A 65,916-nucleotide genomic window follows, 5' to 3' on the forward strand; every position below is an offset into this window, starting at 1 on the left:
TAAAATTTGCTGGCGCGCGAACGAAACGGACGTGTTTGTCTTGAGCATAATGGATGTCAGTGAAAAATATATCTTATATAATATAAATTATGTAAAGTGATAGCTTTAAAGAAGTAAGAGACAGTGACTCTATTTTATAATAATAAATTTTGTTGAAACTCAATGGAAATTATTTTATATAAATCATATCTGAAGTGCCGTTTAACATGCCTTCCGAGTGTTGTGATTGCACAGCGAAATTGGCGCTCATAGATGAAATCGTGGAGTGTCATGGGGGCTGCGGTAAAAGCTATTGTCTTAAATGCAGTAATATTAAGAGAGCAGAATTAAAAGTTTTAAATGAAAACCTTAACATTAAATGGTTTTGCAATGAATATAGCTTATCTAGCACTAAAATGAAATTTTTGGAAATAAAACATGTAATTGAAAAATCCGAACAAAATAAATTGAAGAAAAACGATGTGAAGGGAATTTGTTGATGATATTTTTAATAGGAAGTGTCAAAAATTTAAGAGCGACATAGTAAATGTACTTAGTGTTATATTAGACCAACAGCTACAAGCGAAATATAATGAAATGGAAAAACAAATAGTTCAAGAAGTGACCAAAGAGCTAAACAATAACATCGCAAAGAGTAAATTACCGAACGAACAAAGCACAACTAATTTGAATGCAATAAATGTGGAGAGCAATGTTAATAACAAACCGACATATGCACAAGCAACAAAGTAATTATTAAACCAAAAGGGAATGCAAAGAATAATAACAAAAAAAAAAAAAAAACAAAAAATGCTCTTAAATCGGTCATTGAGCCGACAGAATGCCTTATTAAAGATGTGAGAGCAATAAACAGTGGCGGCTAATTGTTGAATGCGCTGATGGAAATCCATTAGAAACAGTGCAAAAGAAACAGATCGGTGAAAAATACGAAGTTGAAAAGATAAGAAACCAAACAAAAAAGAAAATGGTTAAAGTGTTGGGCTTAACAAGTAAACTAAGCGAAGAAAGAATTGTAGAATGTTTAATAAAACAAAATGAAATGGATGATAGCAATGTTATCAAAATAATAAAAGTATATGAGGATAAAAACAAACGCGAAGAAAGGTATAATGTACTTTTAGAGACTCATTTTGATACATGCGATTTGTTAATTGCGAAAAGAAGAATCAAAATAGAATACGATAGTTGCAGAGTGTTCGAAAATTACAACGTACTAAGATGTTTTAAATGTTAAGGCTTTCAACACAAAGCCAGTGAATGTACGAAAAAATTGCCTGTGTAAAGTGCGGTGGTGCACATGAAGAAAAAGACTGTAAGTCTGAAGTAATAAAATGTGTTAATTGCTACGAACTAGTGCAAAAAAAGTTATTAGACGTTGACGTGAATCATTCTGCATTTAGTGTTAAATGCCCGGCATATACAAAATACTACCAACAAAAAAAGCCAAACCGTAAATAGCAACTATTAGGCATATATCTTAACATAAATAGCATCTTAGCTAACAAATATGAACTTGAAATGCTAATATATGAAAAAAATCCGTTTATTGTGTTATGTTCCGAATCTAGAACTACATGTAATATAGAAGAAAGCGAATTAAAAATAACTAATTACAATATCGTTAGATGTGACTCGCACAGCAGGCATACTGGCGTTGTACTTATATACGTGCATGAAACAATAGAATATAAGGTTATATATAACAGCAGTATAAGCCAAAATGTGTGGTGTATAATTATTAAAATAAAAAACAATGGAACAAAATGGTGTGTCGGAGTATTATATCATTCACCCAATAGCAATGTCATTGATTTGATATATTACTTAAATGAAAGTATTTTAGTGAAATTTGTACCAACTGAGAGTAATATTCTTGTAGGAGATTTCAATATAGACATGAACAGAAATACTACAATTCGAAATAGCTTAAATGACACTCTAGCAAATGTATGCATGACCCAAAAAATAGATTTCAATACCCGAATCACAGAAACCTCCCAAACAAGGATTGATTTATTATACTCTAATAATGATAACATAAATTGTGAGAGACTTTAAGATAATAAAATATCTGACCACGAAACAATTAGGTTTAATCTGATATCAGAGAAAGAATACCAAATGCGTTTAAAAAAGTGTATAACCTCATGGGAATACTACAGTGCTGAGAATCTTTGGAATATATTCCGAAACTATATCCTGAGTTTAATGAATATGGTATCAGTCGAAGAAAAAGTTCGAATAATAAATGATGTTATGGCTCAAGCCATGAAATGTTTAACTTTTGAAAAACAAGTTGAAGTAAAACTCATGAACAAACTTAAATAAGTGTAAAAATAGCTTGTATAAAATTTGTCAAATAAACGGTGACTGGGTGCAGTATAAAACTATAAACAGGCAATACAAAAATTAATTAAAATTAAGAAGACTAAATACATAGAAAATAAAATTTCGATAAATAGCAAAAATAGTAAACAAATGTGGAAATGTCTAAAAGACACTGTAAATTTGAAAAAAGAAAAATCTCTAATTAAAAAGATCGAAATCGATAATAAAGTATATGAAGATGGAAAAGATATATCTAATAATCTTAATATATTTTTCGTTAAGAGTATAAAAGATATAAACAATGACATTGAAATAGTCGCAAATAACTTTAACCACGAATGCAACGTGACCAGCTACTTCGAATTTGATGAAGTGACTGTCGATACAGTGACATAAATTGTTAAGAAGTTTAAACATAAGATAGGCGGAAATAATCTTATTACAGAAGTTGTAATTAATGACTCTGTTATTTACACGGGATACTTTTATGCGAATATTATTAATGAAAGCTTCACAACTGGTACAATGCCAAACTTTTGGAAACTAGCAACATTTATACCTATTCAAAAAGTTAAAAATACTATAAAATCTAATGAAATGCGGCCCGTATAGATACCATGCCGGCCGATGAAAAAATCATTGAATCAATTGTAAAAGAACAGCTGGAGCAGTACCTGGATTGTAATACCAGAGCAATCTGGTTTTCGAAAAAAATATTCTTGCGAGTCTGTTTTAAACTCAATTGTTTTTGAATGAAAAAACCAACTTAATGAAAAAAATTTTGTAATTGCGGTATTCTTAGACCTAAAACGAGCGTTCGAAACAATATCTCAACAAATTATGATAGAAAAACTTTACAGCATTGGAGTGAGAGATAAAGCGCTTGCATGGTTCAAAAGTTACTTCTCAAATCGTCGCCAAAGAACACTAGTAAATGGAACATTTCTCTCAAATGAAACACCAGTCGATATTGGTCTTCCACAAGGATCAGTACTTGCACCAATATTGTTTAAAATATATATAAATGATATAATTAAATCAGTAAACCATTGTAACTTAAAGTTGTTTGCAGATGATACTCTAATTTTGATAAGCGATAAAAATTTTAATATAGCTATGCAAAAACTGCAATCAGACCTAGATAATATATACCTATGGACGTGCCAAAACAAATTAAAGATAAATACCGATAAGACCAAGTAAATGATTCTGAGTAGAACCCCCGTTAGTAACAGTTATGAACTAAAAATAGACAACAGTGTACTTATGGAAGTGTCAAAACTAAACTATTTAGGTATAGTTATTGATAATAGATCTTAAGCAAAAGATTGCTAAAAAAATTGGTTTCCTGTACAGGTCATGTAAATACGTATCGAAGAAATACAACATCTTAGTATATAGAACTATAGTGGAGCCCCATCTTACTTACTGCCCTACCATACTGTTTCTGGTGACAGATAACATAATAGATAGCTTAGAGAAAATGCAAAATAAGGCGATGAAATTTATATTAAATAAAGAACGTGATACTCCGACAAGTGATATGCTAAACATACTACAATGGCTTAGTGTTAAACAGCGTACACTATATTTTGTAATGATTTTTGTTTTTAATATTAAAAAAGGGAATTTACCGGAGTATTTGAGCAATAATATTGCATACCAAAAAGATATTCACAATATTAATACTAGAAGTAAGAATAATTTTAGGCTTCCGCTCTTTTCCACAGAAAGCGGACAGCTCAACTTATTTTACAAAGGATTAAAAAGATTTAATGAACTTCCTTTAGATATAAGAAACTGTGAAGAGCTGAATGTATTTAAGAAGAAATTAATATCATATTGTCGTACAACTGCAATAAGATAGATAGAAGAGATCTCATATAATATGTAATATGTGATATGGAGTTATTCATCTAGGCTTATAACCTGTAATAAATAAATAAATAAAAGTTTGGCGTTAACTACTGTGAGATTTTTCACCAGTGTGCCGGTATGAAAAGATACGTTTGTCTAATGCACTTTGTACTCTCCAAATAAAAGGCTAACGCGTGAGTGTTATTTGTCAATTAGTATCTTCTTTATTACTATAATGCACTACTAACTTTAACAAGATATATAAAAAATGTTTTAATTGCGGGTGTGGGGAAGAACTCCGATTATCGAGCGAACTTTGTAAGAGCACGGTGCGGTTTCTATGGTAGCTTTAAGTAAATTGACTTGAGAGTGAGCGCGGTGGTGGTTGGCAAGCCACAGCTGAGCTGCACTGCCTGCGCTTGGCCGCACTGGCCGGGTATTGCCAGACGGAGGGGGGCGAACTTAGTCCGAAAATTGGATCATGTCTTCAACATGCCCACCCCCTCCCCCCCCCCCCCCCCCCGACGCGTTGATGGGTTCAGGGCGGCATCAACCCTATCTAAGGCCGCTCGTGCCTCGGCTACTAATTTGCGAAGTTTTTCATTCCGAGCCGATCGGCTTTGTACTGCTCTCTGGCGGTTTAGCGCGCGGGCTCGTGGGATCGCCCTATCTCGGCGTCGAGTGTTATTGTCGTGTCGTTCCCCATTTTTGCTCTGTGGTCGAGCTCGGTGTAAGAGTGTGTGGTGGCCGAGTGAACACTTTCGGCAGCTGGAGGGGGAGTAACATACCCCGGTGCTGTGCGATACTGCCAGGCAGTTGATATAGTACCGGTGGTTCCTCGCGCACTCGTAGCGCTCCTCAGGCTTCATCGCGAAGAACGCCCGGCACTGCCTTAGCACGTGTCGCTGCCCACATAGACGGCATTTATGCATTGGTACCACGCACAGTTTGGCAATATTTCGGGTTATTAGTCCGTTTTGGGATTTTAGTGCAACAACTCGAACATCGTTATCCGACCCAGGGTGTAAAGTGATTACCCGTCCCAAACGCCATTCGCTCCGGGGGTAGTAAATCATCCTTTACCACGACTAAATCTCCAACTTGAATACTGCGTTGAGGGCATTTCCATTTGTACCGCTTGTGCAACTCCTTGAGGTACTCGTTCTTCCATCGTGTGCTGAACTGGTGGTGAAGCGTTTTTAGTATCTGCCATTTATTGACCAGGCCGAGATGCTCGGCAGTTGGCTCCGGTAGTGACAATAGTGGCGCGCCACGTAGGAAAAGCCCTGGGGTTAGGACTAGGTGATCCGTTGGGACTTAGGAGAGAGCGGTCGGGAGTTGAGGACCGCCTCTATGCGTACCAAGAGGGTGGTGAGCTTTTCAAAGGAAAACTTCTGGTTTCCTGCTACCTTCGTAAAGTGTATCTTGAAACTTTTCACGGCCGCTTCCCTAGACCACCCATGTGTGGAACGTATGGTGGGATGAATTTCCATGAGAATCCGTGAGTTGCATATTTCTCGGCGACGTCTGTAGCGACTTCTTTGAGGAATGTAGTGAATTCCCTTTGTAGTACGCGTTGTGCGCCGACGAACGTTTTTCCGTTGTCAGAAAATATCTGATGGGGTAGGCGACGGCGGCCAGTGAATCGGGCAAAGGCTGCGCTGAAGGCATTGGTGGTGAGGTCAGAACACACTCCTAAATGAACAGCCTTTGTGGAAAAACAGATGAACACACAAACGTAAGCTTTGACATACGAAGCTCAGCGAAGGGGAGACGTTTCTACCATTAAATGGTCCAGCAAAGTAGACTCCTATTGTATGAAAGGGTAGGGAATATGTTGACCTCTCGGGTGGCAAATCTGCCACTATCTGCGTTTTCATCTTTTGTTTGTGGATGGTGCAGGATTTGCAGTGGAAGATGAGCTTTTTGACCTTTTGCTTCAAACGTGGAATGTAGTACTGTTGCTGTACCATTCGTATCATCACCTGTTTGTCGGCGTGCAGCAGGTTCGAATGGAAGAAGTCCAGCAGAAGAGAACAAAATTGAGATTTCTCGGGTATGATAAATGGGTGCCGCTCATGAAAGCTATAGGTTGCATATGCTAATCTTCCAGAAACTCGCCTGATTCCTGATTCATCTAGCATGGGGTTTAATGTCAGAAGGGTGTTCTTTTTCGGTAAGGGTCCTGACGTTTGAAGCAGCTCTATAGTGTCTCCGTAATGATTCCGTTGAGTCTGAGTAATGATTTTGATTTTGGCATCATTCACTTCGGTGTGGGTGAGGTTGAGCGTGGCTGGAACTTTCAGTTTCCTTGCTTTCTTAATAAACCGCAACATATAGGCCACGACTCTAAGCGCTCGAGAAAACGACGAAAGCCGCTCGGGTATATCTATATTTTCTTCCTGCAGGGTGTGGAATACTTCCACATGTCGTTTTTCGGGTGGAGTTGGGTAGTGAGATGTATTCTTTGGCCACGAAATGGATGGATTCATTAGCCAATTAAGTCCTTCCCACCATAGTGGACATTGGACTAAATCTTGAGGCTTGCAACCTCGAGTGCCCAAATCCGCTGTGTTATCCCTACTGGGAACGTGCCTACAAGTGGCGCTGTCGGCGTTCTTAAGAATTTCGGATGTCCTGTTGGCGACATCCGTTTTCCAGGTAAGGAAGGTTTTTCTAACTATTCCAGTACGATGGCAGAATCGCACCAGAGAATGTGTTCGTGTTGGGGTAGGTTCAGCTCACTTCGGAGCTGTTTCACTAATTTGGAGAGTAAGGCTGCTCCACAGAGTTCTAACCGTGGAAGACTCACGGTTTGAAGGGGTGCTATTTTGCTTTTAGCAGCTAGCAAATGGGATGAAAAACTAGTTTCATGGGTTTGTACACGTAAATATACACAGGCACAAAATTCTTTTTCGGAAGCATCTGAAAATCTATACAGCTGCATGAGTTTATCGGGGGAATATTGTACCCACCTAGGGATTTTAAATTCTCTGATGTGAGGTAAATTTTTATATATTGGTGTCCCTTTTTGGAGAGCCTCGGCCTTCACGTCTTCGTCCCAATCCGTTCCTTCCATCCAGAGTTGTTGCAGCAACATTTTTGCAAGAATCATTATTGGCGATAGCCATCCTGCGGGGTCAAACAGTTTCGAAACTGCTGATAAAATCTGCCTTTTCGTAGTCGTGTTTTCTGCTGATGGTGGATCGTACGTATAGGTGAAGGTGTGGGCTAGCGCGTTCCACTGAATTCCAAGGGTTTTTGTGGAACTCGAATCGTGGAAATTAAGAAAGTCGACGTCTAGCAAATCAGGGTTGGGAACGGGTTTAAAATTTCAGGGATATTTGCCGACATCTTTCTTAAAGGGAACCCTGCCGATTTTAAGGCTTCGATAACTTGAGTCATGGAGTTCAAAGTGGACTGTATATTATGACCGCCTGACAAAATATCGTCAACATATGTTTCGTTTAATAAAATGTTTTTAGCGAGCCGATATTCATCTTGACAGTCGTGTGCGAGTTGGTGTAGGGTTCAAATTGCCAAATATGGCGCGCAATTTACACCAAAGGTAACTGTTTTTAGTCGAAAATCTTCTATCGGCAGAGTTGGGTGTTTTCGAAAAACGATTCGGTGAAAATCTTTATCTTCTTCATGGATGAGTATTTGGAGATACATTTTCTCAATATCGCCGTTAAAAACAAATTTATAAATTCGCCATTTAAGTATGACGAGCATTAAGTAATTTTGTAGTATGGGGCCTGTATGGAGGACGTCGTTCAACGAGTTGCCAGAATGTGACATTTTTGATGCGTTAAGACGACTCGCACTTTTGTGGTTTTGCTGTCGGGTTTTATGACAGCAAGATGGGGTAGATAAAACGATAGATATTTACCATCTCTAATTATCTCTTGTTGGGAGACGGGTTCCATGTGATCCATGGATAAATATTCATTAAGGACTTCAAAATATTTGTCTCTTAATTCGGGTTTTTTTTCGAGCGTGCGTTCGATGCTGATGTACTGCTGTTGTGCTGCGGGTCGTGAATGACCGAGTGCCAGGTTGGCTGGAAATTCCGATCTGAATGGTAGTTTAACTCTGTAGCGTCCATCTTCCTGACGAAATGTGGTTGTCCGGTAGAGGGCTTCGCAGTATTCATCATCTGCTGATCGTTGTTGGGTTTGGTGAACTTCTTCCTGTTCTCCAAATTGTCTCAAGAGTTGATTGATGGGGTCATCGGTGCATTCCGTGTCATGAGTGCTGAAGGTTGATACCTTTTCAGCTACAGGGTCGCTTAATATCCATCCGAATATTGTGTTTTGGGCAAGTAGTGTTCCACTCACATTTCGTAGGAACCCTTCGGTGAGGATTTGTGGGGTGATATCGCTGCCGATTACCACATCGATTTTCGATGGTATCGAATACTGTGGATCGGCTAACGGTAAATGGGACAATTCTTCGAGATTGATGCTTGAAACTCTGACTGTGGGCAAGAACTTCGTTAGTTTCGGCAAAATTATTGCTTGTGCGTCTATCATTTGGGTTAAGTCTGCCGAACAGAATGTTAATTTTATGAAATTCGCCAGCATAGTATATTGATACTACTGCTGTTGGTAGTAGGGTGGTTCCATGATTACTCGAGAAGAGTGTAGAAACCGGGTTTTTGTCTTGAGATTATTGGGAGGAGGTGGCTCTTGCGGCGGCTTTTGATGTTGAGGCTCGCTCGTCGTCCGTTTTCCTAGGGATGCCGGCTTGGGCATTTTGAGCTCTGTGGTTTGGTTGTAATTGTTGGGGTGTGGGCTGCAAATGCAGTAGTTAATGATGACGCTTTCGGCATTTAACGCACGTGAAACTACTTTTACATTCGTTCTTGGGGTGTGACGTTGATAAACAGTTTTCGCAAAAACTATTTTCTCTCACAAATTTGATTCGGTCTGATACCGATAAATTTCTAAACCTAACGCAAGATTTGACTGCGTGGTATTGATTGCATAATCTACACGAAGCCGTTTTATTGAACTCCGTGTGATATACATGGGTTCTATTATTGTAATATTGGGTCGAGTTTTGATTCACCGTTCGTGGTGTAAAACTCGAAAATTGGGGTTTCGCCTTGACTGCTCTATAGGTATTTATGCTCTCTACTACCCCGTATCTGCTGGTTAAAAATTTATTCATATCATTCCAAAGTAGGAGTTCTTTTCGGGAGCTGAGTGATTGTCCCATAGTGAAAGGCTTCCACTTGGCAGCTTGGATGAGCAGAGGTAAACGAGGATTGGGTCCCAGTCCGTTGTCGGGATTCCATGGGTGTTAAGGGTTGGCATGCAGTTGCTGATTGTTGTCTGCATCTTCTGTATTTAGTCTCCGTTTTTAGCGAAAATTGTGGGCAGGTTGAACAGTGTCTTCAATTGGTTATCGGCGAGTATCCTTTTGTTCTCGTACCTAGATCTGAGAGCTTCCCAGGCAAGCTCGAAATTATTATCGCTCAGTGGGTATTGTTTTACAATAAATCCAGCTTTTCCTTTTGTTTTCAGGCGTAGGTGGTATAATTTTTGAGCGGGTGAGTTTTTGATTATAATGAATTAGAGAGGCCCCGTAGTGCTTTTACAAGTGGATTGCCTACTCTGGTGATGATTACTTACAAGTTGTCTTCCCGAGAGCGGGAGCTGCAGCCTTGCGGCTTGTCTCCAAATACAATTGCTGGACTGTAGCCGACACTCAATAAACTGAAAGATGGTTTTTCTGGTTTCCGTTGGGATTTCAACTAGATTACTTTATTTAACACTTTTTATTCAATTTTATGTTGAAGCACTCTATGCTTATATTGCATTTTTCAATTACAATTGTTACAAGCTAAAAACGTAAGTTTAATAATTGGTAAAAAGATGTGCCCGCTATTGCTGCCGAAAATATAATGGCCGAGTCACTCGCGCACTGGGTTGCATTTTGCCTGTGCTTGCGACATCAACTGATGTGTGCTTGATGTGTTGAGTTTGAGAAAGGTGCCATTACATCACCCTCCTTTGGAAAAGAAAGAGTCGGCAGGGTGATCAATTCTGCCGGCTTCTTCTTGCCCCAAATCAATCGATGTGCACGATGTTTAAATGCATAAACTCAAACACATATCAGCTTATGTTTCACTTAGTAATGAGTACATTTATTTTTACAATGCTCTTGAGCTTATTCAGTATTTAGTATGTAGGATAGTTTTAGTATGTGGTAATTCAGTTTGTTTTTGCAATGCTATTGCACTTATTTAATATGTAAAAGAGTTTTATTTATTTTGGATTAAATGCATGGTTCAAAAGTTACTTCTCAAATCGTCGCCAAAGAACACTAGTAAATGGAACATTTCTCTCAAATGGAACAGCAGTCGATATTGGCCTTCCACAAGGATCAGTACTTGCACCAATATTGTTTAAAATATATATAAACGATATAATTAAATCAGTAAAGCATTGTAACTTAAAGTTGTTTGCAGATGATACTCTCATTTTGATAAGCGATAAAAATTTTAATATAGCTATGCAAAAAATGCAATCAGACCTAGGTAATATATACCTATGGGCGTGCCAATACAAATTAAAGATAAATACCGATAAGACCAAATATATGATTCTGAGTAGAACCCCCGTTAAGACAGTTATGAACTAAAAATAGACAACAGTGTACTTATGGAAGTGTCAAAACTAAACTATTTAGGTATTTTTATATAATAGATTGAAATTTGAAGACCACATAAATGGTCTTAAGCAAAAGGTTGCTAAAAAAATTGGTTTCCTGTACTTACTTACTTACTTACTTACTTAATTGGCGCTTAACCGTCTAAATGGTTATGGCCGTCCAACAAGGCGCGCCAGTCGCTCCTTCGCTCCGCCAACCGGCGCCAATTGGTCACACCAAGGGAGTTTAAATCGTTTTCCACCTGGTCCTTCCAACGGAGTGGGGGCCGCCCTCTACCTCTGCTTCCATAGGCGAGTTCCGATAGAAACACTTTCTTGGCCGGAGCATCATCTTTCATTCGCATAACATGGCCTCGCCAGCGCAGCCGCTGCGTTTTAATTCGCTGGACTGTGATGATGTCTGCGTATAGCTCGTACAGCTCATCATTAAATCTTCTTCGGTACTCGCCATCGCCAACGCGTAGAGGTCCATAAATCTTTCGAAGAACTTTTCTCTCGAACACTCCCAAAGCCGCTTCATCTGCTGTTGTCGTGGTCCATGCTTCTGCCCCATATAGCAGGACGGGTACGATAAGTGATTTGTAGAGTATGATTTTCGTTCGCCGAGAGAGGACTTTACTTTTCAATTGCTAGAACTATAGTGGAGCCCCATTTTACTTACTGCCCTACCATACTGTTTCTGGTGGCAGATAACATAATAGATAGCTTAGAGAAAATGCAAAATAAGGCGATGAGATTTATATTAAATAAAGAACGTGATACTCCGACAAGTGATATGCTAAACATATTACAATGGCTTAGTGTTAAACAGCGTATACTTTATTTTGTAATGATTTTTGTTTTTAATATTAAAAAAGGGAATTTACCGGAGTATTTGAGCAATAATATTGCATACCAAAAAGATATTCACAATATTAATACTAGAAGTAAGAATAATTTTAGGCTTCCGCTCTTTTCCACAGAAAGCGGACAGCTCAACTTATTTTACAAAGGAGTAAAAAGATTTAATGAACTTCCTATATATATAAGAAACTGTGAAGAGCTGAATGTATTTAAGAAGAAATTAATATCATATTGTCGTACAACTGCAATAAGATAGATAGAAGAGATCTCATATAATATGTAATATGTGATATGGAGTTATTAACCTAGGCTTATAAGCTGTAATAAATAAATAAATAAATGAATAAAAGTTTGGAGTTAACTACTGTGAGATTTTTCACCAGTGTGCCGGTATGAAACGATAAGTTTGTCTAATGCACTTTGCACTCTCCAAATAAAAGGCTAACGCGTGAGTGTTATTTGTGAATTAGTATCTTCTTTATTACTTTAATGTACTACTAACTTTAACAAGATATATAAAAAATGTTTTAATTGCGGGTGTGGAGAAGAACTCCGATTATCGAGCGAACTTTTTACGAGCACGGTGCGGTTTCGATGGTAGTTTTAAGTAAATTGACTTGAGAGTGAGCGCGGTGGTGGTTGGCAAGCCACAGCTGAGCTGCACTGCCTGAGCTTGGCCGCACTGGCCGGGTATTGCCAGACGGAGGGGGGCGAACTTAGTCCGATAATTGGATCATGTCTTCAACATGCACGGGTTATTAGTCCGTTTTGGGATTTGAGTCCAACAACTCGAACATGGTTATCCGACCCAGGGTGTAAAGTGATTACCCGTCCCAAACGCCATTCGCTCCGGGGTAGTAAATCATCCTTTACCACGACTAAATCTCCAACTTGAATACTGCGTTGAGGGCATTTCCATTTGTACCGCTTTTGCAACTCCTTGAGTTACTCATTCTTCCATCGTGTGCTGAACTGGTGGTGAAGCGTTTTTAGTTTCTGCCATTTATTGACCAGGCCGAGATGCTCGGCAGTTGGCTCCGGTAGTGACAATAGTGGCGCGCCACGTAGGAAATGCCCTGGGGTTAGGACTATGTGATCCATTGGATCTGGGGACATAGGAGAGAGTGGTCGGGAGTTGAGGACCACCTCTATGCGTACCAAGAGGATGGTGAGCTCTTCAAAGGAAAACGTCTGGTTTCCTGCTACCTTCGTAAAGTGTATCTTGAAACTTTTCACGGCCGCTTCCCTAGACCACCTATGTGTGGAACGTATGGTGGGATGAATTTCCATGAGAATCTGTGAGTTGCATATTTCTCGGCGACGTCTGTAGCGACTTCTTTGAGGAATGTGGTGAATTACCTTTCTAGTACGCGTTGTGCGCCGACGAAAGTTCTTCCGTTGTCAGAAAATATCTGATGGGGTAGGCCACGGCGGCCAGTGAATCGGGCAAAGGCTGCGCTGAAGGCATTGGTGGTGAGGTCAGAACACACTCCTAAATGAACAGCCTTTGTGGAAAAACAGACGAACACACAAACGTAAGCTTTGACATATGACCCTCAGCGAAGGGGGGACGTGTTTACCATTAAATGGTCCAGCAAAGTAGACTCCTTTTTTATGATAGGGTAAGGAATATGTTGACCTCTCGGGTGGCAAATCTGCCATTATCTGCGTTTTCATCTTTTGTTTGTGGATGGTGCAGGGTTTGCAGTGGAAGATGAGCTTTTTGACCTTTTGCTTCAAACGTGAAATGTAGTACTGTTGCTGTACCATTCGTATCATCAGCTGTTTGTCGGCGTGCAGCAGGTTCGAATGGAGTAAGTCCAGCGGAAGAGAACAAAATTGAGAGTTCTCGGGTATGATAATTGGGTGCCGCTCATGAAAGCTATAGGTTGCATATGCTAATCTTCCAGAAACTCGCCTGATTCCCCTGATTCATCTATCATGGAGTTTAATGTCAGAAGGGTGTTCTTTTTGGGTAAGGGTCCTGACGATTGAAGCAGCTCTATAGTGTCTCCGTAATGATTCCGTTGAGTCTGAGTAATGATTTTGATTTTGGCATCATTCACTTCGGTGTGGGTGAGGTTGAGCGTGGCTGGAACTTTCAGTTTCCTTGCTTTCTTGATAAACCGCAACATATAGGCCACGACCCTAAGCGCTCGAGAAAACGACGAAAACCGCTCAGGTATATTTATTTTCTTCCTGCAGGGTGTGGAATACTTCTTCATGTCGTTTTTCGGGTGGAGTTGGGTAGTGAGATGTATTCTTTGGCCACGAAATTGATGGATTTATTAGCCAATTAAGTCCTTCCCACCATAGTGGACATTGGACTAAATCTTGAGGCTTGCAACCTCGAGTGCCCAAATCCGCTGTGTTTTCCCTACTGGGAACGTGCCTACAAGTGGCGCTGTCGGCGTTCTTAAGAATTTCGGATGTCCTGTTGGCGACATGCGTTTTCCAGGTATGGGGGTTTTTCTAACCATTCCAGTACGATGGCAGAATCGCACCAGAGAATGTGTTCGTGTTGGAGTAGGTTCAGCTCACTTCGGAGCTGTTTCACTAATTTGGAGAGTAAAACTGCTCCACAGAGTTCTAACCGTGGAAGACTCACGGTTTGAAGGGGTGCTATTTTGCTTTTAGCAGCTAGCAAATGGGATGAAAAACTAGTTTCATGGGTTTGTACACGTAAATAAACACAGGCACAAAATGCTTTTTCGGAAGGATCTGAAAATCCATGCATCTGCATGAGTTTATCGGGGGAATACTGTACCCACCTAGGGATTTTAATTTCTCTGATGTGAGGTAAATTTTTGTATATTGATGTCCATTTTTGGATAGCCCCGGCCTTCACGTCTTCGTCCCAATCCGTTGCTTCCATCCAGAGTTTTTGCAGCAACATTTTCGCAAGAATCATTATTGGCGATAGCCATCCTGCGGGGTCAAACAGTTTCGAAACTGCTGATAAAATCTGCCTTTTCGTAGTTGTGTTTTCTGCTGATGGTGGATCGTACGTATAGGTGAAGGTGTCGGCTAGCGCGTTCCACTGAATTCCAAGGGTTTTTGTGGAACTCGAATCGTGGAATTTAAAAAAGTCGACGTCTAGCAAATCAGGGTCGGGAACGGGTTTTAAAATTTCAGGGTGATTTGCCGACATCTTTCTTAAAGGGAACCCTGCCGATTTTAAGGCTTCGATAACTTGAGCGGAGTGGACTGTATATTATGACCGCCTGACAAAATATCGTCAACATATGTTTCGTTTAATAAAATGTTTTTAGCGAGCCGATATTCATCTTGGCAGTCGTGTGCGAGTTGGTGTATGGTTCGAATTGCTAAATATGGCGCGCAATTTACACCAAAGGTAACTGTTTTTAGTCGAAAATCTTCTATCGGCAGAGTTGGGTGTTTTCGAAAAACGATTCGGTGAAAATTTTTATCTTCTTCATGGATGAGTATTTGGAGATACATTTTCTCAATATCGCCGTTAAAAGAAAATTTATAAAGTCGCCATTTAAGTATGACGAGCATTAAGTAATTTTGTAGTATGGGGCCTGTATGGAGGACGTCGTTCAAAGAGTTGCCAGAATGTGACATTTTTTGATGCGTTGAAGACGACTCGCACTTTTGTGGTTTTGCTGTCGTGTTTTATGACAGCATAATGGGGTAGATAAAACGATAGATATTTACCATCTCTAATTATCTCTTGTTGGGAGACGGGTTCGATGTGATCCATGGATAAATATTCATTAAGGACTTCAAAATATTTGTCTCTTAATTCGGGTTTTCTTTCGAGCGTGCGTTCGATGCTGATGTACTGCTGTTGTGCTGCGGGTCGTGAATGACCGAGTGCTAGATTGGCTGGAAATTCCGATCTGAATGGTAGTTTGACTCTGTAGCGTCCATCTTCCTGACGAAATGTGGTTATCCGGTAGACCGGCTTCGCAGTATTCATCATCTGCTGATCGTTGTTAGGTTTGGTGAACTTCTTCCTGTTCTCCAAATTGTCTCAAGAGTTGATTGATGGGGTCATCGGTGCATTCCGTGTCATGAGTGCTGAAGGTTGATACCTTTTCAGCTACAGGGTCGCTTAATATCCATCCGAATATTGTGTTTTGGGCAAGTAATGTTCCAGTCACATTTCGTCGGAGCCCTTCGGTGAGGATTTGTTGGGTGATATCGCTGCCGATTACCACATCAATTTTCGATGGTGTCAAATACTGTGGATCGGCTAACGGTAAATGGGACAATTCTTCGAGATTGATGCTTGAAACTCTGACTGTGGGCAAGAACTTCGTTAGTTTCGGCAAATTTATTGCTTGTGCGTCTATCATTTGGGTTAAGTCTGCCGAACAGAATGTTATCTGGCAGACTTTATTGGCATTTTTCACAACCGTTCCACCCATTCCAGATATCTGGTGGAGAGACTCTTTTGTGGGTAGACCAAGAAGCTTTTCTATACGGAATGATACGAAAGTTTTTTGTGAACCTTGGTCTATTAAGGCTCGAATTTTATGAAATTCGCCAGCATAGTATATTGATACTACTGCTATTGGTAGTAGGGTGGTTCCATGATTACTCGAGAAGAGTGTAGAAACCGGGTTTTTGTCTTGAGACTGCTGGGAGGAGGTGGCTCTTGCGGCGGCTTTTGATGTTGAGGCTCGCTCGTCGTCCCTTCTCCTAGGCGTGCCGGCTTGGGCATTTTGAGCTCTGGGGTTTGGTTGTGATTGTTGGGGTTTGGGCTGCAAATGCAGTAGTTAATGATGACGCTTTTGGCATTTTGCGCACTTGAAACTACTTTTACATTCGTTCTTGGGGTGTGACGTTGATAAACAGTTTTCGCAAAAACTATTTTCTCTCACAAATTTGATTCGGCCTGATACCGATAAATTTCCAAACCTAACGCAAGATTTGACTGCGTGGTATTGATTGCATAATCTACACGAAGCCGTTTTATTGAACTCCGTCTGATATGCATGGGTTCTATTATTGTTATATTGGGTCACCGTTCGTGGTGTAAAACTCGAAAATTGGGGTTTCGCCTTGACTGGTCTATAGGTATTTATTCTCTCTACTACCCCGTATCTGCTGGTTACAAATTTATTCATATCATCCCAAAGTGGGAGTCCTTTTCAGGAGCTGAGGGATTGTCCCATAGTGAAAGGCTTCCACTTGGCAGCTTGGATGAGCAGAGGTAAACGAGGATTGGGTCCCAGTCCGTTGTCGGGATTCCATGGGTGTTAAGGGTTGACATGCAGTTGCTGATTGTTGTCTGCATCTTCTGTATTTAGTCTCCGTTTTTAGCGAAAATTGTGGGCAGGTTGAAGAGTGTCTTCAATTGGTTATCGACGGTATCCTTTTGTTCTCGTACCTAGATCTGAGCGCTTCCCAGGCAAGCTCGAAATTATTATCGCTCAGTGGGTATTGTTTTACAATCAATCCAGCTTTTCCTTTTGTTTCCAGGCGTAGGTGGTATAATTTTTGAGCGGGTGATAATTTAGGGTGGTTTTTATATACTGCCGTGAACATATCTCTGAAGGATGGCCAGTCTTCGTATCCACCATGGAAGACTTCGGTGTCACATGCTGGTACTTTCAAATAACAACCATTTGCGTTTGAGTCATTTATTGGGTGGGCGGGTATTTGTTGTTGGTTGGTGCTAGCAGTGTTGAAAGTTTGTAAGGCTATAATATATACTAGTATCGCCTGTGGTCGAAATTCGACCAACGTGTATTTTTTTCAACTCAGTCTATGCATCAAGTGTTGGAAATATAGCAAACTGGTTTAACTTACTTAACTTTTTCTTTAAAATTTTGAATTTTATCTAAGACTTTGTACTTTTTGATTGTATTTTCTTAAAATTTCTACAAACTCTTCACATGTAATTATGTATAACGTTTTGGTATGGAGCTGCTTAAACAAAATTATAAAAATTATGTAAAAATTTACATAGAATTATGGTGAAATTACTTGAAATTGAATTGAAAAATAGGTTTTTCCACACCACCCGGAAGGTCCCCGTTGGCGCGCTACCGAAGTTAGTTTTGGGAGCCCTATATCACCCATATGCACATATCGCCCATTTACGTCAATAGTGTCATAATTCAAAAACACGAAATTTTAGTTAAAAATTAAGAAATTTGCTAAAGGAATTTAGCCTATTTCACGCCACCCGTTTAAGTTGGTATAAATACATATCTAATATGTAAGTGTGACACAAAACAAAAATTTCGAGTAAAATAGAATACCTTCATAAAAAATAAAATAAAAATATAAAAAAATTATGTAATGAGAAAGAAGGCAGAGTTTACTAAAAAAATGTTTAATTAAAGAAAAAAAAATAAAGTACTTAAATTGCGAAAAATTAAGTGAAGTGAACAAACAGTTCCATATAAAAACGCAATAAGTGCACTTATACTTTTTTCCGGGTTTTATTGTGATCATTGTGGAAATATGAAGATTCTAATATTCGGATATTTAATTTTGGAATCCCATTGAGATCCATGTACGTAATTAATTTGTATTAAATTTGTAAACACTCCATTTCATGAATATATATGACCATATCTACCAAAAAATATCGTCTGTGCACAATATAATACTAAGATATAACAGAGCAGAATAAATTAGGAAGAAAGGAAAAACAAACAAAAACATTTAAATTATTCACGCAATCCTATTTACTAAAATAAAATTGATTTCATAACTTTAAGCGACATAAATCAGTTAGGGATGCCATGGTGAAGCCGTAAGGTGGTAACAGCGAGCTGACATACACACAAACTCCATGTAATTTGTTTGTGTAATTCGTTGGTGGTAATGTCAAACATACTCTAAGAAATGTTCGTACTGTCAAAATTCATGAGAACAGTTGCAATCAGCTTGGCTAATGCTTTCACCTTTAATGACTCCGCCATCAATCAGCTTTGCCAGCATAGTTTGAAACAGGCATGCTTAACCAACGAACCGATATCATTTCGTTACGATATTTAACGTTAATAAACGAAACAAAGTCATTTCGTTTCGTTTATTAACATTAAGAAGGTCAACTTAACGAAATGATTTTGTTTCGTTTTCTGCCATATCAAAACGAAATGAAATCGTTTATGTTGATTATTAATTTCAAACTATGCTGGCAAAGCTGATTGATGGCGTAGTCATTAAAGGTGAAAGCATTAGCCAAGCTGATTGCAACTTATCTCATGAGTTTTGACAGTGCGAACATTTCTCAGAGTATTTTTGACATTACCACCAACGAATTACACAAACGAATTACATGGAGTTTGTTTGTGTATGTCCGCTCGCTGTTACCACCTTACGGCTTCACCATGGCTATAGCATTGCCAGCACAATTCAAACACAAAGTATCACGTTTTTCTTAACGTTTTTAACTTTAACGAAAGCTTTTCGTTTCGGTTAAAAACGAGATACAATTTATCTTGATAATTTCTTTATCGATAATATTTCGAAGTGTTTCAACGGAAACGGTGGAAATTTTTTGATAAACGATTAGCTTAACGTTAAGGTGCATCCCTGGTTTGAAATTAATAATCAACATAAACGATTTGATTTCGTTTTGATATGACAGAAAACGAAACAAAATCACTTCGTTAATTTGACGTTCTTAACGTATCGTAACGAAATGATATCGGTTCGTTGGTTAAGCATGCCTGATATAATCCAACAAAGTTAGCCTAATAATAGCCGTGTTTTTTAACACGCGTATATCCGTTTACGCTTAAACTTTATATTGACTGCTAAGAGACAAACTATAAATACACCTCTGAAATTGCTGCGCATAAATTTTGTCCTACTAAATTTCAATACGCATTATACTCAGATGTAACTGAAATATGTGTCTTTGTTTCACCCTGTACACTAATTATATGTATTATATGTGTGTCCACAATTCATCGCAACTGATTCAGCTATATGTTATACCCTATGGCCATCAGAGCGTTGCGTCTCCGCTTTTCGGTACACCCTGTTGCTGTAGCTAGTTGTTTTACCACAGCCGCTAGATGGGTCTCCTAAGCATTATCTAAGCGAAGATAGGCGTTTTTAACACGCGCAAACGAAACGTATACGCGCGTGTTAAAAAACACGGCTAATAAATATAGTGGGTAATATACTGCCTTTGCAAGACGGCCGCTATGATGCCGGTTGCCGCTCTGACCTAAAATCAAAAAAGTTTTTGCGACGTTTTTTTGTTTCGTAATTAGCATAAAAGGCAATATAAAAAATCTAATGTTATATTTTTGTAACTTTTTCTCTTTTGTTCAGTATAAGACGTACTTTATCTAAAATGAGGATTAAATCTGCAAATGCAACAACATTTTCGAGCAAATTTGCCATTAATTGTTATAAATAAATTAGTTAGTTTCAACAAAAGTTAACTCATTATTTGTGATTTCATGTTTTTTTGAAAACAACTAATATAAAAAACAAAGAATCTATTAAATAAAGACTTATGTATTTACGTGTAGGTAAAATTTGGCACACAAAATGGGCCGCTCAAAAATTAATTCTATTTAAGATTTTTGGTACGCTATAAATTATTTGGAACAATTTTTTAGGATTTTTAGAGGCTATTATAGGTAAGTGGCAACAATGGGAGACCATATTTGTATGCACGTGAAACATTTGTGTTTCGAATTTAGCGCGGATACACAAAATTTGAAATTCACATTAAACACTTAGACAATTGTTCCCAAAGGCGGCGCGCTTGTGCACAAAGGTTTAGGTCTTTGAAATTCGCATTAGAAAACTTAGACAATTGTTCCCAAAGATCGCGCGCTTGTGCACGATAGTGAATTACGATATCTGTATGAATTGTTCGAATTTACAAAACACTTTTTCTATTAATTTTGAACAAATAGAGTAATATTTGTTAACAAAAATACGTATGCTAAGTATGCGAAACAGCCTCTCAATTGATTGTATGGAAATTTTGTTAGCGTATTAATATATAGATAGTGGGTGATATACTGCCTATGCCAGACGGCCGTTATGATGCCGGTTGCCGCTCTGACCTAAAATCAAAAAAGTTTTTGGGACGATTTTTTGTTTCGTAATTAGCATAAAAGGCAATATAAAAAATCTAATGTTATATTTTTGTAACTTTTTCTCTTTTGTTCAGTATAAGACGTACTTTATCTAAAATGAGGATTAAATCTGCAAATGCAACAACATTTTCGAGCAAATTTGCCATTAATTGTTATAAATAAATTAGTTAGTTTCAACAAAAGTTAACTCATTATTTGTGATTTCATGTTTTTTTAAAAACAACTAAAATAAAAAACAAAGAATCTGTTAAATAAAGACTTATGTATTTACGTGTAGGTAAAATTTGCCACAAAAAAAGGGCCGCTCAAAAATTAATTCTATTTAAGATTTTTGGTACGCTATAAATTATTTTGTAACAATTTTTTAAGATTTTGGTAGAGCCTATTATAGGTAAGTGGCAACAATGGGAGACCATATTTGTATGCACGTGAAACATTTGTGCCTTCGAATTTAGCGCGGATACATAAAATTTGAAATTCACATTAAACACTTAGACAATTGTTCCCAAAGACGGCGCGCTTGTGCATAAAGGTTTAGGTCCTTGAAATTCGCATTAGAAAACTTAAACAATTGTTCCCAAAGATGGCGCGCTTGTGCACGATAATGAATTACGATATCTGTATGAATTGTTCGAATTTACAAAAAACTTTTTCTATTAATTATAAACAAATAGAGTAATATTTGTTAACAAAAATAGGCCTATGCACTGCGGCTGATCAATACGAATCGATTCATATAACTTTTATATGATTTTACGTATGCTAAGTATGCGAAACAGCCTCTCAATTGATTGTATGGAAATTTTGTTAGCGTATTAATATATAGATAGTGGGTGATATACTGCCTATTCAAGACGGCCGCTATGATGCCGGTTGCCGCTCTGACCTAAAATCAAAAAAGGTTTTTGGGACGATTTTTTGTTTCGTAATTAGCATAAAAGGCAATATAAAAAATCTAATGTTATATTTTTGTAACTTTTTCTCTTTTGTTCAGTATAAGACGTACTTTATCTAAAATGAGGATGAAATCTGCAAATGCAACAACATTTTCGAGCAAATTTACCATTAAGTGTTATAAATAAATTAGTTAGTTTCAACAAAAGTTAACTCATTATTTGTGATTTCATGTTTTTTTGAAAACAACTAAAATAAAAAACAAAGAATCTGTTAAATAAAGACTTATGTATTTACGTGTAGGTAAAATTAGCCACAAAAAACGGGCCGCTCAAAAATTAATTCTATTTAAGATTTTTGGTACGCTATAAATTATTTTGGAACAATACCTATTATAGGTAAGTGGCAACAATGGGCAACCATATTTGTATGCACGTGAAACATTTGTGCCTTCGAATTTAGCGCGGATACATAAAATTTGAAATTCACATTAAACACTTAGACAATTGTTCCCAAAGACGGCGCGCTTGTGCATAAAGGTTTAGGTCTTTGAAATTCGCATTAGAAAACTTAAACAATTGTTCCCAAAGATGGCGCGCTTGTGCACGATAATGAATTACGATATCTGTATGAATTGTTCGAATTTACAAAAAACTTTTTCTATTAATTATAAACAAATAGATTAATATTTGTTAACAAACATAGGCCTATGCACTGCGGCTGATCAATACGAATCAGTTCATATAACTTTTATATGATTTTACGTATGCTAAGTATGCGAAACAGCCTCTCAATTGATTGTATGGAAATTTTGTTAGCGTATTAATATATAGATTTATGTGTGTATGACATATATGTTGGTAGGCCGTACATGGGTTTTTGATTATAATGAATTAGAGAGGCCCCGGAGTGCTTTTACAAGGGGATTGCCTACTCTGGTGATGATTACTTACAAGTTGTCTTCGCGACAGCGGGAGCTACAGCCTTGCGGTTTGTCTCCAAATAAAATTGCTGGACTGTAGCCGACACTCAATAATCTGAAAGATGGTTTTTCTGGTTTACGTTGGGATTTCAACTAGGTTACTTTATTTAACACTTTTTATTCAATTTTATGTTGAAGCACTCTATGCTTATATTACATTTTTCAATTACAATTGTTACAAGCTAAAAACGTAAGTTTAATAATTGGTAAAAAGATGTGTCCGCTACTGGGTTGCATTTTGCTTGTGCTTGCGACATCAGCTGATGTGTGCTTGATGTGTTGAGTTTGAGAAAGGTGCCATTACATCACCCTCCTTTGGAAAAGAAGGAGTCGGCAGGGTGATCAATTCTGCCGGCTTCTTCTTGCCCCAAATCAATCGATGTGCACGATGTTTAAATGCATAAACTCAAATACATATCAGCTTATGTTTCACTTAGTAATGAGTACATTTATTTTTACAATGCTCTTGAGCTTATTCAGTATTTAATATGTAGGATAGTTTTAGTATGTGGTAATTCAGTTTGTTTTTGCAATGTTATTGCATTTATTTAATATGTGAAAGAGTTTTATTTATTTTGTAATAAATTTATTTGACAATTTAATTGGAAACATATTTTTTTTGGGTTTTTTTGTTTGTTTTTTTGTTTTTTTTTTTTATATATATAGTGAAATTGTTGCCTTTAGTTAAATATAATTTTGTATGTTGTATATATATACGCTTATAATATGAAAAATAAGAAACTTATAAGTATATGATTTGTATGTAGATGAAAATTATAGTATAGTTTTCGATTAAGATATGTTTTTTGTACTTATGTGTAAGATCGTTAATATATTAATGAATATAATAAAACGTTTAATTCGAAAAAAAATGTTTGTATTCATGTAATGATGTCTTTACGCATTTATACGTTGACTAAACACGTATAGTATATTATAAAAATTGAGTTTATGTTATTTTTGTACACAGTTTATATGGATTGTTTTTGACTTTTTAGTTTTTTGTCATAAATTGTTATTTTACGCCATCCATTTGTTTAACTTCATATGGACCCTCGTAAATTCTTGCGTGTTTATCGCGAGGTTCCCTTTCGACTAAAACCGTATCATTTAAGGCAATGTCTGAAGGACGTATATTTTTATCGTAATACAATTTATTACGTTCTTTATGTTTATTTATGAGCTCTTTTGCTAATACATGGGATTTTTGCATACGGTACTTCACTTCCTTTGCGTAATTCTCAACATTGTATATTGGATCAATGATCTCTTTTTTTAGTTCATTTGGTAACACCCGCTTCCTACCGAATGTTAGTTCAAATGGAGTGAATTTGTTGTCGAAGACAGTATTAGATGTTGTATTGTGTAAGAAAGTAAAGTACTTTAAATATGTATCCCAATCAGAGGAGTTTTCATTAAGATATGCCCGTAGGTATTCGTTAAATACCCTCTGGTTACGCTATATTGTACCAACAGTTTCGTGATGGTATGCAGTTGAAAAGTCATGTTTGATATTCAAAAGTTTCATAAGTTCTGCAAGAATTTCATTGTTATATTCGGTACCTAAATCTGACCTGATTGTTTTCATAGGACCATATATCAAAATAAAAATCTCGAAAATTGCTGTAGCTATTGTTTTTGCGCTTTTATCTGGCATGGCTATTGTTACCAGGAATCTTGTTAAATCGCATATGATGGTAACTGCGAACTTGTTACCGTAACTCGATTGTGGTAAGGGTCCGATTGTATCAATAATAACTATATCAAATGGTTTACTCGGTGTTGGAGTCAATACTAAATTTTCTTTGATTTTTGGTTTGACTTTGTTTACTAAACATTTTTGGCAATTTTTGACAAATTTAGCAATGTCACGTGTCATGTTTTTCCAAAAGTATTTAGTACGAATCTTTGCGTAAAGCTTTTTAATACCGCAATGACCTTCTGATACAGGGTCATTATGATAAATTGTCATTATTTTGGTTTTTGTATTGTCGTCTGTTATAGTTTCTACTGGGTCTGTGAGTAGTATTTCTAACGTTTTTAAAATTTTATTTCCGCATTGTTTTAAATTTAAAATTGTACAATATTTAAAAAATAGATCATCTTTTGGCCATTCAACTTTGTTAATATGGTGATTGTTAGCTACTGTTTGTAACTTCGAAAGTAACTCTCCTAAGTTTGTTATTTCGTTACCAATCTCGATATTAAGTATTTCGATCTTTTTACGTCGCATATGTGCGATTATATGCATTTTAGAAATTTGAATTTTATCGTCATAAAAAATTGTGGTTATTATACGCTGAACTTTTTTCGAATAATTAAAGGAAAATTTGTCATAAACGTGTAAAGTAAGATGTTTTTCAATGTTTTTATCTGTTTTCTTGAGAACGTTTTCATCGTTTTGTCGATTTGACATTGATCTTGTCTGTACTGTTAAAATTTGTTTGTTCGATTCTTTAATCTCATCGATTGATTTACCCTTAATATACACAATAGTGAAGTTATACTCAGCTAGTTCTAGTCTTATCCTTGAAAGTTTTGAAGATGGGTCTTTCATGTTGAATAAGTATACTAGAGGTCTATGGTCTGACTTTACAATAAAATGGGTACCATACACATATGGTCGAAATTGCTTTATTACGAAATAAATAGCTAAAAGATCCAATTCTATAATTGGTTTTTTCTGCTCTGCTTTACTAAATGCTTTAGAAGCGAAACAAATTGGTAAATCACTACCTTGCTGTTCTTGACTTAAAATAGCGCCACATCCAGTTGTGATAGCATCAACGGTAATAATAAACTGTTTAGTAAAATCTGGATATTGAAGTAATTTTGGTGAATGTAACGCTGCTTTCAAAGATAAAAAATGCTCTTTCACACTCTATGTCCCATACGAATTCAACTCTTTTTCTGCTTAATCGGTTTAGAGGCGCTGACAAAGACGCAAAATTAGATATGAACCGCCTGCAATAGTTTGCAAACGCGACGAATCGTCGTACCGCGTCTTTATCAGTCGGTTTTGCATACTTTTTAACTGCGTTTATTTTAGAGTCGTCTGGCAACAAACCTTTGGCTGAACATTTGTGACCTAAAAATGTGACTTCTGGTCGTAAAAATTTGCATTTATTTGGGTTAAGTTTGAGATTGAAAAATCTACAAGTATCAAAAACTTTTGAAAGATTTTTAATATGGTGTGCTTCACTGCAACCTATGACGATAATATCGTCGACGTACAAAAATTTATTTACTTGGTAATCTATAGTTTTTAACATATACCGTCTTGTTGTCGGTTAATCTTAGTTTTTGCTCGTAGAAGTTGTTTAAAGTCATTTGGTCCGTATCGAGCGCGAAAATTTCGGCATATTCTATGCAAAGGTCAATTAATTTACTATGAGCATGTTCAGGTATTTTATTTTTTAAAATTGAAGTCAGTTTTTTTGTACGTTTGTCTTCTTTGTCTGTCTTATTAATTGTATAAACGTTATAGTTTGAAAGTTTTTCTGTCCGGATACTGTTCCCTTTCATATACTTTATATCATCCGTTGTATTTATTACTTTAATTATTGGGTTACTGGAATTAACAATGCACCTAGCTGTGAAAACACCTTGTTAAATTTCCTGCGTGTACACGAAAAGTGGCTCGGGTGAATTTCCTAAATCAAAAAGTCTGAATATTTCACATCTTGGAGGAATGATACAACTGTCGTTTTCTGTTCCGTGTAGGATTGTAGGGCGCTGGCGTTTAAAGCGCGAACGTTTGCGTTTCTACCTCTAGCGTTGGATGATCTAGAATTGTTAATTGTTACTGCTATTTGTGTTTGAATTGGAATTTGTATTGGAACGCGTATTATTATTATTGTGGTATCTATTTCCATTATAATTTCTATATCTTTGATTGTTGCTGCCGTTATAGTTATTATTGTAGGCAAATGAATTATTGTTTCTGTAACCAGTATAGCCTCGGTTTGGGTAAAAACATCGATAACTACCACGTGAATTTCTGAATGTACTATTACCACGTGTTCGAAAAGCTAGAACCTGACGTTCAGCTACTTCGTTGTTTTCTTCTACAATTAATTTTGCTACTACGTCTTTCGGATCAGTAAATGCCGTTGAGGCTAAAATGGTTTTTTACTTAATTTGATTTTGCATTTAAACGACACACGTTAACAGTTTGTTCGACTGCCATTTCATGAGCTTTCGCTTTAGTGATCCCTTCGTATATAAGAGACCGCTCAAGTGTGTCAGCTAAATCTTCAACTTTTTTGCCAAAATCTGTATAATTGTTACCGTTAACGTGCAACGCTGCAATTATTCCTGCTACAACTTTCGAGTTGTCTGGTTTGATCCTAATACGTAGAGCTGTTTTAATATCATTTACTGAAGTTACTTGTGTTGGTATTGCTTCACGGGCTTTACCCTCTAATTTTGATTTTAAGAACGCCATAAAAGTATCAGTTAAATCTGCAGTAGCGAATTGTTCAAGTAATACAATTTTGTCTATAAAAGAATCAAGTGCTAGCGAATCACCACTGTAGTTTTCTCTAATAGAATTAGCACATATGTTAATGAAAATTGTCTTTTCCTCAAGTGTTGCCATGATTTGATCGTTAAAATCTGGAGCTGAATTAGCAGAGGGTGAGGCCACGTTTGTACTATTTGGATCGTTAAGATCTGATTCTAAATTAGAATTTGAATTTTTAATGGAAGAATTTTAGAATCCTGGAAAATCTGTTGACAAGGAATATCTATTTTCCTGGTTTGTGACTGCTTCTGTCGAGGATGAAGCTGAACTTTCGTAGCTTGAGGCTGAATTATCGGAATCGGATTCTGATTCTGAATTTTTTTGCACTTGCTTACCACTTCTAAGGTCCATATGTAGTTGTCAGAATAGCACCAATAGTTCAGTTCAAACTATGAAATTAATGAAGTACTTATTTGAATGTTGAATTTAAGTTTGAAGATGAATTATTGAAGGGAAAAGAAAGAAATTAAAATTTGAAAAGGTGAGCTGATTTGCAGGTGAATAGTCACTACCGAAATATTTAACACTTTATTGTAAGAATTTATTGGAACTGCAGTATGCTTGTATCAAAAATTAATAAAAAGTAATTGACTTATAATGATTAAAGAGTATACAAGTATGAATTGTTAAAAATTTCACAAATTTCACAAAAAGGTTCGTATATTTTTACGGACGCACCGCTTTATTAAAAAAATCTCACTTGGTTTCTACGGAACCACCGTTTATTTCACGCAAAAAGTATGGTTTAATAAGGGTTTCATAAGGCTGGTTTTACGCCTTATCAATAAGTTATTTATAAGAAGTTTTCGCAGCGGGTATTAATAATCTATAATTAATCTATTAATTATGAAAAATATAGAGTTGAAATTTTTTAAATTTGATTAATTTATGGATTAATGAATTCCAGGACGGATACCGAAATGCAAAAAAAACTTGAAACTTTGGAACTTACATCATGCAGAAAACTGGAAGATAAATTTGAAGGCCTGAAGAAGGAGTTAAACGAGTTAAGTGGTAGAATTAATCGCATGGAGGGTATGTTTGAGAGGATTGGGCACCTCGAAAATGAAATAGCCACACTAAAACAGAGAGTATGTAAGCAGGAAAACTTTATATCCAAGCAAGAACTCCAAATTGCTGCATGCGATGTCCGAGTTCATGGGATTCCCTTCGAGGAAGGGGAAAACTTACAAAAGATTTTCCACCACCTCTGCTTCACGCTAAACTTACAGCCACCCCCCCTAAAAAGTGTTTTTCGGCCGAAACGCAAACTACCCCACGGTACGGTTGATCCCGCCGTTATCATTAAATTTTACACACCTGCGGACCGAAATACGCTGTTGAAAACGATTGCGAGCTTCAGGCGCCACAACAACACCAAAGGGCTGCGACTCGTGCATGTGGGAATAAATTCCAATGAGCCTATCTTTGTTAATGCATCGCTGACCAAAAACAACTATGAGATCTTCAAGGCTGCGATCCATCTAAAGAAGAGGAAAAAGGTTTCATCGGTGTTCACAATGCGGGGTGTGGTGCATATAAAGCGAAAATTCGGCGACCGACCCGAAGCAGTCCTCAGCCTGAGTTTTCTCGAGAGTCTCGACCTGGAAAACAATACTTCCTTTCGTGAAGACGTCACGCCGGTTGCGAACAACGCCCTGGAGGGCCACCAAAGGCTTAACTAACAGCCCCCTGCTAATAAATATTTCTCTTTGCTCTCTTCTAATCTATTCCTTCTCTGTCTTTTTCTCCACCTACAACATCACAAAATCATTAATTATGTTGTTAGCCAAATTCAGTGTAAATCATTCACTTAATTATTTTTATAATGTTGGTCTGCGATAATGAGTCCCCGAGTTCCAAAGACTGTCTATCTACTTTGTTGCGCATAGTCAGTAAAAAAGCCAACGGGCTGAAAGTTATTCATATCAATGCGCAAAGCCTTTATAAAAAGCTTGACGAGTTGAGGTTTCTGTCAGAAGGCTCCGATATTGATGTCATATGTGTTTCAGAAACATGGTTTTCTTCGTTTCATAGAAATGATATGGTGAAGATAAATGGCTACCAACTTTTCAGAGTTGATAGAAGTGGTCATGGTGGTGGTGTTGCGATATATGTAAAAAGTAGTGTGTCCTGTAAATTGTGTTGTTGTTCTAGTCCAGGTGATCCTGTGGAATATGTGTTTGTTCATATGTTTTCTGATAATAATAGTAGGCTTCTTATCGGCTGTGCATATAGACCGAATCGACTAATAGATTTTTCCGCGTTTATTGAATTTCTTCAATCGTTACTATTAGACTATGACAATATTATCATCGCTGGAGATTTTAATAGTAACCTACTGGTGGATGCCACTTTAAAACAAAACATGGAATCTCTGGGACTTTTTCCCACAAACTGTGCTATACCAACGCATTTCACAAATACTAACTCTTCTCTATTAGATTTATTTTTTGTCAATGATCTTCATAAAATGATTCACTACACGCAACTATCCGCCTCCTGCTTCTCAAAACACGACCTGATATTCCTAAACTACAACTTCCAAACATCATGTAGGCCAAGTTCGTTCGCGTATCGCGATTACAGAAGTATAGATTATTATTCCCTTGCTGAGTCCGTTGAGTCGGTTGAATGGAGCTTGATTCGTACGTTAACATCGGTTGATGACCAGACAAAGTTTCTGCAGGATAATATAAATAAGTTATTCGATGATCACGTTCCACTAAAAATAAAAACACTTAAATACAAGAATAGCCCTTGGTTCAATGCTACATTAAAACACCTTATCCACCTTCGTAACCAAGCCTACTCACGGTGGAAAAGGTACAAAACAGTCGAAGCGCATAGCTGCTTTAAAACAGCTCGGCTTATTGCAAACAAAGCCATAAGGCTGGCCAAGGCAAATTATTTTAAGTTTAAGTTTAGTTCTGCTTTGAATACAAAGGAAAAGTGGAACAAAATCAAACAAATAGGAATTGGTAAGCCCAAAAGTGACCTGTCTCATCCCCCTGATGTCGACATCAACGAAATAAATAATACTTTTGTAAGACTACCAAACTCAGCCGACAATGTGTGTATTGATAACTACTCCGTGCGTGTTAATGTTGACACTAGCCCTTTCGAGTTTGTTTGTGTCGATAATTGTGATGTTATCCAAGCCATACTTTCTGTGAAGTCTAACGCAATGGGGCTTGATGGTATATGTTCAAAGTTTTTAAAAGTCATTCTTCCCAAAATCCTTCCCCACATTACTTACTTGGTCAACTCAATTTTGACGACCGGTGTCTTCCCAATATACTGGAAAGCTGCAAAAGTTATTCCAATCCGTAAACAAAATAATGAGTATCGACCAATAGCCATACTCCCTTTCCTCTCTAAGGTCGTTGAACGTATTCTACATGGGCAAATCGTATCATATGTACATGAATACAAGCTCCTGTCAGATAGTCAGTCCGGTTTCAGGTCAAAGCGGAGCTGTACAACGGCACTATTATCTGTGACAGAAGAAATTCGTGAGCGAGTGGATGAAAGTTACATTGCCTTCTTAACACTTCTTGACCACTCCAAAGCTTTCGATTCTGTAGACCACACTCTGCTCTGTAGGAAGCTGGAAAACCTATTTAACTTCTCTGGTCATGCAGTTGCCCTTATAAGATCATATCTTGGCGATAGGACTCAAGCAGTATGTATAGATGGTGAAAAGTCTGACTTCCTTCATGTCTTAAGAGGCGTCCCTCAAGGCTCTATCCTGGGTCCTCTGTTATTTGTTCTGTACATCAATGACTTACCCGATGTCCTTAAGTATTGTAATGTTCATATCTACGCTGATGATGTGCAGTTATTTACGTGTTGTCCTCGTGATCAAACTAGCTTGTGCATAAGTAACTTAAACCACGATTTGAATCAAATATTTTCATGGGCTGCTATGAATGGCTTATGTATAAACCCGAATAAGTCAAAATGTATTGTTATTCATAGAAGGTCTTTTCCCACTAATGATTTAGAGAATGTAGTGTTCGACAATTCCGTTATAGAATACGTAGATACGGCGAAAAACTTAGGTGTAATTTTTAACAAAACATTGACATGGAAAGACCATATTTTTAGAACGGTTGGGAAAGTGTATGGAATGCTTCGTACACTATGGTTAACACAGTATTTCACGCCTTTGCACATACGACTACTTCTGGCTAAAGCGTACTTAATACCTACGCTACTCCATGGTTGTGTGATTTACTCAAACTGTGACTATCTGTGCAAGAACAAACTAAATGTTGTTTACAACAACATTGCTAGATATGTTTATGGGTTGAAAAGATTTGACCACGTATCTCAACATGCTGAAAGGTTGCTAAACATTTCTTTCGAAAATCTTTTAAAAGTCAAAACACTGTCCTTCCTCCATAAATTGATACACACGAAGGAACCTGACTATCTATATCGTAAGCTTATTTTTCTGCAATCATCAAGATCGGTGCTTCTTCTTAAGCACATCAGATACCGCTCGCTAACCTCTGAGCGCCAATTCTTTGTTACTGCAATACGTCTTTGGAACTCGCTACCTACTAGTCTTCGACTCTTAAGTAATGCTCTGCACTTCAGAAAAGAGCTAACATCATTTTTTAACGACTCTTAAACTGGATCTCAAATTGTTGTTGTTAAAATGTTCATTTCTAAGTCCTTTTCCTTTCTCTGTGTCTTCTTTCTTTGTTTGTTAAATACTATTCAATCTATAACCAGCCAAAGGTTATCATCACTACTGCTGTCTTTTAATATTTATTAACTACTTTTCTTTAGTTTTAAGATTTACATTTACATACATAAATATTTCACTATTGTCCGCTATATTTAATTTAATTTGATTAATCTAATTTATTATTATAAATGTTCAATTTTTATAGCTCATGCTATTCATAACTAGCACTGTTAAATAATTTGTCAAAATTGTTGTGCTAGGAACAAATTTTCAATAAATACATACATACATACATACATCAACTTGCTAAGGGATTTTTAAGGAGCTCGTGTCGATAAGAAAAATCTCGAATGAAATAAGTAATATTGAGAATTAGTTACATTATATGAAAAACGCACTAGAGTTTATCGATTGGCAATCACAATTATATTTAAAACTCGAAATATTTAGAATATTTTATATATTATAAGTAATTACCAAATTCCGCAAAGTACCGTTTTGCAAAATCACCGAAAAATATGTATGGGGTAACACGCAAGAGGATTTCCACATGCAATTTAAACACATGAATTCGTTGAAATATGTATTATAAAATATATATGTATATATATATGTATAATATATATGTGGTATTATATGTATAAAAATGTATACTACATAATTTTAGAAATTTTAGGAAATTTGAAAAGCGAATTAGAAATTTCATATTGTTTGAACCCGAAATGTGTTTAAGGTAAAATATGTGTATATATTTATATGCCTACCTTATCACATACATACCTAAATACATACTTATACATATACTCGACGGAAAACTGCCTCGATCCATTGTACAGATGCCAAGTCACACAAGTATATTAGGAAAAATAGTTGGAAGGTTTCGCCAGGAAAAATGTTGTGATTTAATAGATGTTGCCATGTAATAGACGTTGTGATGACGGGAAAATGTTGTTATAACATGCCATGTAATATAAGTGGCGTAAATACCATGGAAGAATGATGTTTTTTGTTGAATTTCGTAGTAAAAACTTTTTAGGTGCAATTATTTCTGCTTGTATCTAATGATATTTTGTCAGCCGACATGGCAACTCTAACTAAGTAAAAGACGATTTGAAGAGAGAAATCAAATAAGCGAGACGAAAGAGTCTGTCTCGAACCTTCAGAACGAAACGTCGTATTTAACACAATCATAATTCGCTTAAAATACATTAAAATGTATATTTATTTTTTTCTAATAATAGCCGTGTTTTTTAACACGCGTATATCCGTTTACGCTTAAACTTTATATTGACTGCTAAGAGACAAACTATAAATACACCTCTGAAATTGCTGCGCATAAATTTTGTCCTACTAAATTTCAATACGCATTATACTCAGATGTAACTGAAATATGTGTCTTTGTTTCACCCTGTACACTAATTCTATGTATTATATGTGTGTCCACAATTCATCGCAACTGATTCAGCTATATGTTATACCCTATGGCCATCAGAGCGTTGCGTCTCCGCTTTTCGGTACACCCTGTTGCTGTAGCTAGTTGTTTTACCACAGCCGCTAGATGGGTCTCCTAAGCATTATCTAAGCGAAGATAGGCGTTTTTTAACACGCGCAAACGAAACGTATACGCGAGTGTTAAAAAACACGGCTAATAATACTTTCTTCATTCAACATTAAATAAACTAGCGTGCGTCTAATAAATTATTCGGAACTCTGACAAACGTAAGTACATATGCCATCGTGATAGCATCAGAAGTGTGCGAAACCTATGCCACATTAAAAAAAAATTGTCGCGTTAATAATAATCAGAACATATTATTACAAATCTGCAAAATCTTTGCAACAATAAAAAGTGTTGTATTAATGATAAAATGCATTGAAAAACGAAAGCATGCATAGTAAATAGTTGTGAAATTGGAAAACAAGAAAAAAATAAAGAAACGGTAGTACACATAAATGTACATGCGTCTATATGTACATACGAACGTGCAACGCGTCGAGTTTGCAACGAACGGTCGGTTAAATTGAAAATTCTACGACTTTAGAGTTTCATCAGAAAAACGAAAGGGATAGCGAAAATATTCCTATACTAAAACATATGTGTGTTTATGTTGTATGCAAGAGCGTCGTTTCATTCATTTTAAAACATCACAAAACTTCTCAACTCGTAAAAGCTGAACTCGCATTTTCAATTTCTAATTAGACAAAAACATGAACTTTCGTAGTATGACAGTTAATGATCTGCGCAACAGATGTCGCGAGCGCGGAATTGCAAAGACGGGAAGCAAACACACTTTAATCGAACGACTCGAAGAATATGAAAATGTAAACAAAACCGCGAACGCGAACGCAAATGATACATTTATGAGTGCAAATGAAACGATGCTAATGCAAAGAATAAATGAATTAGAAAAAACAATTACCGATTTGCAAGTGAGTGTAACGCAACGAGAGTGTGAAATGCCAACGCAAAGCAAAAGCACTCAAGTAGTATCTGAATTTCGTCCGTCGGTTGGTTCGTCACCACAGTCCGAACAAATTACAAGTTGCAAAAATTCGTTTGTGTCGATACCGCTTACGTGCGTGCCGCCAACTAGTGTATCATATACACACGCACATTCATCGCGAATGAGTACAAATATTCAACCACTGTATATATCAATAGCAAATGACGTGCACCCGTATATGCAAGTCAACGAGCATTCTTATTCTTATATGAGAATATTCACAGTGTGAAACCTGGCTGAAAAGGTATTACAGAGTTGCACTTCCACCATTCATTATTTTTGACGTGTATTGTCGATAATGTAGAATTAGGCATTTTAAATCTCGACCAAATTAATGATTGGCCGAGATATGTAATACGCGACATGTGTGGCGTGTTGTGCTCGATATGTCGCGCGGCAAGCAACGCCTGACGTGTAGTGCGTGAGATGCTTGCGCATGAGGCCTAACGTTTGTATTGCAATAATAATTGACAGTCATACATTAAATGTAGAGATTTTGACGTTTTCTACAATTTCTCACTTCCTGAATGAAAAAAAATGTCATTCATATAAAACACGCGGTGAGAACGGTTTCCGTAGTGTGGTAACAAAAGAAGTTGTAACTGTGGTGAAAGTTTTCGGGAAGAAAACTTTTAATTTCACTTTCGCTGGGAGTATTTCCGTTTTTTGGAGCAGAAAATATTAAATTGAACAAAGCGAGAGTTAGTCGCCGTAAAAGTTATATTCATAATTGACATTTAAGTGTTGGATTGCCATTTTAAAATTGCCCAGAAAACGGAGAAGTTTGGCGTTAGATTCTGCGAGTGCTGCCTCACAAGTTGGTGGAAAAAGGAAACGGATAATTTTTGTACAAAAAAATGTAATATGTAAGCATTTGAGTTGGGAAAGGGAAAAGGTGTAGTGAATTAAAGTTTATGAATACTGCCTCGCTAATATTTGCTTAAACTTCTTGAAAAGTAAAAGCATCAAGCGATCAGTGGTGTGTAGCGTTTACTTTGGCGATATCTCTAGCGTAGTGTTAATGTGCATTGTTTTTTTTGCGAGTCAAAAATTGCCGATTCCGAAGTGCTTTCCATCTGCTATATGCAATTTTGGCAACTAGATGAACGCGCTGCCCTTATTGAAGGATTTGCAAGAGTCGTCACGGGGCCAACTTTAGCTCAACATATTTCTTTAAATATTTGAGAAGTTTACTTCCATAATTCATGCCAGCCAGAATGGGAAATTATGAAAGCGACGGTAAGAGATCAATACCATGCGCCAGTTGTATGGCGGCTATAAAATGGATACCAGTCATATTCATAGCAGCGGTTATTGCGTGGTCCTACTATGCTTATGTGGTGCAGTTGTTTGCTTTCTATTGAAAACACATTTGAGCAAATTGTTTTTCTCATCTTTTATCCTATAATATGTATACTCTTCTTTTGGTCCTATTGGAATACAATATTTACTCCAGTCGGTACAGTGCCATCGAATTGGCGCATACCCGAAACTGACATATAATATTTTTTCCATGCGGATACACAAGAACAGCAAAAACGAATTTTAGAAAATTTTGCTAAAACGCTGCCAGTTACAAATCGCACGCTAAATGGCTCGGTGCGTTTTGTGAAAAATGTAAAATAATCAAACCAGATCGTGCGCATCATTGCAGCGTTTGTGGCGCTTGTGTACTCAAAATGGATCATCATTGTCCGTGGGTGAATAATTGTGTTAACTTTACTAATTACAAATATTTTGTACTTTTTTTTTTTTTGGGCTATGCGTTACTTTATTGTTTGTAAGTGGCCTTAACATCGCTGGAATATTTTATACGTTTTTGGCGGGGCGATTTGGATGGTGGCATGGGACGATTTCACATACTGTTCCTGTTCTTTGTATCACTTATGTTTGCTATAAGTTTGGTGAGCCTTTTCGGTTATCATATATACTTGACGCTTATGAATCGCACTACATTGATGCCTCTTTAAATAATTTCTTATCAGCAATGATGTGATGCAAATAACGCAAATGTTCTAGGTACATCGTCCAATATTTGGCGCCTATTGTTGGTTTCATGTACATACCTCGCTATAATGCGCACTGTATCACAATAAACACCGTAGTGTTTGCTCTCAGGTGTTGCAGCAACACAACAAATAGAACGCAATGCCAATATAGCTAATTGTTGCCGACGTCTGTTTGCATCTTTGGTGTTTTGAAAAATATAACGTTGACTGCGATGTCTGCCTCGTCTCGTTGATGTTCCTGACGATATTGAAATAGGCGACAAAGTACGCGGTTCGTTCGATAATTGCTGTCGAGAAGTAAGCTCTTCGCTATCAGAACTGTCGCTACTAATATATACATCATCTAAATAATTTTGGTGTCCAGGCAAGCGGTCATTCCCGTTTATATATACTGTTGCACCACGTAGAAATCTTAAACCGGGGTTTCGAGACAATATCGCGGTGAACTTGAATCAGCATTTGATGCAGCTGAAGGCCGAACGCCACTGCTTATTGCATATACAAAATTGTAAACATTTGTAGAATTGGTTTCGCGTTCGCGGTTTTGCCGAGATGCTCGATCCTGCAGAGTAACCTCAGCTGCCCAAATATCGGGAACAAATGCAGGCATGGAATTGTGATCATTACCATTATTGCCAGTAGTTGTTGAAGTACTTCTACTACCACTGCTACCTGACGCGCTGCTACTACCGGTTGCTGCATACTGACGAAAGGGCATCACTACCGCAGAGTTAGATGGGCTTGATGGTATTCGGCTTCCTCGTTGCCTACGATTGATATTTATTAAGACATCTTGGGTGGGTTCGCGACTACCTCTAGCAGTTGGATTTGGTTCGCTTTATTGAAAACACCGCTGAATCTAGTACTTAGTACTGTATCTGAATGTGCAGTCATTGTTAGAAGCTCTGATAATGGTTTTGCTATCCTATTCCCACTAGAATAATTTTGGTGATGCGGATAAATCGAACAATTATCAGAGAATCCAAGTAGGCGTACACCTGTAGCATATGGGGAGCAAATAATACGACCGTCGGACGAGAAACATGTTTTTTTTTTTTTTTGAAGGTTTTTTCTTTGTTTAATTCTTTTGCGTAGTATGTCAGCTTCTCTTTTACGTTTACGTCTGACCAGAAGAAAGCTGTTTATGGAGGGTGGTGGCATTACAAAGCACGCTAAACCTGCTGTGGCGTCTGCGGCACGTGTCATTTCACAACCTCTGCCCGCAACTGAATGGGATTTATCTTCTGGACTTGAAGTGAAGGAGGATGATATTTTCGATCAAGAGGTTACCAAAAAGAGCAAACAATATGCTTTAGCCCTTGAGCGGCCGCGTTCTCTATATTTAGCTCATGATGATGAAGTGAAACACGAGTAGAGGATGGGGTGTCGAAAGAAGTTCCGCCTAACGTGTATGTATTTTTTTTATAGTATGAATTTTTGAATTGGTTCTAATTATTTCAAACTTTACCTTTGATTTCGTAGGAGGTGTTAAGCTTCCACACGGAAGATGACTTGACCATGAAACAAGGTGAAATATTGCTCATCAATGATGTCATACAAAAGCACATGACTGGCGGTGGTAAATTGAGCCAATTCAAGAGGATTGGGACTTCTTACAACTTCACGTTGCACTGTACTTTCATAGCGCTGTGAGCTTTCAAAATGCGGTGCCCGTTTCGGTATTAGATTGGTGAGTGTTTTATCAATGTATGTAAATGTAACAAAAAATTTAAAACCATTGGGAATACATACCAGTGAAAAATCTTCCTATCCCTCCATTGCCATAAATTGAAGTGCCATAAATTGAACATTTATGTTCTAACTCAGCATTTCTTTTACATGTGTATACAGAAAATCAGACTAAATATTAATATTCATTTTTGAAAATCAAGTTAATTGATTAACTATGCAAACATGTCAAAATATGCAACTAATGCAATATACCAATCGTCTACAAAATGTTTGACAAGGGCTATTGAGCAGATGATTTAAGTACTCGAACAGCGATTGAAGAGGTGATCGAGGCTGTTTACTGCTGTGAACGTTTTTATCAAACATTCGCCACTTGTATGTATTCACAGTGTTGAAAATCCCCCACACCAGAAAAAAAGGATGTTGACTTCGGATATTAGTTTCTCCTGTAAAAAAAGGAGACCGCATGCGCTTTATGCACCATTGATTGGGTAATTTTTTGAAATGAAAGGTACCGAGCCACTCGCTTCATTAAGCGAACCTCCGTTAGCAACCCCAAGCAATTATTACGCTTTTACACAAGTAGTTAAAATGGATAGCAGCCGTTTCCTCCTTAACCATTAGGGCAATCAAAGTAAACTGCATGCAACTACTCATATGTAGATGTTGTGCCTAATCAAGCAAAGCCGATTATCCTTTGTTGCAAATGCAGCAAAAACTTAAATCTTTATTATTTATGATGTTCTTCTATTTTCGTAAATTATTGCAGATAATTAATTTTTCATTGTCATTTGTTAGATTGACAATAAAATCCGACCCTCAAACACAAAAGAAAACCAGAAATTTCACGTCACGTACTACGCTTTCTAGGCAATACAGCCCAATCTAACATTGAAGATTGGCATAACTTAAGCTTCCTCACCAGTTGATTGCAGTTTTATTATTGATGAAGGGGTAAATGCCAAACTTGTTGGAGGTGAAATTTATACCCTCCAGTACTTCCACTGTTTTTGAAAGTATGTTCAGCGGTAATTATAAAAAGGCAGATGCTAGTGTCAACATACCACTGCCTTTTTGCAAATAATTTGGGTTATACCCAGTAAACGTTCGAAATATGAATCATAAATGAGTACTCAAGAATAATCACATTTAAGGTACATTTTCCTCCCGACGATACATTAGTTTCTTATTCGAAAATACTTTTAAATTTCGAAGTTTGGTTCATATGGGATATCATATATGGGAGATTTGATTGCGGATTCTGTGGCAGATAGTGAATCTGCGTTAGGGTATGTTGGCCCCGTTCTGGGGGACGAGAGCTGGGTTATTGGTTTGTTGGCCCCGTTCGGGGTGAACGAGAGCTGGGCTATTTGTGTGTTGGCCTCGTTCGGGGTGAACGAGAGCTGGGTTATTGGTTTGTTGGCCTCGTTCTGGGTGAACGAGAGCTGGGTTGCTTGGGAATAAGGAATATGGACTATTAAAGTTCATTTTCGTTGTCGTTGGGCGGAAGTAGTACCAGTTTCGCGATTGGTCGGGTAATTTGTCCCTTCATTGTATGAACGTCAACAACACGTACACGGTTATCGGAACCTGGGTGTGTGTTGACGACTCTCCCCATTTTCCACTCGTTCGGTTGTAGATTATCCTCCTTGATGACGACTAGGTCCCCGGGTTTTAAGTTGGATTGTGGATGTTTCCATTTATACCGTTTCTGGATCTCGGTGAGGTATTCCGATTTCCATCTTTTGCAAAAGGTCTGATGAAGGGCTTTCATCTTTTGCCATCGGTTTACAATGGAGGCAGGGTTTTCACTACAGTCGAGTTCAGGTGGAGCTAAAAGATGCCCACCTACGAGAAAATGGCCTGGAGTAAGCGGCTCCAGGTCGGAAGGGTCGTTGGATGAGGGACTTAGAGGTCTCGAGTTGAGGCAGGCCTCAATTCGACATAAGAGGGTTGTAAACTCTTCGAGAGTATATTTATGATCAGACGCGATCTTTTTAAAATGGGTCTTAAAACTTTTTACCCCCGCTTCCCACAAACCTCCCATGTGAGGAGCGCTTGGCGGTATAAAATGCCATTCTATAATGTGATGGCTATATTTAGTCAACGTTCCGTCCCTTGCTTCACGCAGAAATGCTTTAAACTCGGATCGTAAAGATCGAGAAGCTCCGACAAAGTTAGTACCATTGTCGGAGTAAACGTTTTTCGGACAGCCTCGTCTGGATACGAATCTGGCGAAGGCAGCTAGGAAGAGCCCGGTACTAAGGTCGTTTGTCGCTTCTAGATGGATGGCTTTCGTCGAAAAGCAGACAAACAGGCAGACGTATCCTTTCGAAATTCGACATCCCCTCCCTCTGTAGGATTTTATATCGAATGGTCCCGCGAAATCTACCCCAGTGTTAGTGAAGGCCCTAGTAAAGGTGGTGCGCTCTTTCGGAAGGATCCCCATAAGTTGCGTTTGTGTCCGCTTCCTGTAAATAGTGCAGACTTTACAGTTGTGGATAACCGACCTTATCATGACTTTAACGCGTGGGATCCAGTACTGAGTGCGGATATGACGTAGCATCAGCTGGTTCCCTCCATGCAGGGTGGTCTCATGAGAGGATTGGACGATAAGTCTGGATAACCTGCAAGTATAAGGAAGAATAATGGGATGACTTTCATTATGGGACATGTCTTTCGATGCCCCAGTTCGCCCCCCAGTTCGAATGATGCCTTCTTCATCTATATATGGGTTCAGGGGTAGAATCTCACTCTTCCCATTTATTAGATTTCCTGACTTCAAGTTTGCGTACTCTTCTTGATAATGTTGCCTCTGGCATATTGTTATCAATCTTCGCGTTGTTTTTTCTATTTCGTCAGGAGCGATCGAATGAGAATCCCTTTTCAAGGAGGCTTTAATTTTTGGGTGCGTATTCTGGAAAAACCGAAGAATATAGGATATAACCCGCAAAGCCCTTGGTAAATCGGAAAACCTATCCAGAATATCAAAGTTATTTTTCACCAAAGTTGTATGAACTTTCACCCTCTTTTCCTCCATATTCGTATTGTAATCTTCTTCTTGTGTTGGCCAATTTTCGTTGTCTTCTTGTAACCAAGAAGGTCCCTGCCACCACAAAGAATTGTTTATTAGGTCCGAAGCGTAGAGGCCTCTGCTCGCCAAATCTGCAGGATTTGACGCGGAGTCTACGTGCCGCCATACTTTGTCTCCTACTTTATCGATGATTTTAGTTATTCGATGTGCCACGAACGTTGACCACGAACATGGTGGTTTTCGGATCCATGCCAGTACTATAGTCGAATCTGTCCAAAGGGTTACTTTAATGTTTGAAAGTTGCATATTTTCTATGGCCGACTCTATAATTTCTGCAAGTAGGACTGCGCCGCAGAGTTCCAGTCGTGGCAATGATATGGTTTTGACCGGGGCTACTCTCGTTTTGGCCATCAACAGGTTGGTGAAGACTTGATCCTTTGTTTGTACCCTCAGGAAAACAGTGGCGGCATATGCTTTTTCCGAGGCATCGCTGAATCCATGTATTTCGACATTGTCCTTCAATGTGTAGTGAACCCATCGCGGTATGCGTATATCGTTGATCTTTTCGTAGTCCGTCATGAATGATTGCCACCGATGTAGAGTAGTTTCAGACACATCTTCATCCCAGCCTGTCCCTTCCAACCAAATATTTTGCATTATTATTTTGGCTACAATTACGACTGGTGCCAGCCAGCCAAGAGGGTCGAAAAGTTTTGCGATCGCAGAAAGTATTGACCTTTTTGTTACGGCGTGGTTATTGTCAAAGGGTTTCGCTGTGAAGTAAAAGTAGTCGAAATGGGCGTTCCACCTGATACCGAGTGCTTTTACCATGCTGGTGTCTTCAAACTCAAGAAAATCCTCGCTTAATAGGTGTTGCTTCGGTATACCCTGTAGGATTTTCTTGCAGTTGGACGTCCATTTTCGCAATGGGAAACCTGCCGATTGCAATGCCAATGATACTTCGTCCCTTGCCTTGATTGCAATTTCGATGCTGTGTCCACCGGCGAGTACGTCATCAACGTACATGCAATTTCGCAGTATATCTGCTGCCATTGGATGCGATGCCTCCACGTCATCAGCTAGTTGGTGCAGCGTTCGAATCGCAAGATACGGAGCACAATTAACCCCAAAGGTTACCGTTTTCAATTCATAAATGTTAATTGGGTTTTTGGGGCATTTGCGAAATATGATTCGCTGATATTTTGTTTGGTCTTCATTGACCCATATTTGGCGATACATTTTCTCTATGTCGCTGTTAAATACGTATTTGAACAGCCGCCAACGTAGTATAAGAACTGTCAGGTCGGATTGAAGAATCGGACCTGGATATAAGGCATCATTTAGACTTTTGCCATTAGTGGTAGGACAAGATGCATTAAATACGACTCTGACTTTTGTCGTTGTACTTCCCTCCTTTATAACAGCATGGTGAGGTAGGAAGTAACAGTCATTTGAGTCTGGCGAAATATTGCCTATTTGTTTCATGTGCCCTAAAGTTTCATATTCGGATACAACTCTATTGTATTCCGTTTGAAGGACTGGGTTTTTCGCAAGTCGTGTCTCGTTGCGATAGAATTGAGAGCACGCACTTCTTAATGAGGGGCCTAAGTTAAACTCTTTCCTAAAGGGTAAGGAGACTATGTATTTGCCATCGTTGTTCCGAACTGTTGTGGATTTGTATAGCTCCTCGCAGTAAGTTTCATCGTTATTGATGCTCCTTTTCTTTGGAATTTCCTCTATCTCCCAAAAAGCCGCCAATTGTTTATCTAAAGTGACCTCATTGAAATATGAAACTAGGGTCTTATTTGTATCAACCGCATCTGTCCGGCCTGTCAAAATCCAGCCGAACACCGTTTCCTGTGCTATTAATGTGTTTAGCACGTCCTTCCTGATACCGCCTAGCATAATTTGGGGGTATATGTCTCCGCCCAGAATTAAGTCGACTGGCTCATTGACAAAGAATCTTTTGTCAGCCAATGATGTGATGCAATGATGTGATGCAAATAACGCAAATGTTCTAGGTACATCGTCCAATATTTGGCGCCTATTGTTGGTTTCATGTACATACCTCGCTATAATGCGCACTGTATCACAATAAACACCGTAGTGTTTGCTCTCAGGTGTTGCAGCAACACAACAAATAGAACGCAATGCCAATATAGCTAATTGTTGCCGACGTCTGTTTGCATCTTTGGTGTTTTGAAAAATATAACGTTGACTGCGATGTCTGCCTCGTCTCGTTGATGTCCCTGACGATATTGAAATAGGCGACAAAGTACGCGGTTCGTTCGATAATTGCTGTCGAGAAGTAAGCTCTTCGCTATCAGAACTGTCGCTACTAATATATACATCATCTAAATAATTTTGGTGTCCAGGCAAGCGGTCATTCCCGTTTATATATACTGTTGCACCACGTAGAAATCTTAAACCGGGGTTTCGAGACAATATCGCGGTGAACTTGAATCAGCATTTGATGCAGCTGAAGGCCGAACGCCACTGCTTATTGCATATACAAAATTGTAAACATTTGTAGAATTGGTTTCGCGTTCGCGGTTTTGCCGAGATGCTCGATCCTGCAGAGTAACCTCAGCTGCCCAAATATCGGGAACAAATGCAGGCATGGAATTGTGATCATTACCATTATTGCCAGTAGTTGTTGAAGTACTTCTACTACCACTGCTACCTGACGCGCTGCTACTACCGGTTGCTGCATACTGACGAAAGGGCATCACTACCGCAGAGTTAGATGGGCTTGATGGTATTCGGCTTCCTCGTTGCCTACGATTGATATTTATTAAGACATCTTGGGTGGGTTCGTGACTACCTCTAGCAGTTGGATTTGGTTCGCTTTATTGAAAACACCGCTGAATCTAGTACTTAGTACTGTATCTGAATGTGCAGTCATTGTTAGAAGCTCTGATAATGGTTTTGCTATCCTATTCCCACTAGAATAATTTTGGTGATGCGGATAAATCGAACAATTATCAGAGAATCCAAGTAGGCGTACACCTGTAGCATATGGGGAGCAAGTAATACGACCGTCGGACGAGAAACATGTTTTTTTTTTTTTTTGAAGGTTTTTTCTTTGTTTAATTCTTTTGCGTAGTATGTCAGCTTCTCTTTTACGTTTACGTCTGACCAGAAGAAAGCTGTTTATGGAGGGTGGTGGCATTACAAAGCACGCTAAACCTGCTGTGGCGTCTGCGGCACGTGTCATTTCACAACCTCTGCCCGCAACTGAATGGGATTTATCTTCTGGACTTGAAGTGAAGGAGGATGATATTTTCGATCAAGAGGTTACCAAAAAGAGCAAACAATATGCTTTAGCCCTTGAGCGGCCGCGTTCTCTATATTTAGCTCATGATGATGAAGTGAAACACGAGTAGAGGATGGGGTGTCGAAAGAAGTTCCGCCTAACGTGTATGTATTTTTTTTATAGTATGAATTTTTTAATTGGTTCTAATTATTTCAAACTTTACCTTTGATTTCGTAGGAGGTGTTAAGCTTCCACACGGAAGATGACTTGACCATGAAACAAGGTGAAATATTGCTCATCAATGATGTCATACAAAAGCACATGACTGGCGGTGGTAAATTGAGCCAATTCAAGAGGATTGGGACTTCTTACAACTTCACGTTGCACTGTACTTTCATAGCGCTGTGAGCTTTCAAAATGCGGTGCCCGTTTCGGTATTAGATTGGTGAGTGTTTTATCAATGTATGTAAATGTAACAAAAAATTTAAAACCATTGGGAATACATACCAGTGAAAAATCTTCCTATCCCTCCATTGCCATAAATTGAAGTGCCATAAATTGAACATTTATGTTCTAACTCAGCATTTCTTTTACATGTGTATACAGAAAATCAGACTAAATATTAATATTCATTTTTGAAAATCAAGTTAATTGATTAACTATGCAAACATGTCAAAATATGCAACTAATGCAATATACCAATCGTCTACAAAATGTTTGACAAGGGCTATTGAGCAGATGATTTAAGTACTCGAACAGCGATTGAAGAGGTGATCGAGGCTGTTTACTGCTGTGAACGTTTTTATCAAACATTCGCCACTTGTATGTATTCACAGTGTTGAAAATCCCCCACACCAGAAAAAAAGGATGTTGACTTCGGATATTAGTTTCTCCTGTAAAAAAAGGAGACCGCATGCGCTTTATGCACCATTGATTGGGTAATTTTTTGAAATGAAAGGTACCGAGCCACTCGCTTCATTAAGCGAACCTCCGTTAGCAACCCCAAGCAATTATTACGCTTTTACACAAGTAGTTAAAATGGATAGCAGCCGTTTCCTCCTTAACCATTAGGGCAATCAAAGTAAACTGCATGCAACTACTCATATGTAGATGTTGTGCCTAATCAAGCAAAGCCGATTATCCTTTGTTGCAAATGCAGCAAAAACTTAAATCTTTATTATTTATGATGTTCTTCTATTTTCGTAAATTATTGCAGATAATTAATTTTTCATTGTCATTTGTTAGATTGACAATAAAATCCGACCCTCAAACACAAAAGAAAACCAGAAATTTCACGTCACGTACTACGCTTTCTAGGCAATACAGCCCAATCTAACATTGAAGATTGGCATAACTTAAGCTTCCTCACCAGTTGATTGCAGTTTTATTATTGATGAAGGGGTAAATGCCAAACTTGTTGGAGGTGAAATTTATACCCTCCAGTACTTCCACTGTTTTTGAAAGTATGTTCAGCGGTAATTATAAAAAGGCAGATGCTAGTGTCAACATACCACTGCCTTTTTGCAAATAATTTGGGTTATACCCAGTAAACGTTCGAAATATGAATCATAAATGAGTACTCAAGAATAATCACATTTAAGGTACATTTTCCTCCCGACGATACATTAGTTTCTTATTCGAAAATACTTTTAAATTTCGAAGTTTGGTTCATATGGGATATCATATATGGGAGATTTGATTGCGGATTCTGTGGCAGATAGTGAATCTGCGTTAGGGTATGTTGGCCTCGTTCTGGGGGACGAGAGCTGGGTTATTGGTTTGTTGGCCCCGTTCGGGGTGAACGAGAGCTGGGTTATTTGTGTGTTGGCCTCGTTCGGGGTGAACGAGAGCTGGGTTATTGGTTTGTTGGCCTCGTTCTGGGTGAACGAGAGCTGGGTTGCTTGGGAATAAGGAATATGGACTATTAAAGTTCATTTTCGTTGTCGTTGGGCGGAAGTAGTACCAGTTTCGCGATTGGTCGGGTAATTTGTCCCTTCATTGTATGAACGTCAACAACACGTACACGGTTATCGGAACCTGGGTGTGTGTTGACGACTCTCCCCATTTTCCACTCGTTCGGTTGTAGATTATCCTCCTTGATGACGACTAGGTCCCCGGGTTTTAAGTTGGATTGTGGATGTTTCCATTTATACCGTTTCTGGATCTCGGTGAGGTGTTCCGATTTCCATCTTTTGCAAAAGGTCTGATGAAGGGCTTTCATCTTTTGCCATCGGTTTACAATGGAGGCAGGGTTTTCACTACAGTCGAGTTCAGGTGGAGCTAAAAGATGCCCACCTACGAGAAAATGGCCTGGAGTAAGCGGCTCCAGGTCGGAAGGGTCGTTGGATGAGGGACTTAGAGGTCTCGAGTTGAGGCAGGCCTCAATTCGACATAAGAGGGTTGTAAACTCTTCGAGAGTATATTTATGATCAGACGCGATCTTTTTAAAATGGGTCTTAAAACTTTTTACCCCCGCTTCCCACAAACCTCCCATGTGAGGAGCGCTTGGCGGTATAAAATGCCATTCTATAATGTGATGGCTATATTTAGTCAACGTTCCGTCCCTTGCTTCACGCAGAAATGCTTTAAACTCGGATCGTAAAGATCGAGAAGCTCCGACAAAGTTAGTACCATTGTCGGAGTAAACGTTTTTCGGACAGCCTCGTCTGGATACGAATCTGGCGAAGGCAGCTAGGAAGGACCCGGTACTAAGGTCGTTTGTCGCTTCTAGATGGATGGCTTTCGTCGAAAAGCAGACAAACAGGCAGACGTATCCTTTCGAAATTCGACATCCCCTCCCTCTGTAGGATTTTATATCGAATGGTCCCGCGAAATCTACCCCAGTGTTAGTGAAGGCCCTAGTAAAGGTGGTGCGCTCTTTCGGAAGGATCCCCATAAGTTGCGTTTGTGTCCGCTTCCTGTAAATAGTGCAGACTTTACAGTTGTGGATAACCGACCTTATCATGACTTTAACGCGTGGGATCCAGTACTGAGTGCGGATATGACGTAGCATCAGCTGGTTCCCTCCATGCAGGGTGGTCTCATGAGAGGATTGGACGATAAGTCTGGATAACCTGCAAGTATAAGGAAGAATAATGGGATGACTTTCATTATGGGACATGTCTTTCGATGCCCCAGTTCGCCCCCCAGTTCGAATGATGCCTTCTTCATCTATATATGGGTTCAGGGGTAGAATCTTACTCTTCCCATTTATTAGATTTCCTGACTTCAAGTTTGCGTACTCTTCTTGATAATGTTGCCTCTGGCATATTGTTATCAATCTTCGCGTTGTTTTTTCTATTTCGTCAGGAGCGATCGAATGAGAATCCCTTTTCAAGGAGGCTTTAATTTTTGGGTGCGTATTCTGGAAAAACCGAAGAATATAGGATATAACCCGCAAAGCCCTTGGTAAATCGGAAAACCTATCCAGAATATCAAAGTTATTTTTCACCAAAGTTGTATGAACTTTCACCCTCTTTTCCTCCATATTCGTATTGTAATCTTCTTCTTGTGTTGGCCAATTTTCGTTGTCTTCTTGTAACCAAGAAGGTCCCTGCCACCACAAAGAATTGTTTATTAGGTCCGAAGCGTAGAGGCCTCTGCTCGCCAAATCTGCAGGATTTGACGCGGAGTCTACGTGCCGCCATACTTTGTCTCCTACTTTATCGATGATTTTAGTTATTCGATGTGCCACGAACGTTGACCACGAACATGGTGGTTTTCGGATCCATGCCAGTACTATAGTCGAATCTGTCCAAAGGGTTACTTTAATGTTTGAAAGTTGCATATTTTCTATGGCCGACTCTATAATTTCTGCAAGTAGGACTGCGCCGCAGAGTTCCAGTCGTGGCAATGATATGGTTTTGACCGGGGCTACTCTCGTTTTGGCCATCAACAGGTTGGTGAAGACTTGATCCTTTGTTTGTACCCTCAGGAAAACAGTGGCGGCATATGCTTTTTCCGAGGCATCGCTGAATCCATGTATTTCGACATTGTCCTTCAATGTGTAGTGAACCCATCGCGGTATGCGTATATCGTTGATCTTTTCGTAGTCCGTCATGAATGATTGCCACCGATGTAGAGTAGTTTCAGACACATCTTCATCCCAGCCTGTCCCTTCCAACCAAATATTTTGCATTATTATTTTGGCTACAATTACGACTGGTGCCAGCCAGCCAAGAGGGTCGAAAAGTTTTGCGATCGCAGAAAGTATTGACCTTTTTGTTACGGCGTGGTTATTGTCAAAGGGTTTCGCTGTGAAGTAAAAGTAGTCGAAATGGGCGTTCCACCTGATACCGAGTGCTTTTACCATGCTGGTGTCTTCAAACTCAAGAAAATCCTCGCTTAATAGGTGTTGCTTCGGTATACCCTGTAGGATTTTCTTGCAGTTGGACGTCCATTTTCGCAATGGGAAACCTGCCGATTGCAATGCCAATGATACTTCGTCCCTTGCCTTGATTGCAATTTCGATGCTGTGTCCACCGGCGAGTACGTCATCAACGTACATGCAATTTCGCAGTATATCTGCTGCCATTGGATGCGATGCCTCCACGTCATCAGCTAGTTGGTGCAGCGTTCGAATCGCAAGATACGGAGCACAATTAACCCCAAAGGTTACCGTTTTCAATTCATAAATGTTAATTGGGTTTTTGGGGCATTTGCGAAATATGATTCGCTGATATTTTGTTTGGTCTTCATTGACCCATATTTGGCGATACATTTTCTCTATGTCGCTGTTAAATACGTATTTGAACAGCCGCCAACGTAGTATAAGAACTGTCAGGTCGGATTGAAGAATCGGACCTGGATATAAGGCATCATTTAGACTTTTGCCATTAGTGGTAGGACAAGATGCATTAAATACGACTCTGACTTTTGTCGTTGTACTTCCCTCCTTTATAACAGCATGGTGAGGTAGGAAGTAACAGTCATTTGAGTCTGGCGAAATATTGCCTATTTGTTTCATGTGCCCTAAAGTTTCATATTCGGATACAACTCTATTGTATTCCGTTTGAAGGACTGGGTTTTTCGAAAGTCGTGTCTCGTTGCGATAGAATTGAGAGCACGCACTTCTTAATGAGGGGCCTAAGTTAAACTCTTTCCTAAAGGGTAAGGAGACTACGTATTTGCCATCGTTGTTCCGAACTGTTGTGGATTTGTATAGCTCCTCGCAGTAAGTTTCATCGTTATTGATGCTCCTTTTCTTTGGAATTTCCTCTATCTCCCAAAAAGCCGCCAATTGTTTATCTAAAGTGACCTCATTGAAATATGAAACTAGGGTCTTATTTGTATCAACCGCATCTGTCCGGCCTGTCAAAATCCAGCCGAACACCGTTTCCTGTGCTATTAATGTGTTTAGCACGTCCTTCCTGATACCGCCTAGCATAATTTGGGGGTATATGTCTCCGCCCAGAATTAAGTCGACTGGCTCATTGACAACGAATCTTTTGTCAGCCAGTACTAAGTCAGGGAATGCTTGCCTAGTCATTGCATTTATTCGGCAAGTTGGAAGATTCCCTGTCAGTTGTGGTAAAACCAGCATGATCGTATTGATCTCGATTAATGGGTCGGTTGGTGACCGCAGTTGTATGTTGCACGCTTCTTTTACTTGTGCAGACATTGTATTATTGATGCCCGAAACTTGGGCATGCAGGTGTTTGGATGGCAGATTAATTCTGCGCTTTAGTTTCTCGGTAATGAATGAACATTCAGATCCCGAGTCTATTAGGGCTCTCGCCGAATAGTCAACACCATTAAAATGAATCTTGACCTGAGCTGTCCCTAGTAATACCCCTTTATTTGTGTTTGCGAAACATGAGTTCACATTATTAATCGGAGCGTTTTCTCTTTCAGCATTGCGTCGTATTTGAGCTTCCCGTGAGGTAGATGCTCCGATCGTGTCGGAAGTATTTGTTGGTTTTGGCTGATTCGAAATATGAAGCAGCGTATGATGTCTTAAATGACATGTGGTACAGTTCATTTGGCTGGTGCACCTTGTCACCGAATGGCCAGCAGAAAGGCAGTTTATACACCCACGGCTGCTCTTAATTTGTTCAAACCGTTTATTGGGTGTTAAACGTAAGAACTTTTCACACTTTGAAATTCGATGTGCAGGACTTTTGCACATCTTACACGTAGGTTTGGCTGTTGCTGCACTTGCCTGGTAGGACCCTAATCGTTTCGACGATGTATCTGCCGAGGAACGAGAAGCATGTGGCTTAGAGGGTTTTGAAACCGTATCCCCTCTTATATCTACGACAGTTTCCAACGTTTGGAATCTGCTGGATAAGAATTTATCCATATCTGCCCATTTTGAAATTTCTGTTTTATTTTCTATGGTTTGTTCCCATAGAGCCAGTGTGGTTTCTGGCAGTTTTGTGGAGCACAAATACGTTAGAATTGCATCCCAGTTTGATATGTCAATCTTGTGACATTGAAGCGCTGAGATACAATTGTTTATTTCACGTTGCAGTTTTTTAATGGAGCTACCGCATTCGCTCTCAACTGCTTTTAAACTAAAAAGAATTTTTAATTGGGCATTGACCAAGATACGTTTGTTTTCGTATCGGTCACATAAATTTTTCCACGCTGTATCGAAACCGTCTGTTGTTAAGGAACACCGTTCCACTATCTCTTTGGCCTCCCCTTGAGTTTTTTGCCTTAAATAGTATAGTTTTTGCACTGCATGGAGTTTACTATTATTAATATATATGGCAGTAAACATGTCCCTAAAAGACGGCCATGAAATATAGTCACCTTTGAAAATATCCGTATCACATGCTGGCAGGCGCACATGATATTCCATGTTATCTGAGACATCTACTTTCTTATCTTTCTTTTCAAAATTTTCCAAAAGCTCAGCTATTGCCGCCTGACACTTTAGGAAGCTAAAATAGCACATTTTATGCTTCTTCTTGATAGCCGATAAGTCCTTTGAATCAAGCTCTGATGAACCTAAGAGCTTTTCGTATGTCACCTTCGTAGCTTCCCACAGAGTTTTTAACTCATCCCTTTGGTATATTAGGGAGTGTTTACTGTGTTGTGAAGGTGACATGTCGTTGAAGTCATTTTCATACTCCGTCACTGCATCTGCTTGGCGTGTATAGGTCTCCATTGTGGATAAAAATAAAAACCCAAAAGTTTATACAGAAATTGCCTTTGCAGAGAGTAGTGAGTGAAAATGTCGCCAAAGGGCAGAACTTGGAAGTGATAATGTGACAAGTGAAAGGGTTTGGTGTATGCGTATGTATGCACAAATTTACCAATTGATTGTGTAAGCCGATAAGTTATGGCTAACGTGAAAAGACTGTACAGAGGCTTATGTGCCAAGTGGGATAAGTACAATTTCGTGGTGGCAACGGCGCGCACGCACGTAAATGTTAAGGAATGTGCTAATGCAGCTGTGTTAACAAATTGTGTAAGCCAATAAGTAATGGCTAGTGAAAAAATTGTGTCAGTGAAGATAAAAATATATGAACGCTTGTTATGGACTTTTGGTAATTTAACCAAGGACTGTGAACTTTTGTATCACAAAATTAGGTCAGTAAAAACTGATTTGTGTATTGCCGCAAATGAGAATAATAATTCTTCAATATTTCAAATAATTGTGCAAGGAATAAGGCTATTGGCCACCCAAACAACAACGTCAATATGTGTGTATGAAACTAAGTGCACTTTGTGATAAAGCAACAAACTAAATTGCAAACGTACTGCCGGTGTAAATAGGCGCAAGTGATTTTTATGTGGAAAAATTTGTTTAATTCAATGTGAACAAATGCGTGCAAATTAGATTAATTTCTTTGTTTAAATAACCTTAACAGATCAAAATTTATTTCGGTGAATATTTTGAAAATGAAAATCTTGCAAAAGCGAAATTAGAAAGGTGGCGCTAAGCGGTGTTGAGGTTATGTTAACCTTTTAGAGCAGTGTTGTGCTACCTTGAGCTGTGTCCGGAAAATCTTACCGCTGGTGGGGGATTATTCCGGATAGTCACAAGGCGTGATGCACAAACTTTAAATAACTGCGTTAAGCCCTTTTTTTCTATTTTGCACAGAAAGGATCTCACTTCACAACAAAATCACTTGCACGGTTTTTAGTAATGGGAGACACTTTCCACAGATTTATAATTTTATTTTTGAAATTTTTATTAACAAATGAAAGGGAAAACCCTACCTAGCACGGAATGTTTATAAAACCACGTACCTTCGTTATATTGAATATCCGGAGTACTGATTCAAATTTTTCGATGTTGTCGTTTCCAATATGAACTTGCTGGTATCACCAAGGGAGTGGTTGTGTGCAAATTGCTGATAACAATGTATTCCTGTGTGAATAATAATTGCGGGCTTCTTGACTTTATCACCAATGTTTTCTATGCTTCCTTGACTTAATGCTGAAGTTTCGCTTTGATTATATCACGATTTTACTGCTTCTTCGATGTTCTGTGAACGGGCGATTACGTGTTCCTTTGCTGGCTGCTGGATCAAAAGAGGGCGAGCCTCTTTGCGACATAAGCCGATGAACCCGAGATACAGCTCCTTCGTTGGGTTTCCCGGCAACAAAGTTGCTATACCGCGGGCTCACAGCGGTAAAACTCTAAGATACATGCGTACCACCACTCACACATGCCCGTGTGTATTAGTAATCACAAGCATATGTGGGTGGTAGTAAACGAAGAAAATTATGTTACGAGGGGGGGGGGGGGGGGGAGATATATTTAGGCCTGTGGCCTAAACACATGCAAATCTGAAATTTTGGAAGCCTTGTAATGGCACCTTTTTCAAACTCAACACATCAAGCACACATCAGCTGATGTCGCAAACACAGGCAAAATGCAACCCAGTGCGTGAGTGACTCGGCCATTATATTTTCGGCAGCAATAGCGGACACATCTTTTTACCAATTATTAAACTTACGTTTTTAGCTTGTAACAATTGTAATTGAAAAATGCAATATAAGCATAGAGTGCTTCAACATAAAATTGAATAAAAAGTGTTAAATAAAGTAACTTAGTTGAAATCCCAACGCAAACCAGAAAAACCATCTTTCAGTTTATTGAGTGTCGGCTACAGTCCAGCAGGTGTATTTGGAGACAAGCCGCAATCAATTCATTATAATCAAAAACCCATGTATGGCCTACCAACATATATGTCATACACACATAAATATATATTATATGGCGACCGTGACATCGCGGCTGCGCCACGCGGTGTACAAAATGGCGGATTTGCCAATGTCTATTTAATTTGGCCAACACCGCATCAGTTTCTATATGTAGATGATTTAGAGGCGGGTACTCACCGGTTTGTAGGTAGGGTTGCGCACGGTCTAGACTGCTGAATGATGTCTTGTTGCTAATGCTGTTCTTGCTGTCGCTTATCTTCCGGTTTGAAGCACTGATCCGAGCAGTCGAAGATACTTATGCGTGTGGATACTGGAATAGCTTAGTGATTTTGGTTTAGTGGTGCTTCTCCTCGATCAGAATGATGCTACGTTAAGTGTTAATTTGTAATGGTACTTCCTCCGATGTTAGCGCGGTAGTAATAATAAATGTCCGTTCCAAACCTAGGATAGGAACTGTAACATGCGCCACGGTAGTTTGTGGATTGGGGGAAAACTGTCCGTCAACACAGTTGTTTGATACCTAAGTGCCGTGATTCATCAAACACCAGAGATTTTCACGTTTGAATATGGGTTGATACCCTTATAATTCAGGGTAATATACGCAACTGCTAAATAAAATACAATTTTCTGTAGGTTTTAGTTTTGTTCACTATATTTTTGATTTTTTGTTAGGTTTCTGCATATGCACAATGACGGCGATCCTTTATGTAGAATTGCGCCTTCTATATTTACAAGTTCACAAAATTCAATGCACAGTGCAGCTTTCGCCAATTTATGTTTGTTATAAAAAAAATACTTCTGGCACAAACTATATGAGCAATAATAATTAATAAGAAACGTTGATCGATCAAGAAGCAAAAATGTTGGTTTTAGGAACGCAAAAATTACATCAATAATCCCAAGCGAAAAAAATTATATGATGACCGCTTTGACAGCTGGCGGTGATGTCAGATCGCCTTGCTTCGGATTGCGGCGAGTTAAATTTGGTGGATTTTCGCGGTGGAGGCTGCCACACGTCCATGAGGAGACCCAATAGGGAATTTAAGGGTAAATGCCTTGTATTGATTTTGGGGGTAATTCAATATAATATAATTCAATATAGTCGAACACAATACAAGATACGGAATATATGTAAATTCATAGCTATACGTATGTACAAGAGGGTGATGGGACGGGTGACAGCCTACGCCGCGCAAACAATATGTTTGAAGGAAGTTCTGAATTTAAAATTATCACGATGGCATATGTACTTACGTTTGTCAGAGTTCCGAATAATTTATTAGACGCACGCTAGTTTACTTAATGTTAAATGAAGAAAGTATTATTATTAGAAAAAAATGAATATTCATTTTAATGTATATTAAGCGAATTATGATTGTGTTAAATACGACGTTTCGTTCTGAAGGTTCGAGACAGACTCCTTCGTCTCGCTCATTTGATTTCTCTCCTCAAATCGTCTTTTACTTAGTTAGAGTTGCCATGTCGGCTAACAATTCGGCCTTTCTGACTCCAAATCGACCTCGATTTGATCAGGGTCGTCGTCGTCGTCGTCGTATTCGGGTGCACTGTGACACCAGGGCTTTATTTTGTCGGTAATAAATATTGAGCAGAATTTGCGATTTGTTATTTTTATACCAGGAATATCTTCTATGAGGTATCGGTCGTTTCCCAAGCTTCGAGTAATAACGTATGGACCGCGAAACTTGGGTTCCAGCTTTCTCGATTCGCCAGTTGCTGCTGGCTCGTTCTCAATAACAACGAGGCTACCTTCAGTGTATGTTGTCGGAGTACGGTGCTTATCGTCGAACCTACGTTTCCATTTTTCTCGTTCGTGGTTAAAAGTTCAAGGGCTTGTTGCCGTTTTTCGTCGATTGGTAGCGGATTCGGATTATCGGTTGTATCGTGAATAGCTGCAATTATCTTATTTTGTACGATATCGCGGAGACGAAAATTAAAAATTAGTTCGTTCGGTGAATAACCTGACGTATCGTTGCGCTGTAAGTTGACTGACCATTGCACGTTTCGTAGATGACAATCCCACTCTTTCGGTTTATCGGTTGATGTTCGAAGATAATTTAATATGGTTTGGTTAGCTCGCTCAACCTGGCCGTTGGCGCGAGGTGTACGTACGGCGTTTTAATATGTTGGATCGAATTTTTTTCACAAAACTGTTCGAATTGCTTCGAGGTAAAACGTGTACCTCTATCGGTGATGATTTTGACAGGCAGTCCAAAGTAGCTTGTCATATCGTTTAGTGCGTTGATTTCCGCGGTGGTTTTCGTGTTGCGTACTGGCTTCACTACCATTTGGAAAAACTATCGGATATTGCCAGAACGTAGCAATTTCCACGATTGACGAAAGGTCCTAAGTGATCGACGTGAAGAACCCGAAATGGCATGGGATCAGGTTCACTATAATGCAGCCTACCTTCAGCCACACCGTGACCAGATTTGTTGTAGCAACAATCTGGACATGCTGCTAAATAATCTTTAACGTATTTGCGGGAAACCAAAAATGTGTCGAAATTCGTTGGATCGTTTTGTCGAGTGTAAAATGCCCCATTTCGTCATGGCAAGAATGCACTACTCTCCAACGAACTGATTTTGGCACAACGAATCGTAACCCATCTTTCGTACGGCGATATAATCGGTGATCTTTGATTTCGTAATCTTGTTGAATTTGGGCGTCTTGATCTGTTTTCTTCTCTTGCTTAAGTACTGATACTATCGATGATAACGTTGGATCTTGCAACTGCATTTTCAAGAGCCAGTCTTCGGATGAAGTATTAACTTTCATTACCAACCCAGCCGGTTCTACGTCGTTTGGTGGCTGATTTGGTGCGCGACTTAAAGCGTCGACATGAGCCATACGGGTGCCTTGGCGATGAATTATATCGAAATCAGATTCTAAAATTCATCCAACGCGCGATACGATATTTTAATTCTTTATTAGTTTTGACTTTAGCTATGGCAGAACAGTCCGTTACTAGGCGAAAATGCTTGCCTAGTACATACATTCGAAAGCATTCGAGGGATTCGACTACGGCGAGTACCTCGAGTTCGTACGCATGATAATTACTTTCTGCACTCGTGCAATGCCTACTAAAATAAAATACTGGTTTCCACGTTTTATTGTCGTTTGACTGAAGTAGCACACCGGTAAGGCCAACACTACATGCGTCGGTGTGTACTTCATGCTCGGCCATCCTATCGTACAACGCGAGAATTGGAGCGTTGCTTAAACGTTCGATCAAGGTTTCGAATGCTTCTTGTTGTTCACGACCCCATACAAAAGATTCGTTTGATTTCGCGAGAAGTTTCGTTATTGGTTTCGAAATTAGCGCGTATTCCGGCACGAATTTTCCGGAAGAACCCAGTTAAACCCAAAAATCGTCTAGTTTCCGTTATACTAGATGGTACTTTAAAGTTTTTGATAGCGATTATTTTCTTTTCTACCATTTTTATTTATTACGTGGCCTAAATAGTGTATTTATTCAGCCAGAAAATTACATTTTGAAAAACGTAGTGTTAAACCATTTTCTCGTAAGGTATTTAAGAATTTTGTAAGACGTGATAAACCTTCTTTAACCGTTTTACTTGGAATTATGACTTCATCCAAGTATACGAGTATTTCACCCGCTCTCATTTTCGCAATTATTTTATTCATTACTTGTTGGAATACAGAAGGCGCATTTACCAGGCCATATGGCATTCTATTGAATCCATAGTGACCATTCGTAGTCACGAAAGCAGTAAACTTTTTCGCACACTCTTCGATTTCTATTTGGTGATATCCCATCCGTAAGTCCAATGTCGTAAAATAACTATTTCACGATAGTTGTGCGAAATGTTCGTCGATTATTGGCATGGAATATGGGTTTTTCACCGTAACTTTAATTAGCGCTCTATAGTCCACGCATAATCGCGATTCCCCAATGGCTTTTTCAACTAACACGACCGGTGACGCGTAAGGTGATTCCGAATGACGAATTATTCGATTTGTTAATAGTTCAGATACAATATCAGATACTATTTTACGTTTAGCGAACGGCACTCTATATGGCTTTAAAGTTATTGGCTTATCGTTGGTTAATTCGATATTCATTTTCGAGACTGTGCATGTACCTTGGTCGGATACAGACTCAGAAAATATATCGCGGTTTGCTTCAATTATAGCTTTCAATTCCGATCGTTCATTCGTTGAGATATTCGACACGTTCTCTAATTTCTCGAAACTACATTTATTGTTTTCTATAACCAGCCTATTTTTGTTATTACAAAACACATCTCATCCGAGAAGTACATCTTCATCAATGTGGTCATCGTTAACCACTAATAATACGGCTTGGTTATGATTTTTGTCAATTTCAAGTACAACTGAAATGTTTGCTTTACACATATATTCGCCTCCTGCGAATCCTCTTAAAACACGTTTACATTCTACAAGTGTGCCCACTTTTTCGGCTATAGAAAACGGATTAGCGAACACGTACTACCAGAGTAGATGATAGCTTTTGTTTCGAAATCGTTTACTTTGATTACTTTTGTCAAGTTTGTATCTTGAATTACATCATTTATTTTATTCACTGTCGTATTTGGTTTAGGTTTTGCTTTCGCTTGTTTACAGTTTATTGCTTTATGACCTGTACGTTTACAAGTCTCACATCTTTCGACACGTTGTGGTTCTGAACAATTTATTGAAATATGTCCCGTTTTTAAACAATTATAGCATTTAACCGATTTAGGTGTTTCGCGTTCACCTACTTTAGCGTTTTCTGGTATTTCACGTTGACCAATATTTTTCGTTTGGCTTTTGGACGTAGCCGTATATTCGTCGATTTTCTGTTTATAGTTCAGCGGTTCGTATTTTATGTTATTGTACAGCGAATAATTTTAAACATCGCGTAGCAACTTATTGCAATTTTCGTAATCGTTCGAGATCTTTCTACGGAGATCGTGGTCGTTAATGCCGTTTATTATGTACCGCGCGATAGCAACTTCAGGAATTCATCCTTTTGTACCCATCGACAACATTTTGTAATAATAGTCTTGCGGAGTTTCGTTACGTTGGCGACGCGCTCGTCCCAATTTTATGTGTATATCCGCGACGTTTTCAACGGTTGCAAAATCAATACAAAATTTCGCGACGAATTCCGACCACGATTTAAAAATATTTTGACAATCAATCCAATATTTCGCATGCCCTTTTAATTTTTGCTGCACGGCCAATAATAACACTTGGTCACTCCACTGATATGCAGTACGTAGCATTTCGATTCTTCTTATAAATTGATTTGCGCTTAGTGATGTTTCATTTGACGGGCCGAATTCGGGTAGAAGTGCTATCACTTCATTCACATTACTATACGGATTTTGTCGTATATTTACATTTGAAAATGGATGATTTTGTTGCATATGAGCATGAAAACTATTCGACTGCATATTGCTTCTTATATTCGGTTCATTATAAAATCGCGTTTGCGTGAAATTTTCGTCATTACACAACTGAGCATGCCCATTATAAACAGACATGGGTGGCATATAATTTACACTATGAATATTCTCATATAAGAATAAGAATGCTCGTTGACTTGCATATACGGGTGCACGTCATTTGCTATTGATATATACAGTGGTTGAATATTTGTACTCATTCGCGATGAATGTGCGTGTGTATATGATAAACTAGTTGGCGGCACGCACGTAAGCGGTACCGACACAAACGAATTTTTGCAACTTGTAATTTGTTCGAACTGTGGTGACGAACCAACCGACGGACGAAATTCAGATACTACTTGAGTGCTTTTGCTTTGCGTTGGCATTTCACACTCTCGTTGCGTTACACTCACTTGCAAATCGGTAATTGTTTTTTCTAATTCATTTATTCTTTGCATTAGCATCGTTTCATTTGCACTCATAAATGTATCATTTGCGTTCGCGTTCGCGGTTTTGTTTACATTTTCATATTCTTCGAGTCGTTCGATTAAAGTGTGTTTGCTTCCCGTCTTTGCAATTCCGCGCTCGCGACATCTGTTGCGCAGATCATTAACTGTCATACTACGAAAGTTCATGTTTTTGTCTAATTAGAAATTGAAAATGCGAGTTCAGCTTTTACGAGTTGAGAAGTTTTGTGATGTTTTAAAATGAATGAAACGACGCTCTTGCATACAACATAAACACACATATGTTTTAGTATAGGAATATTTTCGCTATCCCTTTCGTTTTTCTGATGAAACTCTAAAGTCGTAGAATTTTCAATTTAACCGACCGTTCGTTGCAAACTCGACGCGTTGCACGTTCGTATGTACATATAGACGCATGTACATTTATGTGTACTACCGTTTCTTTATTTTTTTCTTGTTTTCCAATTTCACAACTATTTACTATGCATGCTTTCGTTTTTCAATGCATTTTATCATTAATACAACACTTTTTATTGTTGCAAAGATTTTGCAGATTTGTAATAATATGTTCTGATTATTATTAACGCGACAATTTTTTTTTAATGTGGCATAGGTTTCGCACACTTCTGATGCTATCACGATGGCATATGTACTTACGTTTGTCAGAGTTCCGAATAATTTATTAGACGCACGCTAGTTTATTTAATGTTGAATGAAGAAAGTATTATTAGCCGTGTTTTTTAACACTCGCGTATACGTTTCGTTTGCGCGTGTTAAAAAACGCCTATCTTCGCTTAGATAATGCTTAGGAGACCCATCTAGCGGCTGTGGTAAAACAACTAGCTACAGCAACAGGGTGTACCGAAAAGCGGAGACGCAACGCTCTGATGGCCATAGGGTATAACATATAGCTGAATCAGTTGCGATGAATTGTGGACACACATATAATACATAGAATTAGTGTACAGGGTGAAACAAAGACACATATTTCAGTTACATCTGAGTATAATGCGTATTGAAATTTAGTAGGACAAAATTTATGCGCAGCAATTTCAGAGGTGTATTTATAGTTTGTCTCTTAGCAGTCAATATAAAGTTTAAGCGTAAACGGATATACGCGTGTTAAAAAACACGGCTATTATTAGAAAAAAATAAATATACATTTTAATGTATTTTAAGCGAATTATGATTGTGTTAAATACGACGTTTCGTTCTGAAGGTTCGAGACAGACTCTTTCGTCTCGCTTATTTGATTTCTCTCTTCAAATCGTCTTTTACTTAGTTAGAGTTGCCATGTCGGCTGACAAAATATCATTAGATACAAGCAGAAATAATTGCACCTAAAAAGTTTTTACTACGAAATTCAACAAAAAACATCATTCTTCCATGGTATTTACGCCACTTATATTACATGGCATGTTATAACAACATTTTCCCGTCATCACAACGTCTATTACATGGCAACATCTATTAAATCACAACATTTTTCCTGGCGAAACCTTCCAACTATTTTTCCCAATATACTTGTGTGACTTGGCATCTGTACAATGTATCGAGGCAGTTTTCCGTCGAGTATATGTATAAGTATGTATTTCGGTATGTATGTGATAAGGTAGGCATATAAATATATACACATATTTTACCTTAAACACATTTCGGTTTTCAAACAATATGAAATTTCTAATTCGCTTTCCAAATTTGCTAAAATTTCTAAAATTATGTAGTATACATTTTTATACATATAATACCACATATATATTATACATATATATATACATATATATTTTATAATACATATTTCAACGAATTCATGTGTTTAAATTGCATGTGGAAATCCTCTTGCGTGTTACCCCATACATATTTTTCGGTGATTTTGCAAAACGGTACTTTGCGGAATTTGGTAATTACTTATAATATATAAAATATTCTAAATATTTCGAGTTTTAAATATAATTGTGATTGCCAATCGATAAACTCTAGTGCGTTTTTCATATAATGTAACTAATTCTCAATATTACTTATTTCATTCGAGATTTTTCTTATCGACACGAGCTCCTTAAAAATCCCTTAGCAAGTTGATGTAAGTTCCAAAGTTTCAAGTTTTTTTTGCATTTCGGTATCCGTCCTGGAATTCATTAATCCATAAATTAATCAAATTTAAAAAATTTCAACTCTATATTTTTCATAATTAATAGATTAATTATAGATTATTAATACCCGCTGCGAAAACTTCTTATAAATAACTTATTGATAAGGCGTAAAACCAGCCTTATGAAACCCTTATTAAACCATACTTTTTGCGTGAAATAAACGGTGGTTCCGTAGAAACCAAGTGAGATTTTTTTAATAAAGCGGTGCGTCCGTAAAAATATACGAACCTTTTTGTGAAATTTGTGAAATTTTTAACAATTCATACTTGTATACTCTTTAATCATTATAAGTCAATTACTTTTTATTAATTTTTGATACAAGCATACTGCAGTTCCAATAAATTCTTACAATAAAGTGTTAAATATTTCGGTAGTGACTATTCACCTGCAAATCAGCTCACCTTTTCAAATTTTAATTTCTTTCTTTTCCCTTCAATAATTCATCTTCAAACTTAAATTCAACATTCAAATAAGTACTTCATTAATTTCATAGTTTGAACTGAACTATTGGTGCTATTCTGACAACTACATATGGACCTTAGAAGTGGTAAGCAAGTGCAAAAAAATTCAGAATCAGAATCCGATTCCGATAATTCAGCCTCAAGCTACGAAAGTTCAGCTTCATCCTCGACAGAAGCAGTCACAAACCAGGAAAATAGATTTTCCTTGTCAACAGATTTTCCAGGATTCTAAAATTCTTCCATTAAAAATTCAAATTCTAATTTAGAATCAGATCTTAACGATCCAAATAGTACAAACGTGGCCTCACCCTCTGCTAATTCAGCTCCAGATTTTAACGATCAAATCATGGCAACACTTGAGGAAAAGACAATTTTCATTAACATATGTGCTAATTCTATTAGAGAAAACTACAGTGGTGATTCGCTAGCACTTGATTCTTTTATAGACAAAATTGTATTACTTGAACAATTCGCTACTGCAGATTTAACTGATACTTTTATGGCGTTCTTAAAATCAAAATTAGAGGGTTAAGGCCGTGAAGCAATACCAACACAAGTAACTTCAGTAAATGATATTAAAACAGCTCTACGTATTAGGATCAAACCAGACAACTCGAAAGTTGTAGCAGGAATAATTGCAGCGTTGCACGTTAACGGTAACAATTATACAGATTTTGGCAAAAAAGTTGAAGATTTAGCTGACACACTTGAGCGGTCTCTTATATACGAAGGGATCACTAAAGCGAAAGCTCATGAAATGGCAGTCGAACAAACTGTTAACGTGTGTCGTTTAAATGCAAAATCAAATTAAGTAAAAAACCATTTTAGCCTCAACGGCATTTACTGATCCGAAAGACGTAGCAGCAAAATTAATTGTAGAAGAAAACAACGAAGTAGCTGAACGTCAGGTTCTAGCTTTTCGAACACGTGGTAATAGTACATTCAGAAATTCACGTGGTAGTTATCGATGTTTTTACCCAAACCGCGGCTATACTGGTTACAGAAACAATAATTCATTTGCCTACAATAATAACTATAACGGCAGCAACAATCAAAGATATAGAAATTATAATGGAAATAGATACCACAATAATAATAATACGCGTTCCAATACAAATTCCAATTCAAACACAAATAGCAGTAACAATTAACAATTCTAGATCATCCAACGCTAGAGGTAGAAACGCAAACGTTCGCGCTTTAAACGCCAGCGCCCTACAATCCTACACGGAACAGAAAACGACAGTTGTATCATTCCTCCAAGATGTGAAATATTCAGACTTTTTGATTTAGGAAATTCACCCGAGCCACTTTTCGTGTACACGCAGGAAATTTAACAAGGTGTTTTCACAGCTAGGTGCATTGTTAATTCCAGTAACCCAATAATTAAAGTAATGAATACAACGGATGATATAAAGTATATGAAAGGGAACAGTATCCGGACAGAAAAACTTTCAAACTATAACGTTTATACAATTAATAAGACAGACAAAGAAGACAAACGTACAAAAAAACTGACTTCAATTTTAAAAAATAAAATACCTGAACATGCTCATAGTAAATTAATTGACCTTTGCATAGAATATGCCGAAATTTTCGCGCTCGATACGGACCAAATGACTTTAAACAACTTCTACGAGCAAAAACTAAGATTAACCGACAACAAGACGGTATATGTTAAAAACTATAGATTACCAAGTAAATAAATTTTTGTACGTCGACGATATTATCGTCATAGGTTGCAGTGAAGCACACCATATTAAAAATCTTTCAAAAGTTTTTGATACTTGTAGATTTTTCAATCTCAAACTTAACCCAAATAAATGCAAATTTTTACGACCAGAAGTCACATTTTTAGGTCACAAATGTTCAGCCAAAGGTTTGTTGCCAGACGACTCTAAAATAAACGCAGTTAAAAAGTATGCAAAACCGACTGATAAAGACGCGGTACGACGATTCGTCGCGTTTGCAAACTATTGCAGGCGGTTCATATCTAATTTTGCGTCTTTGTCAGTGCCTCTAAACCGATTAAGCAGAAAAAGAGTTGAATTCGTATGGGACATAGAGTGTGAAAGAGCATTTTTTATCTTTGAAAGCAGCGTTACATTCACCAAAATTACTTCAATATCCAGATTTTACTAAACAGTTTATTATTACCGTTGATGCTATCACAACTGGATGTGGCGCTATTTTAAGTCAAGAACAGCAAGGTAGTGATTTACCAATTTGTTTCGCTTCTAAAGCATTTAGTAAAGCAGAGCAGAAAAAACCAATTATAGAATTGGATCTTTTAGCTATTTATTTCGTAATAAAGCAATTTCGACCATATGTGTATGGTACCCATTTTATTGTAAAGTCAGACCATAGACCTCTAGTATACTTATTCAACATGAAAGACCCATCTTCAAAACTTTCAAGGATAAGACTAGAACTACCTGAGTATAACTTCACTATTGTGTATATTAAGGGTAAATCAATCGATGAGATTAAAGAATCGAACAAACAAATTTTAACAGTACAGACAAGATCAATGTCAAATCGACAAAACGATGAAAACGTTCTCAAGAAAACAGATAAAAACATTGAAAAACATCTTACTTTACACGTTTATGACAAATTTTCCTTTAATTATTCGAAAAAAGTTCAGCGTATAATAACCACAATTTTTTATGACGATAAAATTCAAATTTCTAAAATGCATATAATCGCACATATGCGACGTAAAAAGATCGAAATACTTAATATCGAGATTGGTAACGAAATAGCAAACTTAGGAGAGTTACTTTCGAAGTTACAAACAGTAGCTAACAATCACCATATTAACAAAGTTGAATGGCCAAAAGATGATCTATTTTTTAAATATTGTACAATTTTAAATTTAAAACAATGCGGAAATAAAATTTTAAAAACGTTAGAAATACTACTCACAGACCCAGTAGAAACTATAACAGACGACAATACAAAAACCAAAATAATGACAATTTATCATAATGACCCTGTATCAGAAGGTCATTGCGGTATTAAAAAGCTTTACGCAAAGATTCGTACTAAATACTTTTGGAAAAACATGACACGTGACATTGCTAAATTTGTCAAAAATTGCCAAAAATGTTTAGTAAACAAAGTCAAACCAAAAATCAAAGAAAATTTAGTATTGACTCCAACACCGAGTAAACCATTTGATATAGTTATTATTGATACAATCGGACCCTTACCACACTCGAGTTACGGTAACAAGTTCGCAGTTACCATCATATGCGATTTAACAAAATTCCTGGTAACAATAGCCATGCCAGATAAAAGCGCAAAAACAATAGCTTCAGCAATTTTCGAGAGTTTTATTTTGATATATGGTCCTATGAAAACAATCAGGTCAGATTTAGGTACCGAATATAACAATGAAATTCTTGCAGAACTTATGAAACTTTTGAATATCAAACATGACTTTTCAACTGCATACCATCACGAAACTGTTGGTACAATATAGCGTAACCAGAGGGTATTTAACGAATACCTACGGGCATATCTTAATGAAAACTCCTCTGATTGGGATACATATTTAAAGTACTTTACTTTCTTACACAATACAACATCTAATACTGTCTTCGACAACAAATTCACTCCATTTGAACTAACATTCGGTAGGAAGCGGGTGTTACCAAATGAACTAAAAAAAGAGATCATTGATCCAATATACAATGTTGAGAATTACGCAAAGGAAGTGAAGTACCGTATGCAAAAATCCCATGTATTAGCAAAAGAGCTCATAAATAAACATAAAGAACGTAATAAATTGTATTACGATAAAAATATACGTCCTTCAGACATTGCCTTAAATGATACGGTTTTAGTCGAAAGGGAACCTCGCGATAAACACGCAAGAATTTACGAGGGTCCATATGAAGTTAAACAAATGGATGG

The 65,916-nt window shown here is 38.0% G+C and overlaps 1 pseudogene; it reads left to right on the forward strand.

The window, feature by feature from the left end:
• The first annotated feature begins 35,573 nt into the window (after positions 1–35,573).
• Positions 35,574–36,338, forward strand: LOC137234769 (palmitoyltransferase ZDHHC15B-like; annotated as a pseudogene).
• Positions 36,339–65,916: the final 29,578 nt, after the last annotated feature.

The sequence above is a fragment of the Eurosta solidaginis genome, chromosome X (genome assembly GCF_040869045.1).
Source record: "Eurosta solidaginis isolate ZX-2024a chromosome X, ASM4086904v1, whole genome shotgun sequence".
In the NCBI taxonomy this organism is placed as follows: domain Eukaryota; kingdom Metazoa; phylum Arthropoda; class Insecta; order Diptera; family Tephritidae; genus Eurosta; species Eurosta solidaginis.